The sequence below is a fragment of the Zea mays genome, chromosome 3 (assembly GCF_902167145.1).
Source record: "Zea mays cultivar B73 chromosome 3, Zm-B73-REFERENCE-NAM-5.0, whole genome shotgun sequence".
NCBI classification, from domain to species: Eukaryota; Viridiplantae; Streptophyta; class Magnoliopsida; order Poales; family Poaceae; genus Zea; species Zea mays.
Genome location: NC_050098.1, coordinates 199,820,312 through 199,871,007, shown reverse-complemented (window position 1 = coordinate 199,871,007; position 50,696 = coordinate 199,820,312). Strand labels below are relative to the sequence as shown.

Here is a 50,696-nt window from a genome sequence, read left to right as displayed (position 1 = left end):
TTTCCCGACCGTGGAGAAAACTTCTGGCAGGTTTCGCACGACCTTGTGACCCGATTCGCGGCGCAGATCATAGCAGGCCAGTAGAAGCCTTGGCGGATCACCTTGGCAGCTAGGGCCCTAGGCCCCGCATGAGAGCCGCAAGTTCCGCTGTGGACTTCGCGCAGGATCTGGACGCCTTCGGTCTCGGTGACGCATTTAAGCATGGGTTGACTGACCCCCTTCTTGTAAAGCTGTCCCTCAATGAGTGCGAAGTCCCGGCTTCGGTGTTTGAGGCGCTTGGCTTCGTTGATATCGCTTGGATGGTAGTATCCCTGCAGGAACAGGGTTATTGGTGCCCGTCAGTCTTTGGTCATGATGAGGTTGACTATGCGGTGCCCCTCGGTGTCGTTGGTTATTTGGAGGCCCTCTGGGCTGCGGACGGCTGGCGTGCCGATGACATGGTAAAATACATTGGAGGGCAGGGCCTCGCCTCTGGCGGCTTCCTTGGCCAATGCGTCGACCTCCTCATTCTTGGCTCGGTCCACGTGCTGCAAGGTAAAGCCCTTGAATTGTCTCTCGAGACTGCGGACAGCCGCGAGATACTGCATAAGTGCGGGGTCCTTTGCCGCGTAATCTTTCTCGACTTGGCCGACAACCACTTTGGAGTCTGTTCTGATTATGCAGGTAGTGACACCAAGTGCTCGTAGCTTGCGAAGGCCGAGGATGACAGCTTCGTACTCTGCTACATTGTTGGTGCATCTATCGGACTCCAAAGCAAAGCTGAGACGTGCTGCATATCTATGCTTGACCCCTATGGGTGAAGTAATGACTGCAGCTGCGCCTGCCCCCGCATGGCACCATGCACCATCGCAGTGGATGGTCCACACCTTCTCTGCAGACGTGTCTGGCTGCATTATTGCCTCGGTCCAATCAATGATGAAGTCTGCCAGGACTTGTGACTTGATGGCTGTCCTGGGCTCGAAGGTGATATGGTAGCCGGAAAGCTCGACTGTCCATTTGGCGATCTGGACAGATGCCTCTGGATTTCTGAACAATTCGCCAAGTCCCCTGTCCGAGGTGACCCACACCTTGAACGCTTCAAAATAATGGCGTAACTTGCGCGAAGCCATAACGACTGCGTAGGCGATTTTTTCCAGTTCTGTCATGTTGCATTTGGATGTCGTGAGTACTTCGGAGACGTAATAAACTGGACACTACCTGGTCGTGCCCTCTCTGTCCTGCTCTTGAACCAACGCTGCGCTGACCGCGTGTGGCGAAGCTGCAACGTAGAGCAACAGGGGTAGCGAGGGGTTGGGGCTTGTAAGAATCGCCAGCTCTGACAGGTGCTGCTTTAGTGAAGCGAAGGCCGCTGCTTGCTCTGGTCCCATGCGAAGTCTTTTGCGCCGCGTAGCGTTTTGAGGAAAGGTAGGCTTCGCTCTGCGGACTTGGAAATGAATCTGTTGAGGGCGGCCAATCTGCCTGTCAGTCGTTGGACGTCTCTGGCTGACTGCGGGGGCGTCATGTTGATGATGGCCTGGATTTTGGTCGGGTTGGCTTCGATCCCGCGGTGCGACACCAGGTAGCCCAATATCTTCCCCTGGCGAACACCGAAGACGCACTTTTCGGGGTTTAGGCGAAGTCGTGCGTCCCGCATGTTCGCGAACGTTTCTGCGAGGTCAGCCAGATGGTCCTCTTTGCTTTTGCTGGCGACGACGATGTCGTCCACATACGTAAATATGTTTCTGCCGACTTGGCTCTCGAGCACTGTTTTGGTGAGGCGAGAGAATGTGGACCCAACGTTCTTTAGTCCCTCCGGCATTCTGATGAAGCAATATGTGCCGAAGGGTGTTATGAAACTGGTGCTGGCCTTGTCTTCCTCCTTCATATATATCTGGTGATAGCCGGAGAAGCAGTCAAGGAGTGACATGACTTCGCACCTGGCCGCGCTATCGACGATCTTGTCGATTCGAGGCAGTGGGAAATTATCCTTGGGGCAGGCCTTATTGAGGCTGGTGAAATCAATGCACATACGCAACTTGCCGCTCTTCTTTTGCACCATGACTACGTTAGCAAGCCATGTAGGGTAGGCGGCTGGTTCGATGAAATTAGCTTCAAGCAGGTGGTGTACCTCGGCCTTGGCAGCTTCTGTCTTCTCATCAGACATTTTGCGCAGCCTCTGCTTCTTCGGCCTCACCGAAGGGTCGATGCCCAAGCTGTGCTCGATAATAGTGCGACTGACTCCGACCAGGTCGAGGGCGGACCAGACGAATACGTCCTTATTTTTGGAAAGACATGAGATGAGTCTCTCCTCGTCATGCGAAGTAAGGTCTTTGCTTATGATGACCGTTTGCTTGGGTGTTGCCTGGTCAAGGGGAACTATCTTCGTCCCATCGTTGCTTTGCAGCTGTGCTTTTTCATGCTCGTTGGCGGTTGGGCGGGTGGCCTCGGGGACCTCGCGTTGCGCCGTGAGGCAGTGTACGTTCCTTTGCCCTGGAACGAAGTCTCTTTCTATGTTACGCGTGGCCTGCTGGTTGCCGTAGACTGTGATCGCGCCTTGCGGACCCGGGATTTTCATGCATAGGTAAAGTCCGTGAATGGCTGCCTCAAACTTGTTGATGGAGCCCCGACCCATTATGGCGTTGTACGGGTACACCATGTCTGCCACGCTGCAGTTGATGACCATGGCGTCGATGTGGGGTGCGCTGCGCAGGTCGACATCTCTGGCGTCGAAGGTCAATGGTACATGGGACCACTTTGTCTGCACGACTGGACCGGTGACGGCGACGTGGTTGATGCTGCGGTAGTGGTCCCTCTTCTGTCGCTTCGTGTCGAAGTCGACGCTGGACTCCCCCAGTGATCATGTGAATGACTCCGCGATACGGCTGATCAGCGAAGTCTTCTTGTTTTGGTGTTTGGGGGTGGTTTGGGTGGTGGATGTTTGACTGTTGCGGGTGTGGAGGTGGGAGTGGGGGAGGTACGATTTGTACCTCCTGGTGGTGTTGGTATGCGTGGTTAGGTGGATGCTGAGCGGGGCCGTGGTTGTATGGTTGTGGGAGTTGTTGATATGTGTGCACGACAACTCTTGGGTTGTCGGCTGGTTGCGCCCGAGACATCCTGTCTCTGGTGGCCTTCGTTTCAGGGCAGTCCCTTGTTGGGTGCGTGCAGTCTTCGCCGTGAAACAAACAGTAAAATCTGCGCGGCTGCTGCGCCCGTCCTCGGCCCCGACCACGAGTTCTATTGCCGTGGCCCTGGGGGGATAATCTTGGCGGCGAGGGGCCTCACCAGCGGGGTGCTGGTTGGCGATGTTGTGCACCTGATGCTGACTGCGACCGTCCCGACCGGAGTCTGACTGCGAGGGTCTCGTCCACGTTCGGCTAGACTGCGGAGGGTCTTTGGGTTTCCTCTGGGACCCGACCTTGCACTGGTGGAGCTCTTCGGATCTGGCATATTTTTCGAATAGCTGATACAACTCTTGGAGGTTCTTGGGTGGATCCCTGATGCAATGGTTGTAAAGGACGCCAGCCCGAAGGCCGCTGATGGCGTAGTGAATGGCGATTTGGTCATCAACCGAAGGCAGTTGTGACTTGAGAGTCAGAAACTTGCGGTAGTACTCCCGCATAGTTTCTCTTTCCAGCTGCTTGCAGAGTGACAATTCAGCCAAGGCATCGGTGTCTGGGCGGTACCCTTGGAAGTTGAGCAGAAATTTGTCCCGGAGACTTCTCCATGAGTCGATAGACAACGGGGGCAACATGGTGTACCAGGTGAGAGCCGGGCCTTCGAGGGCGATGATGAATGACTTGGCCATTGTGGCGTCGTCCCCTCCGGATGATGCAACAGCGACTTGATAGCTCATGATATACTGTGATGGGTCAGTGCTGCCGTTGTATTTGGGGTAGGTCCCTGCCCTGAAGTTGGCGGGCCATGGTGACACTTACAAGTGTGGCGCCAGAGGACTCCGCTCGTCATGGTAGTTGACACCTTGGAATGCTGTGGCATGCGGGATGACGGGTCCGCGCTGTAATACCCAAATGGTGGACAATAAAGGTACGAGATAGATCTTCTTATATGTATTGCCTCCCAAGCATGAGAAATATGAAGAATCATAATTAAAGGGAATAACTAACTAATGAAGCAATTAATTTATGCCTCATTTCGGAGATTTTATTTGTGCATTAAAAGTCAAACAAATAAGTGAAACAAGCATAACTTTAAAAAATCTAGTTAGAGGATTAAAATATAGGAGCAAAGGAGTGAAAAAAATGGGAGGAAAAATAAATAAATAAGGCAAACAGTATGAACTATATTCACATTTTGAATTCTATTAAATTTTTGCAAGACTGATAAATTAAAAACCAGAATTTGAATTTGGTTTGAATCTTTGATTTGGGGATAAAACAGGAATTTTTAAAAGAAAAAGAAATAAAATGTTTGCTGGGCCGTTACTCCCCATTCGGTCCACTTTTCTTAGCCATTGGCCGGATCCCTTGTGCGGCCCAGGAATCCCAGCTCGCGCTCGGTCGCTCTCCCTGGAAAGTGGGGCCACTGCTCAGCCTCTCGGCCGCGCGCCACTGTGCGCTTCCGTCTCTCACACCGACGGGCGGTCCCACTTGTAAGCCTCTCTGTGCCGTGGACCCGGCATGTCAGTTGCGTCTTCTTCGTAACGGACCGCGTGCCTCGCAGCTGAGCACCGCCAAACTCGCCAGGGATCTCGGGCAACGGCGTCGGCGAGATTTTCGGCCATGGACTCCTTGAACGCGGACTCTGTCTCGGTATAAAAATCCGGGCCCGCTTTTCTCCTAGCCATCGTCATCACGGGTGACCCCCCCATAAACCAAGCTCGCGGGGGAACTCGTTGGTCCGCCATGGAACCACGTCCATACCGTCGCTCAGGATCCGATTGCTCGCCCTGGGGCTTCACCATGTTGGGGGAAGGATCTGGTTGTCTAGCGGTCCAAGATATGTCACCATGGCACTAGGGATTCCTCGCCGGTACAGATCTTTCATCGTCGGGCCACTGCTCTCCAGGGTCATGCTCCACCACCCACGTCCAGCCCTCGGGGATTGACTCGGGAGGAAGCCAAGCGCACACGGATGCTTGTCGCGGCTTCGCCTGGGCGGAATCGCGCTCCTAGCCACCGGGATTCTTCGCCGGAACGGGTGCTCCGCCTCCCGCCCGACTCCACGCTTCCACTGCGTGGCACGCCTCAGGTCCACTCAGCGCCTCTAGCGCCCAGCCTCCCTCGAATCCAAGCTCCCTTGGATCCACGACATCTTCCCCCTCCACGACTTCTTCCAGCTCTGCTGGACACCCCTCTTCCTCTGCTAGCGCAGGGGAGCACTCCTCCCCTTGGCCATGGTCGCCCTCTGGTGGCCGTGCCGCCCCTCCCCTGTATCCTGTCCACTGGACAGCGCCTGAGCCCAGACCGTTGGCTCGCTCTAGCGGCGAGAGCCGCCCTGGCACCTCCGTCACCCCGGTGCCTCCGCTCGGCATGCCCCCTCGGTGCGCGCTGCTGCCCCTTGCCATGGCGCCCGCTGGGCGTGTGCCTACGCGCTTGGCCAGAGTAAGGAGGGAGAAAAAGGGAGAGACCGTTGGATTCTAAATCGGCACCCGGATCGGATTGTGCGCACGGATCAGCCGGGGGGTGTCGTCCGTTTGATTTAATCGAAGGGTCGCGGATGCCTCTCGTTGCCATTTGATCGTGTCCACAGAAGTCGCGATCGATGGTCGGGTTTGCATGCTGGTTCTTAACTATCCGATCGAGTCCTGGCCGCCTGATGGAGATCTATCGGCTCAGATAAGCCCAGACTCTTCACCGTGCGGTTTTTACAAAAAGAACCCCTGATTTAATCGAAGTTAACCCACCGTCCAGCCAAGAATTAATAAAAGCGCGGGTAAGCCCTGGTATTTATACTTTTGACCCCGGACTTTGTTAAAATAGTGTCCCCAGTCCAATCAGAGAATAAAAGGCATAAAACAATTCAGAAAAAGGATTTTTAGTTTAGAAATAAATTCAGAAACTTGTATAATTCATATTTAATTTATTTTTACTCCAAATTGAGTCATTCCAGTTGCAATAATTTTGTATTAATATTTTCTATCAACTAGTAACACTGTTTAACCATGAAACTTGAATTAAATTTGTGCATTTGGATTAATCTATTCTAGATGCTTACTAAATTCAGAAATTCATAACTTAAAATACGTAACTCCAAAATTAAAGATTCCTATTCCTATGATCTTATTTTAATGTATAGATTATTAATATGTATTTTGTTCTTATGTTTGGTGTGATGTTAATTTTGCCTATACATGTCTATTTGTATTGCTACGACTAGCGTGAGGTCACGAGTCACCTGAAGATCATCCTGGTACCTGGAATCTCAAGTCCTAGGCAAGTTGTGCCCTTGATCACTTCTTTTTACCTACTCATGTTCTAATTAATCATAATGATCTGCATAGGTTAATTTTGATGGGACCCAATAGGTTACCCTAGTTTGATTATCTTTATACCTTGTTTACCACTGAACTTTTTGGGTAGTACTTGCTAGTGCTTTATGTGGTTTTGGGTATGAAGATACATTATTCATGATTATACTTTTGTTATCCGTTGTTATTTACTGTTCATAATAAGATCATTATGTTAATTGGAACATGGAGCGACCACCCGAGAAAATAGTGCTACCACAAGGGTTTATGGACGCCCTTGGCTGATTAATTAGGAAAGCTAGTGGAGGACTACCTTACCCGAAAGGGGCAAGGGCAGTTGGGGAGTGGTCAGTGTAGGGAGGTCCTTGGTTGATTTTGCTGCGATGGCGGTCACGCAAGGGATCCCTGCATTGGAGCTTCCTATAAACTGTAGCGGGTTTTCTGAAGCTAGTGGAACTTTGTAAAGGCCTCGTAGTGTTACCCTGCCTCGCCTCCTCGGTAGAGGTGTATGGGAAGTCGCGATCCCTTGGCAGATGGGTAACATGACTTGTGGGTAAAGATGCGCAACCTCTGCAGAGTGTAAAACTGGTATACTAGCCGTGCTCACGGTCATGAGCAGCTCAGACCCTCACATGATTAATTTATGGAAGTAAATTCAATTTGTCATATGCATTGCATCGCAGGTGATGTTGTTACCTTTGTTCTACTGCTTAATTGGGTTGGTATTTACGTATACTTAGTAATTGCTAATAAAATTTTGACCAACTTTAAAAGCAATGCTCAGCTCTAACCATTCTCTTTGGTAAGCCTTACACTTCACGTGAGCTCCCACCTTTGGCGAGTTCATGCACATTATTCCCCACAACTTGTTGAGCGATGAACGTATGTGAGCTCACTCTTGCTGTCTCACACCCCCCCACAGGTCAAGAACAGGTACCCCCAGGATGAGGCGCATGGAGGATGCTGCGATGTGTTCGTGAGAGGTCTAGGCCGTCGTCTCCCAGTCAACTTTGGGTTGCTGGACCGTTGTCTCCTTATAATGTAATTATTTATTTTGTATATAACTCTTGTTATGTAGTAAAGATGTGACATTCGATCCTGTGCCATGATTCATCATATGTGTGAGACTTGGTCCCAGCACACCTGGTGATTATGTTCGCGCCCGGGTCTTGGTGCCCCTAAAACCCGGGTGTGACAGAAGTGGTATCAGAGGAATGTTGACTGTAGGACGAAACCTAGATAGAACTGGACAACCATTAAATACTTACCTTACTCTAATTCTTTTCTAAACTTATCTTAATCTTTTCTCATCTATTTCCGCTTTACTCTGATTACTCTTACTTTTTTTCTTCTAAAGACAAACTTGGATTTCACACTTTGAAATCTTGTGCCTAAAGTGACTTTAGGAATAGGAGACCTACTCTTAGGAACAAAAACAAAACTATTTTTATAAATATCTATGAACTTGAATGTTTGCTCTTATGATACTTGTCTGATTTGGATCTTTGATTGAGTGTGATGAGTTGTGGAGTAATATCCACAATTACATCTGCATATACAAATTTTTTTATATAAGATAAACTAGACCAACTAAGAATACCCCCACTAGAATATATCAAGCCTAACGGATCCATCTTATCTTAAAAGACTCTCTCTTATCTTAACATGTTCATTTTATCTTGAAAGATTCATATTATCCTAACCGCTTTACTTATCTCATCCTAAAATAACAACCAGGATCTAATCCAAAATAATGAGATCTTATCTAGTCTAATCTAGTCATGCCAAACTAATCTAGATCTTATCCAATCTAATGTGAGGCACTTACCAAATTAACACCAGTGAAATAAACTAGATCCTACTCATATGACCCTTGTTTTTCCCTAATGCACCTAAACCTAAACTAGTGCCTGAGATCAACTCAGCCATCCACAATTACCTAACGCGCCTGATATGTTACCGAAATTCACCTACTCCAAAAGCAAAGTAAACCTTGTTGGGCCTACCCATCCCAAGCACCGACAACTATCTTAACCATATGTCCTTGATATGGATGGTGACTCCAAGGATGAAGGCCAAAGAAGACCAAAACTCGTCAAGGAAGGAGAGAAGTCAAACTCGACCTTCAGATGCATTACCACCCAGCATGGAGTTCTTTCTCACCGTAAACTTTCTTACCCTAGGCTATTCTTGCCCTAACCTATCCATCTCTTATTCCACATAATAAGTAGCTGGATACATATGCTCTCCTAATCACCCACTATTGACTAAAAAAATGAGACTCTGAATTTTTGAACCAAATATAAACTAATAGCTGGCCAATCCTTCTGTGTCCCTTTTTTCTCACAAATCTCGAGGTCGAGATTTTTTGTTAAGGGGGTAGGATTTGTAATACCCAAATGGTGGACAATAAAAGTACGAGATAGATCTTCTTATATGTATTGCCTCCCAAGCATGAGAAATATGAAGAATCATAATTAAAGGGAATAACTAACTAATGAAGCAATTAATTTATGCCTCATTTCGGAGATTTTATTTGTGCATTAAAAGTCAAACAAATAAGTGAAACAAGCATAACTTTAAAAAAATCTAGTTAGAGGATTAAAATATAGGAGCAAAGGAGTGAAAAAAATGGGAGGAAAAATAAATAAATAAGGCAAACAGTATGAACTATATTCACATTTTGAATTCTATTAAATTTTTGCAAGACTGATAAATTCAAAACCAGAATTTGAATTTGGTTTGAATCTTTGATTTGGGGATAAAACAAGAATTTTTAAAAGAAAAAGAAATAAAATGTTTGCTGGGCCGTTACTCCCCATTCGGCCCACCTTTCTTAGCCATTGGCCGGATCCCTTGCGCGGCCCAGGAATCCCAGCTCGCGCTCGGTCGCTCTCCCTGGAAAGTGGGGCCACTGCTCAGCCTCTCGGCCGCGCGCCACTGTGCGCTTCCGTCTCTCACACCGACGGGCGGTCCCACTTGTAAGCCTCTCTGTGCCGTGGACCCGGCATGTCAGTTGCGTCTTCTTCGTAACGGACCGTGTGGCTCGCAGCTGAGCACCGCCAAACTCGCCAGGGATCTCGGGCAACGGCGTCGGCGAGATTCTCGGCCATGGACTCCTTGAACGCGGACTCTGCCTCGGTATAAAAATCCAGCCCCGCTTTTCCCCTAGCCATCGTCATCACGGATGACCCCCCCCCATAAACCAAGCTCGCGGGGGAACTCGTCGATCCGCCATGGAACCACGTCCATACCGTCGCTCAGGATCCGATTGCTCGCCCTTGGGCTTCACCATGTTGGGGGAAGGATCTGGTTGTCTAGCGGTCCAAGATATGTCACCATGGCACTAGGGATTCCTCACCGGTACAGATCTTCCATCGTCGGGCCATTGCTCTCCGGGGTCGTGCTCCACCACCCACATCCAGCCCTCGGGGATTGACTCGGGAGGAAGCCAAGCGCACACGGATGCTCGTCGCGGCTTCGCCTAGGCGGAATCGCGCTCCTGGCCACCGGGATTCTTCGCCGGAACGGGTGCTCCGCCTCCCGCCCGACTCCACGCTTCCACTGCGTGGCGCGCCTCAGGTCCACTCAGCGCCTCTAGCGCCCAGCCTCCCTCGAATCCAAGCTCCCTTGGATCCACGACATCTTCCCCCTCCACGACTTCTTCCAGCTCTGCTAGACACCCCTCTTCCTCTGCTAGCGCAGGGGAGCACTCCTCCCCTTGGCCATGGTCGCCCTCTGGTGGCCGTGCCGCCCCTCCCCTGTATCCTGTCCACTGGACAGCGCCTGAGCCCAGACCGTTGGCTCGCTCTGGCGACGAGAGCCGCCCTGGCACCTCCGTCACCCCGGTGCCTCCGCTCGGCATGCCCCCTCGGTGCGCGCTGCTGCCCCTTGCCGTGGCGCCCGCTGGGCCTGTGCCTACGCGCTTGGCCGGAGTAAGGAGGGAGAAAAAGGGAGAGACCGTTGGATTCTAAATCGGCGCCCGGATCGGATTGTGCGCACGGATCAGCCGGGGGGTGTCGTCCGTTTGATTTAATCGAAGGGTCACGGATGCCTCTCGTTGCCATTTGATCGTGTCCACAGAAGTCGCGATCGACGGTCGGGTTTGCATGCTGGTTCTTAACTATCCGATCGAGTCCTGGCCGCCTGATGGAGATCTATCGGCTCGGATAAGCCCAGACTCTTCACCGTGCGGTTTTTACAAAAAGAACCCCTGATTTAATCGAAGTTAACCCACTGTCCAGCCAAGAATTAATAAAAGCGCGGGTAAGCCCTGGTATTTATACTTTTGACCCCGGACTTTGTTAAAATAGTGTCCCCAGTCCAATCAGAGAATAAAAGGCATAAAACAATTCAGAAAAAGGATTTTTAGTTTAGAAATAAATTCAGAAACTTGTATAATTCATATTTAATTTATTTTTACTCCAAATTGAGTCATTCCAGTTGCAATAATTTTGTATTAATATTTTCTATCAACTAGTAACACTGTTTAACCATGAAACTTGAATTAAATTTGTGCATTTGGATTAATCTATTCTAGATGCTTACTAAATTCAGAAATTCATAACTTAAAATATGTAACTCCAAAATTAAAGATTCATGTTCCTATGATCTTATTTTAATGTATAGATTATTAATATGTATTTTGTTCTTATGTTTGGTGTGATGTTAATTTTGCCTATACATGACTATTTGTATTGCTACGACTAGCGTGAGGTCACGAGTCACCTGAAGATCATCCTGGTACCTGGAATCTCAAGTCCTAGGCAAGTTGTGCCCTTGATCACTTCTTTTTACCTACTCATGTTCTAATTAATCATAATGATCTGCATAGGTTAATTTTGATGGGACCCAATAGGTTACCCTAGTTTGATTATCTTTATACCTTGTTTACCACTGAACTTTTTGGGTAGTACTTGCTAGTGCTTTATGTGGTTTTGGGTATGAAGATACATTATTCATGATTATACTTTTGTTATCCGTTGTTATTTATTGTTCATGATAAGATCATTATGTTAATTGGAACATGCAGCGACCACCCGGGAAAACAGTGCTACCACAAGGGTTTATGGACGCACTTGGCTGATTAATTAGGAAAGCTAGTGGAGGACTACCTTACCCGAAAGGGGCAAGGGCAGTAAGGGAGTGGTCAGTGTAGGGAGGTCCTTGGTTGATTTTGCTGCGATGGCGGTCAGGCAAGGGATCCCTGCATTGGAGCTTCCTATAAACTGTAGCGGGTTTTCTGAAGCTAGTGGAACTTTGTAAAGGCCTCGTAGTGTTACTAAAAGGGATTTAGGCTTACACCTAGTCCCTAATTAATTTTGGTGGTTGAATTGCCCAACACAAATAATTGGACTAACTAGTTTGCTCAAGTGTATAGATTATACAGGTGTAAAAAGTTCACACTCAGCCAATAAAAAGATCAAGTTTTGGATTCAACAAAGGAGCAAAGAGGCAACCGAAGGCACCTCTGGTCTGGGGGCACCGGACTGTCCGGTGTACACCGGACAATGTCCGGTGCACCACCGGACAGTGTCCGGTGCACCAGAGGACTCCAACTCGAACTCGCTACCTTCGGGAATTTCTCAGGCCGGCGCGCTATAATTCACCGGACTGTCCGGTGTACACCGGACAGTGTCCGGTGCTCCAAGGAAGCGCGGCCTCCGGAACTCGCCAGCCTCGGGAACGTGCAGCAGCTGCTCCGCTATAATTCACCGGACATGTCCGGTGTGCACCGGACTGTCCGGTGCATCCTCGGAGCAACGGCTATTTCGGCGCCAACGGCTACCTGCGATGCATTTAATGCGCGCGCAGCGCGCGTAGAAGGCAGGCGCGCCCATACTGGCGCACCGGACATGGAACAGTACATGTCCGGTGTGCACCGGACATCCAGGCGGGCCCACAAGTCAGGAGCTCCAACGGTCAGAATCCAACGGCATTGGTGACGTGGCTGGGGCACCGGACATGTCCGGTGTGCACCGGACTGTCCGGTGCACCATCGAACAGACAGCCTCCACCAACGGTCAAGTTTGGTGGTTGGGGCAAATACCCCAACCACCCCACCATTCATTGCATCCAAGTTTTCCACTTCTCAACCACTTACAAGAGCTAGGCATTCAATTCTAGACACACCAAAGAGATCAAATCCTCTCCAATTCCACAAAAGGCTTTAGTGATTAGCGAGAGAGATTTGTCGTGTTCTTTTGAGCTCTTGCGCTTGGATTGCTTCTTTTCTTTCTCACTTGCTCTTGTGATCAACACTCAATTGTAATCAAGGCAAGAGGCACCAATTGTGTGGTGGCCCTTGCGGGGAAGTTTTATTCCCGGCTTTGATTTGAGAAGAGAAGCTCACTCGGTCCGAGGGACCGTTTGAGAGAGGGAAGGGTTGAAAGAGACCCGGCCTTTGTGGCCTCCTCAACGGGGAGTAGGTTTGTGAGAACCGAACCTCGGTAAAACAAATCCGCGTGTCACACTCTTCATTTGCTTGCGATTTGTTTTGCGCCCTCTCTCGCGGACTCGTTTACATTTCTAACGCTAACCCGGCTTGTAGTTGTGTTTATATTTGTAAATTTCAGTTTCGCCCTATTCACCCCCCCTCTAGGCGACTATCAATTGGTATCAGAGCCCGGTGCTTCATTAGAGCCTAACCGCTCGAAGTGATGTCGGGAGATCACGCCAAGAAGGAGATGGAGACCGGCGAAAAGCCCACTACAAGCCACGGGAGCACTTCATCGGAAGAGTCCCGCACCAAGAGGAAGGAGAAGAAGAAGAGCTCCTCCAACAAAGGGAAGGAGAAGAAATCTTCTTCTCACCACAAAGAGAGGAAGGAGAGATCTTCCTCTCACAAGCCACATCGGAGTGGGGACAAGCACAAGAGGATGAGGAAAGTGGTCTACTACGAGACCGACACTTCATCAACATCGACCTCCGGCTCCGATGCGCCCTCCGTAACTTCTAAACGCCAAGAGCGTAAGAAGTTTAGTAAGATCCCCTTACACTATCCTCGTACATCTAGACATACTCCATTACTTTCCGTTCCATTAGGCAAACCGCCAACCTTTGACGGTGAAGATTATGCTATGTGGAGTGATTTAATGAAATTTCATCTAACCTCACTCCACAAAAGTATATGGAATGTTGTTGAGTTTGGAGCACAGGTGCCATCCGTAGGGGATGAGGATTATGATGAGGACGAGGTGGCCCAAATCGAGCACTTCAACTCTCAAGCTACAACCATACTCCTTGCTTCTCTAAGTAAGGAGGAATACAACAAGGTGCAAGGGTTGAAGAATGCGAAGGAGATTTGGGACCTCCTCAAGACCGCACACGAGGGTGATGAACTAACAAAGATCACCAAGCGGGAAACGATCGAGGGGGAGCTCGGTCGCTTTCGACTTTGCCAAGGGGAAGAGCCACAAGACATGTACAACCGGCTCAAGACCTTGGTGAACCAAGTGCGCAACCTCGGGAGCAAGAAGTGGGACGACCACGAGGTGGTTAAGGTTATTTTAAGATCGCTCATTTTCCTTAACCCCACTCAAGTTCAATTAATTCGTGGTAATCCTAGATATACTCAAATGACCCCCGAGGAAGTTATCGGGAATTTTGTGAGCTTTGAATGCATGATTAAAGGCTCAAAGAAGATCAACGAGCTTGACGAACCTTCCACGTCCGAGGCGCAACCGGTGGCCTTCAAGGCGACGGAGGAGAAGAAGGAGGAGTCTACACCAAGTAGACAACCAATTGACGCCTCCAAGCTCGACAATGAGGAGATGGCTTTAATCATCAAAAGCTTTCGCCAAATCCTCAAGCAACGGAAGGGGAAAGACTACAAATCCCGTTCCAAGAAGGTTCGCTACAAGTGTGGTAAGCCTGGTCACTTTATCGCTAAATGTCCATTATCAAGTGACAGTGACAGGGACAACGACAAGAAGGGCAAGAGAAGAGAAAAGAAGAGGTACCACAAGAAGAGGGGCGGCGATGCCCACTTGTGCCGCGAGTGGGACTCCGACGAGAGCTCCACCGAGTCCTCCTCCGACGAGGACGCCGCCAACATCGCCGTCACCAAGGGGCTTCTCTTCCCCAACGTCGGCCACAAGTGCCTCATGGCAAAGGACGGCAAAAGGAAGAAGGTAAAATCAAGATCCTCCACTAAATATGAAACCTCTAGTGATGAAGATGATGCTAGCAATGAGGAGGATAACTTGCGCGTTCTTTTTGCCAACCTTAACATGGAACAAAAGGAAAAACTAAATGAGCTAATTAGTGCCATCCATGAAAAGGATGACCTCTTGGACTCCCAAGAGGACTTCCTAATAAAGGAAAATAAAAAGCATGTTAAGGTTAAAAATGCTTATGCTCTAGAGGTAGAAAAATGTGAGAAATTATCTAGTGAGCTAAGTACTTGCCATGATACTATTACCAACCTTAGAAATGAAAATGCTAGTTTAAATGCTACGGTTGACTCACATGTTTGTAATGTTTCAATTCCCAATCTTAGAAATGGTAATGATGATTTGCTTGCTAAGATTGAAGAATTAAACATTTCTCTTGCTAGCCTTAGAGTAGAAATGAAAATTTAATTGTTAAGGCTAAAGAACTAGATGTTTGCAATGTTACAATTTCCGATCTTAGAGATAATAATGATATCTTGCGTGCTAAGATCGTTGAACTTAATTTATGCAAACCCTCTACATCTAGTGTTGAGCATGTTTCCATTTGTACTAGATGTAGAGATGTTGATATTAATGCTATTCATGATCACATGACTTTGATTAAACAACAAAATGATCATATAGCAATATTAGATGCAAAAATTGCCGAGCATAACTTAGAAAATGAAAAGTTTAAATTTGCTAGAAGTATGCTCTATAATGGGAGACACCCTGGCATTAAGGATGGCATTGGCTACCAAAGGGAAGACAATGTCAAACTTAGTGCCCCTCCTAAAAGATTGTCAAATTTTGTTAAGGGCAAGGCTCCCATGTCTCAGGATAACGAGGGTTACATTTTATACCCTGCCGGTTATCCTGAGAGCAAAATTAGGAAAATTCACTCTAGGAAGTCTCACTCTGGCCCTAACCATGCTTTTATGTATAAGGGTGAGACATCTAGCTCTAGGCAACCAACCCGTGCTAAGTTGCCTAAGAAGAAAACTCCTAGTGCATCAAATGAGCATGACATTTCTTTTAAAACTTTTGATGCATCATATGTTTTAACTAACAAATCCGGCAAGGTAGTTGCCAAGTTTGTTGGGGGCAAACACAAGGGCTCCAAGACTTGTGTTTGGGTACCCAAAGTTCTTGTTTCTAATGCCAAAGGACCCAAAACCGTTTGGGTACCTAAAGTCAAGAACTAAAATTGTTTTGTAGGTTTATGCATCCGGGGGCTCAAGTTGGATACTCGACAGCGGGTGCACAAACCACATGACAGGGGAGAAGAAGATGTTCTCCTCATATGAGAAAAACCAAGATCCCCAACGAGCTATCACATTCGGGGATGGAAATCAAGGTTTGGTCAAAGGATTGGGTAAAATTGCTATATCACCTGACCATACTATTTCCAATGTTTTTCTTGTAGATTCTTTAGATTACAATTTGCTTTCTGCATCTCAATTATGTCAAATGGGCTACAACTGTCTCTTTACTGATGTAGGTGTCACTGTCTTTAGAAGAAGTGATGATTCAATAGCATTTAAGGGTGTGTTAGAGGGTCAGCTATACTTGGTAGATTTTGATAGAGCTGAACTCAACACATGCTTAATTGCTAAGACTAACATGGGTTGGCTCTGGCATCGCCGACTAGCCCACGTTGGGATGAAGAATCTTCATAAGCTTCTAAAGGGAGAGCACATTTTAGGACTAACAAATGTTCATTTTGAGAAAGACAGGATTTGTAGCGCATGCCAAGCCGGGAAGCAAGTTGGCACTCATCATCCACACAAGAACATCATGACTAGTGACAGGCCACTGGAGCTCCTACACATGGACCTATTCGGCCCGATCGCTTACATAAGCATCGGCGGGAGTAAGTACTGTCTAGTTATTGTGGATGATTATTCTCGCTTCACTTGGGTATTCTTTTTACAGGAAAAATCTCAAACCCAAGAGACCTTAAAGGGATTCTTGAGACGGGCTCAAAATGAGTTCGGCTTAAGGATCAAGAAAATTAGAAGCGACAATGGGACGGAGTTCAAGAACTCTCAAATCGAAGGCTTTCTTGAGGAGGAGGGCATCAAGCATGAGTTCTCTTTGCCCTACACGCCACAACAAAATGGTGTAGTGGAGAGAAAGAATCGAACTCTATTGGACATGGCTAGGACCATGCTTGATGAGTACAAGACTTCGGATCGATTTTGGGCCGAGGCGATCAACACCGCTTGCTATGCCATCAACCGGTTATATCTTCACCGAATCCTCAAGAAGACATCCTATGAACTCCTAACTGGTAAAAAGCCAAATATTTCATATTTTAGAGTTTTTGGTAGCAAATGTTTTATTCTTGTTAAAAGAGGTAGAAAATCTAAATTTGCTCCTAAAACTGTAGAAGGCTTTTTACTAGGATATGACTCAAACACAAGGGCATATAGAGTCTTTAACAAGTCCTCAGGACTTGTTGAAGTTTCTTGTGACGTTGTGTTTGATGAGACTAACGGCTCTCAAGTAGAGCAAGTTGATCTTGATGAGATAGGTGAAGAACAGGCTCCATGCATAGCGCTAAGGAACATGTCCATTGGGGATGTGTGTCCTAAGGAATCCGAAGAGCCTCCACATGCACAAGATCAACCATCCTCCTCCACGCAAGCATCTCCACCAACTCAAAATGAGGATAAGGCTCAAGTTGATGAAGGACAAGATCAAGAAGATGAGCCACCTCAAAATGATGGCAATAATCAAGGGGTAGATGCAAATGATCAAGAAAAGGAGGATGAGCAAGAACCAAGGCCGCCACACCCAAGAGTCCACCAAGCAATCCAACGAGATCACCCCGTCGACACCATCCTCGGCGACATTCATAAGGGGGTAACCACTAGATCTCGTGTTGCACATTTTTGTGAACATTACTCTTTTGTTTCCTCTATTGAGCCACACAAGGTAGAGGAAGCACTTCAAGATTCGGATTGGGTGGTGGCGATGCAAGAGGAGCTCAACAACTTCACTAGAAATGAGGTATGGCATTTAGTTCCACGTCCTAACCAAAATGTTGTAGGAACCAAATGGGTCTTCCGCAACAAGCAAGATGAGCATGGTGTGGTGACAAGGAACAAAGCTCGACTTGTGGCCAAGGGATACTCCCAAGTCGAAGGTTTGGATTTCGGTGAAACCTATGCACCCGTAGCTAGGCTTGAGTCAATTCGCATATTATTGGCCTATGCTACTTACCATGGCTTTAAGCTTTATCAAATGGACGTGAAAAGTGCATTCCTCAATGGACCAATCAAGGAAGAGGTCTACGTTGAGCAACCTCCCGGCTTTGAAGACAGTGAGTACCCTAACCATGTCTATAAGCTCTCTAAGGCGCTTTATGGGCTCAAGCAAGCCCCAAGAGCATGGTATGAATGCCTTAGAGATTTCCTTATTGCTAATGGTTTCAAAGTCGGAAAGGCCGATTCTACACTCTTTACTAAAACTCTTGAAAATGACTTGTTTGTATGCCAAATTTATGTTGATGATATTATATTTGGGTCTACTAACGAGTCTACATGTGAAGAGTTTAGTAGGATTATGACACAGAAATTCGAGATGTCTATGATGGGAGAGTTGAAGTATTTCTTAGGATTCCAAGTGAAACAACTCCAAGAGGGCACCTTCATTAGCCAAACAAAGTATACTCAAGATATTCTAAGCAAGTTTGGAATGAAGGATGTCAAGCCCATCAAGACACCCATGGGAACAAATGGGCATCTCGACCTCGACACGGGAGGTAAGTCCGTGGATCAAAAGGTATACCGGTCGATGATAGGTTCTTTACTCTATTTATGTGCATCTCGACCGGATATTATGCTTTCTGTATGCATGTGTGCAAGATTCCAAGCCGACCCTAAGGAAGCTCACCTTACGGCCGTGAAACGAATCTTGAGATATTTGGCTTATACTCCTAAGTTTGGGCTTTGGTATCCTAGGGGATCCACATTTGATTTAATTGGATATTCGGATGCCGATTGGGCAGGGTGCAAAATTAATAGGAAGAGCACATCGGGGACTTGCCAGTTCTTGGGAAGATCCTTGGTGTCTTGGGCTTCAAAGAAGCAAAATTCGGTCGCTCTTTCCACCGCCGAAGCCGAGTATATTGCCGCAGGCCATTGTTGCGCGCAATTGCTTTGGATGAGGCAAACCCTGCGGGACTACGGTTACAAATTAACCAAAGTCCCTGTGCTATGTGATAATGAGAGTGCAATCAAGATGGCGGATAATCCCGTCGAGCATAGTCGCACTAAACACATAGCCATTCGGTATCATTTTCTTAGGGATCACCAACAAAAGGGAGATATCGAGATTTCATACATTAATACTAAAGTTCAATTAGCCGATATCGTTACCAAGCCTCTTGATGAACAATCTTTTACCAAACTTAGGCATGAGCTCAATATTCTTGATTCTAGGAACTTCTTTTGTTAAATTGCACATATTGCTCTTCTATATACCTTTGATCATGTCTCTTTCATATGCTATGATTAATGTGTTTTTTAAGTCTATTTCAAACCAAGTCATAGGTGTATTGAAAGGGAATTGGAGTCTTCAGCGAAGACAAAGGCTTCCACTCCGTAACTCATCCTTCGCCGTCGCTCCAAGAGACTCTCCATCTTTGGGGGAGAGAGCAAAAGGACTTCGTCTTTGGTATAATCTTAACTCATTTACTCATAACCAAAGGAGGAGAAAGTAACAAAGGGCTCTAATGATTCCGTTTTTGGTGATTCATGCCAAAGGGGGAGAAAGGTTGAGTCCAAAGCAAAAGGACCGCACCACCACCTAATTTCAAAATATAATTTTCAATTGTCAATTTGGTATCTTATTGTGTTCAAAAGGAGGAGAAAGTAGTATTTCAAAAATGATATATCAAAACCCTCTTGAACACTAAGAGGAGGATCTCATTTAGGGGGAGTTTTGTTTAGTCAAAGGAAAAGCATTTGAAACAGGGGGAGAAAATTTCAAATCTTGAAAATGCTTCTCAAAATATTATTCATTTGCCTTTGACTATTTGCAAAAGAACTTTGAAAAGGATTTACAAAAGAGTTTGCAAAAACAAAACATGTGGTGCAAGCGTGGTCCAAAATGTTAAATAAGAAAGAAACGATCCATGCATATCTTGTAAGTATTTAGATTGGCTCAATTCCAAGCAACATTTACACTTACATTATGCAAACTAGTTCAGTTATGCACTTCTATATTTGCTTTGGTTTGTGTTGGCATCAATCACCAAAAAGGGGGAGATTGAAAGGGAATTAGGCTTACACCTAGTCCCTAATTAATTTTGGTGGTTGAATTGCCCAACACAAATAATTGGACTAACTAGTTTGCTCAAGTGTATAGATTATACAGGTGTAAAAAGTTCACACTCAGCCAATAAAAAGATCAAGTTTTGGATTCAACAAAGGAGCAAAGAGGCAACCGAAGGCACCTCTGGTCTGGGGCACCGGACTGTCCGGTGTACACCGGACAATGTCCGGTGCACCACCGGACAGTGTCCGGTGCACCAGAGGACTCCAACTCGAACTCGCTACCTTCGGGAATTTCTCAGGCCGGCGCGCTATAATTCACCGGACTGTCCGATGTACACCGGACAGTGTCCGGTGCTCCAAGGAAGCGCGGCCTCCGGAACTCGCCAGCCTCGGGAACGTGCAGCAGCTGCTCCGCTATAATTCACCGGACATGTCCGGTGTGAACCGGACTGTCCGGTGCATCCTTGGAGCAACGGCTATTTCGGCGCCAACGGCTACCTGCGATGCATTTAATGCGCGCGCAGCGCGCGCAGAAGGCAGGCGCGCCCATACTGGCACACCGGACATGCAACAGTACATGTCCGGTGTGCACCGGACATCCAGGCGGGCCCACAAGTCAGGAGCTCCAACGGTCAGAATCCAACGGCATTGGTGACGTGGCTGGGGCACCGGACATGTCCGGTGTGCACCGGACTGTCCGGTGCACCATCGAACAGACAGCCTCCACCAACGGTCAAGTTTGGTGGTTGGGGCTATAAATACCCCAGCCACCCCACCATTCATTGCATCCAAGTTTTCCACTTCTCAACCACTTACAAGAGCTAGGCATTCAATTCTAGACACACCAAAGAGATCAAATCCTCTCCAATTCCACAAAAGGCTTTAGTGATTAGCGAGAGAGATTTGTCGTGTTCTTTTGAGCTCTTGCGCTTGGATTGCTTCTTTTCTTTCTCACTTGCTCTTGTGATCAACACTCAATTGTAATCAAGGCAATAGGCACCAATTGTGTGGTGGCCCTTGCGGGGAAGTTTTATTCCCGGCTTTGATTTGAGAAGAGAAGCTCACTCGGTCCGAGGGACCGTTTGAGAGAGGGAAGGGTTGAAAGAGACCCGGCCTTTGTGGCCTCCTCAACGGGGAGTAGGTTTGCGAGAACCGAACCTCGGTAAAACAAATCCGCGTGTCACACTCTTCATTTGCTTGCGATTTGTTTTGCGCCCTCTCTCGCGGACTCGTTTACATTTCTAACGCTAACCCGGCTTGTAGTTGTGTTTATATTTGTAAATTTCAGTTTCGCCCTATTCACCCCCCCTCTAGGCGACTATCAGTTACCCTGCCTCGCCTCCTCGGTAGAGGTGTATGGGAAGTCGCGATCCCTTGGCAGATGGGTAACATGACTTGTGGGTAAAGATGCGCAACCTCTGCAGAGTGTAAAACTGGTATACTAGCCGTGCTCACGGTCATGAGCAACTCGGACCCTCACATGATTAATTTGTGGAACTAAATTCAATTTGTCATATGCATTGCATCGCAGTTGATGTTGTTACCTTTGTTCTACTGCTTAATTGGGTTGGTATTTACTTATACTTAGTAATTGCTCCCACCTTTGGCGAGTTCATGCACATTATTCCCCACAACTTGTTGAGCGATGAACGTATGTGAGCTCACTCTTGCTGTCTCACACCCCCCCACAGGTCAAGAACAGGTACCCCAGGATGAGGCGCATGGAGGATGCTGCGATGTGTTCGTGAGAGGTCTAGGCCGTCGTCTCCCAGTCAACTTTGGGTTGCTGGACCGTTGTCTCCTTATAATGTAATTATTTATTTTGTATATAACTCTTGTTATGTAGTAAAGATGTGACATTCGATCCTGTTCCATGATTCATCATATGTGTGAGACTTGGTCCCAGCACACCTGGTGATTATGTTCGCGCCCGGGTCTTGGTGCCCCTAAAACCAGGGTGTGACACGCGCTGAGGCATGAACAGGTCTCCGATTGGCGCGCGCTGTTGGAGGGTTGGGCCGTGTTGTAGATCAAGTTGGCCTTCGCGCTGCATGAGCGCAATCTCTTGCTCAAGCTCCTGAGCCCTCTGCTCCTCGTCGCGTATCATCTGGCGCACCTTGGCCTGCACAGAGACACGTTGGCGCTTGGCCTCGAGGATCTCTTTCTGCTTCTGGAGGTTGCGGTTCTTGATGCGCAAGGCCCGCAGTTGTAGTTGTTCCTCTGCTGAAACGCCGATGACTTCGCCATCCTCAGTGGCGTCCTCGCCCTCTAGTGGAGTGAAGCCTGGGGGAGGTTGCGGTTGTCCTCCAGAGTTGCAGGTGCGGAGGGTGCCTTCGGGTGTAGGTTGTTCATTGCGTTGTCTCTTGCTGAGTGCGTCGTCTTCGCAGGCTTCTTGGTGGGTGGTGTCGACAAGGGACTTGCCTTTTTTCTCAGCCAGCAGCGCTGCCTTCGCTGCTTCATCAACGGATGGGGCTGCCTTTGTGCTAGCTCTCTTGGGTGCCATGGCGAGTGGTTTTTTCGTAGCACGAACGGTGGGCGCCAAATGTTGGAACTCGCTCTCCTGGGCAAGTTGATCCAACGGAGGAATGAAAACAACGTAAACAAGGTTTTGACTCGAGATGGCAATAGCTCTGTTCCTCCAGCCTCTCAAGGGCACTGTACGGGGGTATTTATAGGTGCCTGAGTGCCTAGCGTCTTGGAGTAAGGACGCATGTGCCCTCAGACGCCTAGACTATCCCTAGAATATTCCCATAAAGTGGGGTTACAGACTGTCATTACAGAAAAGCCATTACAAATCAGGCCCGTAATACACTTAGCCGTGTGGGGCCTGTTACAATGGGCCGAATTCCACGTGGGCCTTCGTGTTCGACGAGGACGCGGGACGTGGGCGACCTCGTCGTAGGCCTTCGTCTTGTAGTGTAGTGGACGAAGGGTGGAACCCGCCGGTCGTTTCGCCTCCGTTGGTGCAGCGAGATTGGCGAAGGCCTCGAGCGAAGGGTAGCGTTTTCGCCTTCTCCCCAACAGATAACTAATATTATGAGTATATTCTAAGGGCATTTGAGTCTTTGGACAGTGTATTTAATGACTTTAGAATCTGTTTAGTCCCTAAAACCAAACATGTAGGGACTAAAGTTTAGCTCTAGGACTAAAGTTTAGTCTTAGGACTAATTGAAACCAAACATGACCTTAGTCTCAAAATTGTCAAACGGTGAGACTAAAACATGGACTAAACTATTTTAGTCTCTATTTTCTCAAGAGATGACTAAAAGGGACTAAAACATATAAATTTTATATTTTGTCTTTCTTTTATTTCAGTTATACTAATAACATGAGAATGCTAAGAGATATTTTAGTCATCTTATGATTTAGTTAATTGTCACACCCGGTTTCAGAAGGCAAACCGAATGCGAACTATGTACGTGCCAGGATCAGAATTCACGTACACAGCGATTACATAAAAGAACATCATCGCATAGTGCTCGAATAATAACATAAAAGAGTATTAACTTATTACATCACAGAGTCAGAGACATCCACATAGTCATCAACTTAACGGATAAATCAAAGTGCTAAGCGAAACGCAGTAAAGATAGGGCCTTCACAGGCAGCTGACTGGGGGTTTGCCGCCAACCCACACCTAGAACTCGTCGTAGTCTTGGAACTCCTGGAAGTCTCCTTCCACGGCCTCGTCTTCTCCTGAGCAGTGGTTGCAATGTGGACAACCTGGTGTTTTGTGGTAAAACAAGGATGAGTACACATCAACATACTCAGCAAATGCCCCGTTTGGCTAAAGTGGACTAGCTTTTATGTGGGGTTAGGCTCAAGTAGTTGCTTTTAGTTGGTCAGGTATTTACTGTTAGTGGAAGCCATGTTTTTACCATAAAACCCAAGTTATAATCCCAAAAAGTACCTCCTCGGAGAGGAAATACTAGAATACATAATTAAAGTCACCATCATTAACCATCATCATTAAAGTCATCATCCAAGGTGTATCCGGAGTATCTCTAATCAAAGAGGATCCCAAGGCTGCTCTTAACCGTGAGCACGGCTGATATATCAGTTTCACTACCCTCTGCAGAGGTCGCACACTTTACCCACGAGTCATGATTCCCTTTCTGCCCGGGGAGAGCTAATCCCCATTGACCACTACCTAGGTGGTCCGGCAGGGTATCACTACGTAGCTGTTACAAAGGTTCCCTAGAGGTCATAGCCGCCCATTAGGTTTCTCCAGTTTGATAAACACAGTACCTCTCCCCGCAGGAGGGTGACTAACAAAAGCAAAACGAAAGAACCTCGGCACTCAGCCTCGGCAGAGCAAGCACTGTGCCTGGACCCCATTGACGGCACGGCGGCGAAGCAACTACACCTCTAGTTCCTCTAATTAATTAGCTAAGGGCATCCCATTTCACCCTCATGGTTGCACTGTTATCCCGGGTGGTCTCTCAACGAACAGGTCCTTACGGAGAGGTACTCGGGAAACAGCCCGAGTCCCCTTAAATGCCACAAGTATATCACCATCGTATCCAGAATAAAAACATCGTATCATAAAGTAATTCTCATCATGTTCGTTGATTAGAGTAAAGCACCAGCATAGAGCTAACCATGATAATCCGAAAGGTAAACACGGATAAGGTAAATAGAAAGCTAGTCAATCCTTAGGTTTCAATTAAATAGTGCGGGACAGTGAATTATAAATAGATATGACATAATGGGTCAGAGGACACTAGCCTTCACCAAGCTGCTGCTGCTCAGGGTCTTCTCCTGCAATTCTCTCAGATTCCACGAACGACCCGATATCTACGCGAGTGCAAACATACATCCAACATTCTTGAATCGGCAGAAAACAATACACCATACAACAATATAGATCAAATGAATATGCACGCGACATAGAATTCGCATCTACGGCTACGCGAGAAAGGAACTGAGACGACTGACGCTACGGTCGAGGGATATTACGTTTACACTAAGCGGATATGAATTATAATATTTAATTCGGCTTAATCATATTGATGGACATTAATCGTATGCCAAGTAAAATTACTACTTAGCCCCGATTAGTTTGCTACTCGAATAACCGTTGTTTAAATATATATTTAATTAACGCGAGCTATTCTAGGTGAGGCGAATTATTAACGTGCGTAGAACGCACGACGACACGTGCGCGAACGGCACGTGACGATTTAATGCGCGATGCGCGGGCGATGGCGAGCGATACGAGTGCACACGGGGGGGGGGGGGGGGGGGGGTAGACGAGTGGGTTCGGGGGGTAGACGAGGGGTAGACGGGGGGTAGACGAGGTAGACGGAGTCCCGTCGACGCACTGCGCGTAAGCGAACTCGAGTGTGCGCACTAGTTGCGCGACGCGGCTGCGATAGCACGGCGAGGCGCTGCGCGCGCGCGATTTGACATGCACGACACGGCTAACAGCGAGCCCGAGGCGCGGCGATGGTGGACGAACGGACGGGGCGGGCTGCAGGGACACCGGCGGGGTCGGGCTCGGCGGTTCGGTCACCATAGCTAGCCACGGCGGCCACGGCCGATCGGGCACGGGGTGCTGGACGCGCGGCGGCTCGCTGATTTGGGCTGGGTTCGGCCGTGCTCGCAGCGCACCGGCGACTAGAGGCATGGGGACGAGCTGGGCATGCAGCGAGCGTGCAGGGGTGAGGTTCGCCGGCGAAGCGGGACGCGGCTGCTACGGCGCTAGACGTCAACGCGGCTGGGCGTGCTGAGCGGCCAGAGGAGGAGAGACGAGGGCGTCCGGGCCGGCTCAGCCGAGCCCCGGTCGCGGCGAGCGAACGGCGAGGAGGAGAGCGGTGGAGAGAGGAAAGGGAAAGGGAGAGAAGAAGAGGGCGAGCTCACCTCGGCGAGACACAGGCGACCTGCACGGCGACGGCGGCGCTCCGGGCGGGGCGCGGCTCCGGCGGTGATTCGTGGCGAGATCGTGGCGAGAAAGCTGGGCGACGAGCGGAAAAAACTGCGCAACTGGCGAAGAAAACTGCGCGTCGGGCGGTTTCTGGGAAGATAAACAGTGGCACTGGCTTCCTAACGCGTGGGCCCTCCTGGGCGGCGGCGGCAGCAGGCGCGCTGGGCGTCCCACGCGCGGGATCACGCGGATGCGTGCGCGCTGGGCGCGCTGGCGCTGGGCCACCAGGCCGCCACGGGCGCGGAGCTAGGCCACCCAGGCGCGCGCGGCGTGGAGCTGGGCCGAGCGGCGCGGAGCGGGGCAGGCGCGGCGGGGGAGCTGGGCCGCGGCGCGAGCGGGCCTGGGGGAAGAGAGGGGGGAGGGGGCGGCTGGGCCGACCGAAATGGGCCAGGGGAGGGGAGGTGGGCTGATTTCTATTTCCCCTTTTTTTTCTCTTTTCTTACTCTTTTCTATTTATTTCAGTTTGACATTATGTGCAAATTCATGATTAAATGAAAGATCAAGCAAACCATTCATCAAACAAAAATAAAAGTCTTCCAACAACCATTGTTCCCTTAGGTTTTTTTTTATTAAAACCTGAACTTGGTGAGTATTGTAGAAGAGATTTTTATACCCCTAAATCCCGGGTGTTACATTAATACGTTTTTGAATACTTTTAGTCTCTCAACTAAACTTTAGTCCGACTAAAATAACCAAACATGCACTTATTCTGATCTTCGACCTCCTTGAGGTCGGCCGGCGGCAGAAAGTAGTCCGTGGTGAGGCCGTGCACACTGTACACTGAAGTCGGCCTCCTCCAACGTCCACGTCTCCTCCAGCTTCCGCTTGCGGTTGACGGATCCCTCGCCGTAACGGAAAAGCGTGACGTTGGTGTGGCCGCCGTGTGCGATGTTGATGCCATCGATGTAGCGGTAGTCGGAGATGACGGACTCCATGCTGGCTTCCCAAGTCCCAAAAGATGTTCTCGCTGCGGCGAGCGCCTTTGCCGGACTTCATGCGGAGCAGGTGCGAATCCTCGATCTTGATGAGCAACCCCGTGCGCTGGCTGAAGTAGCCCCACACCGTGTGGTGATGATATCGAACGCCGGAGCGCTCCGCGCCCGCAGCGTCGCGGCTCCAGCCTCCACCTTCAGGATGAACCGATGAAGCACTCCTCGTCGTTGAGGATCTTCTCGCCTGTGCGCACCGCGACCGAGAAGAGGTTCGCGATGGAGCGTGGATCCAGGCCCTGCAAATAAAAGGAAAACGATCGGAGATGCCTCTGGCTGAACGCCATCCTCTGCCACATTGCCAGCACACGGGCCGCCTTTAGTTACCTGGGGAGAGCGTCGGAGGGGCCGGGGCGGGCCGCGCGAGACGTGGGAGTGCTCGGCGGCGGACTGGCGCCACGCGACCTTGCCGTCGCTGCCGGCGCTCATCTTGTGGCCGGCCATGATGAGCTCGAACTCGAAGAACCAGACCTCGGGTGTCTTCTGCCAGAGCACGAAGCCTCCGACCTCGCCGCGGCCCTGCGCGGCGGTGACCGTCTGGTCGCCGAGATGGAACTCGGACGCGCGCATCCGCACCCTCCTCACGGCGTACATGATGCGCACCCCCTGCAGCGCCGCCTGCCCGTCGCCGCAATGTACTGCTGGATGATGTACTTGGCCGTCGACGCTTGCTTCAACCGACCGCTCAAGCAACCGAGTCAATTTCCGTGAGGTTCTGGATGCGCGTGTCGTTATTCCACCGTTCCGCCGTGCGTGCATGGCAGGATATGATGGGTGTGTCCGTGTGTGGCTTACGTTAGAGGAGTCGCGGATGGAGCGGCTGAAAGCACGATCGTGCGGGACGGGGCAGGGGATGAGCGGCGATCCGACGACGTTGAAGAACAGCTGGAGCTCCGCGGTGGAGGCAGCCAGGCAGGCCCGTCAACGGTGGTGTGATCGAAGGCCTGGTTCTTCCGGCGCCGCGGCGCTTGTCTGTGGCGGGGGCGTTGATGAGCATCTCATCGGGGATGGGCACCTCCAGCACGGTGTCCAGGGAGGTTCGGGCACAGCTTCCTCGTGAAGTCTTTTTTAAAGGGAAAGTCAAAAGATTTGGCATTTCAATATATTTCAATATATTAGAAGAGAGAAAAAACTTTACAAACTGACATAAACCTATACAACTTAACAATCATGTTCTAGTTAGAACAATGACACTTAAACAAAGACCCAACCCTCCTCACCAGGCACCCAGCCACTACAGACAAGCTAAACCTTCACCAACGAGCTCTTTCACCACTTGCTCAGTCGTCCTCTGACCTCTGTTGTCCCTTGAAGATTCTGTTGTTTCTTTCCAACCATAAGCTCCACCAGAAATAAATTAGTAGGCCATCGAAACTTTTTCTTGATTGCTTGCTACAGAGCATCCTCAGTCTAAAACAACACGTGTACAATGTTCCCGTCTTTGAAATACCGTCCAGGAACCGCATATCAGCCCAAGACAAGATCATGCTCCACATTTCCTCGGCGAAGGGACAATCCTTATAAAGGTGTGCCGCTGTCTCAGGAGACAAATTACAAAGAGAACAATTTTGATTGCAAGGCCATCCTCGTTTTTGCAGATTGTCTGAAGTTAATATTTTGTTGTGCAACAATGTCCAAGCAAAGAAACGCCATTTTGGTTCAGTTTTTGCTTTCCAAATGGGATTGATTTTAATTTTACAGAAGTTCGTTGTGAACTGAATTTTGTAGGCACTACTTGAACTGTATTCCCATCTGTCGTCCATCTCCAAGAAATGGTGTCTTCGAGATCATTGAGGCCTTGTGTACTACTGATTGAATGCCCGAGTGAAAGGCACGCAGAACTGTATCCGGTAATTGTTTCGAAGAGCCTTGAACACCGTGATGTTCTTTTTTCTTGCTTTCTTGTATAGATTTGGTGCCATATTCTTTGGTGCCTGTCCTTCAATCCAACTGGATCCCCAGAAGTCCGCCATCTTCCCGTTACCAATAGTCACAGTTGTTGATGCGTTGAAAAGATCCACATCCGCCTTGTCACATGGTAATTGCATGCCAACCCATGCTTTTTTCTTTAACCTTCCACCGTAGCCACAACCATCTTAGTCTTAGCGCTCTTGCAAAACGCTCTAGATCTAGTATTCCTAGATCCCCTATTCTTTGGCAGACAAGTTGTGGGCCAGTTAATCAAGCAATGACCCCCGTTGCAAAATTCTAGACTATTCCCTTTCCAAGGAAAGCTTCTTCTTAACATGTCAATTATTTTAAGTAGACATTTTTGCGCCGGAAAGACCGTCAGATGGTAAATAGGCTGAGCAGACAACACCGCTTTAACCAAGTTTTCCCTACCTGTCTTTGAGAGTAGCCTGCCTTTCCATCCTACTAGCCTTTTATTAATTTTATCAATTAGTGGTTGAACGTCAACTCTCTTAACATTCCTGAAATGAAGAGGTAGACCAAGATACTTCCCTGGAAATTTTGAGTGTTTGCCAGGGAAGACATCCATCAGATCTAGCCATAGAGTCTGGGGTAACGAATCGGGAAAATTTCAGTTTTATCGAAATTGATCTTCAGCCCTGAACACCCTTCAAAAACTTCCAGAATCCTTTTCGAAACTTTCAAGTCCTCTTTATCTGCTCTAACAAACACTCCAGCGTCATCTGCATAAAGAGAACAACGCAGTTTAGCCTTTTTTGGCAGAACCCGTCCCAGAAGCCCAGCGTCTTCCGCCATCTCAATCATCCTCTGCAGAGGGTCCATTGCTAGGATAAACAGGAACGGGGATAGCGGATCACCCTGACGTACGCCACGCATGTGCTTAATTGCATTTGTTTGTTGACCATTGATGATTATTTTTGAAGAGGAAGAGCCTAATATTGTGGCGATCCAATTTCGCCACTTCTGGGAAAAACCTAGAGCTCTCAATACCTCTAACAGATATGCCCAGTTGATGGAATCGAAAGCTTTTGATATGTCAAGCTTGACAAAAAGTGCTGGCTGTTTGTTCCTATGAAGTTTCTGAATAACTTTTTGAACGTAGAGAAAATTATCATGAATTGATCGTTTTTGATTGAACGCGTTTTGGGCAGTGGAGACGATCTCATTCATTCTTGGCGCAAGTCTATTTGCTAAAATCTTGGTTAATATTTTCATGAAACTGTTGATGAGACTGATCGGTCTAAACATGTCAATTCTGTCAGCATCCTCCCTTTTTTTTGTAAAAGAGTGATATTTGCCTCGTTAACAAGGTGCAGGTTTTTGCATCTATGGTGATAGAAATCATGAAGCGCACTAGATAAATCATTTTTAATCAGCTCAAAACAACACTTATAGAAGAGCCCTATGAAACCATCTGGACCCGGCGGCTTTTCAGGGTGCATCCCCATAGCCACATTTTTAATCTCATCATCGTTGATCATATAATCTAGATCTGATAACTCAAAACGACTATAGCCTAAGTTGTCCTACCGAACAACACGTTGTCTAGTACCCCTCCTTCCAATAACTTCAGTGAAGTGATGATGGGCCTCATGCAATTTATCTTCCTGACTAGTGAGCAGTCTGCCGTCTTGAACAAGCGATCTGATAAAAAAATTTCTTCTTCTGTTATTTGCCATCAAGTGAAATTTTTTTGTGTTTGCATCTCCTAGGCGCATCCAGACAAGTCTGGAATGTTGTCTAGCTCTTGCCTTTTGAACTGTCACTAGCCCGAGGATTTTCATTTTTAGTCTTCTCCTGAACTCTAGCTCGTCCCCGGAGAGTTGTCTGGATTCCTGCGCTTTCTCAAGGACGGTAAGGACAGTCTGAATGATTGCTAGTTGCACTTTAAAATTGCCTACTGTCTTTCGTCTTTAGATCTTTAGAGCTGTAGTCGTACATGTCATCTTCACATGCAGCCGAAGGATAGCATCTGAGGATCTAACACTAGATGTCCACGCTTGCTGAACCACCTCATTGAACCCATCAATTTTTGTCCAAAAAGTTTTAAATCTAAACCCCCTATAGAAACTAAAGGCAGACAAACCTTGCATAACTAAAGGGCAATGATCCGAGGTCATGGTCCTAATGACCTGCAGATCGGCCTGAGGAAAAATATTATATCACTCTGTAATCGCTAAAAATTTGTCAATCCTAGACATCGTAGGCTTCCTCGTGAAGTCATGAGTCACGACACGGCCGTTGCGTCGTCGCACTGTGCATCAATGCCGCCGATCCGTGGAGACGCTAACGACGAAGCGCGCGGGCGCATCAGCTCGAGCCTAGACCTTGATCGAGGTGCCAGGTGCGCGGGAACTACAGTCTACAGGTGGAAGTTTGGTGCTGGACGCGTTCGCTGATCCGCGCCGTGGTCCAATGGGCATGCATTGAAGTTTCTCCTCCACATCATTTCCGAATTCTAACAGCAACAAGGAGCGTGTTTGGTCGCATGTAATGCTGGGAACTATAGACGTACGTTTGGGCCGTCTGACCGACCCGGCCCGGCCCAAGACGATTTGAGGCTGGCTCAGCCCATTTGAATTTTAGGTCGTGTCGGACCGTCCCACGGACCTAGTCTTCGGTCCATAGTCTGACACAAAATTGGTTAAACGTGTCGGCCTAATTTAGGGCGACCCGAAATTATAAAAAGCACGAAAAACAATTTTTGGCCCGAAATTCACATGAGAGCCCTAAATTTAAAACAAATTTAATAAAACAAATAAAATATCTTTACTACTTATTAAGACGGTAAGAGTAGTCTGCCGTTCTGCCGTTCTGCCGTTCTGTGATCTCAGCCGTCCATTCTACACTTCTATAATCTGAGCCGTCCGATGCTGCCCACCCAATTTTCTGCCCCCGCTTCCCGATCCCGCCGCCCCAGCCCCGAAGTCATCGCGATTTGCCCCTGCCTCCTCTTCCCCGATTCCGCCGCCGCCAACCCCGTCCTCACCCTCGCCCTACGCCACCGGATGCCGCGCGCTCTCCTCTGCCATCTCTCTCAACGGCTTGCCTCCAGAGATGGTCGGGAGTGCCGGATGTCGCGCGCTCTCCTCTGCCATCCTCCGTCCCACGCCTGTCTCGCCCTTGCCGATCCGGTTAGGCCTCGTCTCCCAGACTCCCATCTCGCCATGTCTCCACATGAGTCGGGAACGAGCAACTGCCTGCCTACCTCGACCTCCTCCCTTGTCCTCCCCTCCCCGTCGCCCTAGCCCCTACGCGCGCGCGCTCGGTAGGGCACGCGCCGCAACCTCTCCCCACTTCTTCTCTCAACGCTCCCCTCCTCTCTCGAGCATGACTTCTCCGACGCTAGACTCCCTCGCGCGGGCACGCGTCGGTAGGGGGCAAGACGACCATCGCCAGCCACCGACGTCCGGTCTGAAGCGGAAGCCCGAGTTGCCATCGCCATCCAGCCATCGTCTCCGCGCTGCTTCCGGGGGCCGGATCTAGGAGCGTCGCGCTGACAAGTGACCAGATCTGGACATCTCCATATTCCTTTTCTTTGTTTCCCTTTCAGTCGATCTAGCACCCTGCGCCGCCTTGCCGTCGTCGTCTGATGTGTTCGCCGACGTGCCAGTGCACCTTCTCACTAGCCGTTGGGACCTCGACGGTCTGGGCCTCGATGCCGACGCGCTCTGCCTGCCTGCCACCTGTTTGGCGTATTCTACGGCTACGGCGGTGCCGAAGGATGCCCATCGACAAGGGGAACCCTCAAAAGCCACCACTGTCTCTTTACAGGATCGTGTGTCGACCATTCCATGACCCCGCTGTCTCCTTAACTGCTCCTCCACCATCTTAGTCACGCCTGTGTCGGCCAAGCCTTCCTCCAGCCCTCAAGGGGAAAGAGCGGCGTGTTCAAGTCGTTGATCATCTCCAAGTCTACGTGAGGCGCGTGCAGAGGTTCAATCAGGGAGGAGATGAAATGGACGTGCTGCCTTGGTCTTGTTATATTTATGAGTTCTTTGTCTGGTGCCTCTTAAATTTATTCTCTTCATGATGTTAGAAACAGGTTTTCAAAGAGAAGACAAAACTGAATGGGGGCACTAAGGCGATTGTAGGAATCACATGGGCTGGCTTGCACACAAGCTATGGAGATTAAGGAGTTGAAGGCTGCTTTAGAGGTATTTGTATGTAGATGAACGTGATACATGTACTTTACATCCTAGACAAGTACTCTTCACGGTATTCTGCACTTAGAGGTTTGTCACTTCATCATGGTACTAATGCGTCCCATTTATTTCACTATAGAGATTTAATTCAGTGACGAACCTGGGTACAGTTTGCAATATATATATATATATATATATATATATATATATATATATATATATATATATATATATATATATATCACTGTATTAAATGAGAGCAATTGAGATTAAAGTTAGTTTTTCTAGGAGTGTATTGAATCAATCCGTAGCTTTCCAAAGGCTAGGATTCAAGACTTATTTCTGAGCAAAAAATATATATGCAGTCATTGTAAGTAACCATTTGGTCATTGAATTTGGAATTTGATCATGTGGAACATTTTAGAATATTTGCCAAGCATATAACTACTTAAACAGAAAGGTCTACACATTTGTACAACTGTTAACCAACTGTTTTCTGCAATAATGTGTATTGCCAGAGCTGATCATTCAGTATAAGCTCATCTGTAATTTTCTTTGCTTATTTTCCTAGAACAAGCAGGAGACCGCACCTCATTGTATTAGAGGAGAATATGCTTCACTTGTTGTTTTGTTTTATTTTTTAATGCATGTTCTTGCTAACTGATACTGACTTGTATATTGTTTTGCTAGACCTGCTTTGTGCCAAGACAAAGGTTGCCAAAGTTTGACTTGCATCTCCAGGTCGCAGCGACAAATAAAGGTGGGCAATGCGGTGGCGACGCGGGAGCACAACCACCAGGTGCAGCTGTTCCGCCTACTACTCTCCATTCCTTTTGAACACAACCTTTAGGTGTAGCGGTCCAGACTACTACTAAATAGTAATACATATTACCAATCGTTTACAATTTTGAATGATGAGCTCCCTAATTTTATAAATGTTGACTGATAAATAGTAATATACCAGGTATGTATGGTATTGATTTGGGGACAATAGTGGGATTGGAGCTTGACGTCGACATCGTGGCGGCGAACGCAACGACAAAGAAGGTGAACGCTGCATCTGTCTCGTTTTGTAGGACATTGAGTTGTCTAAAGAAATAAATGATTCATTCAGGCAATCATCTCGAGCTAGGACAAGGCTTCCCTCCAGCATTGAAATAAGTGGCCATATGCTTACAATAAGGTAAATATTTTTTGCCACATTGCTTTGATACTAGCTCTTGTTACAACATGTTCATAGCTTTAGAGACTTGATCTCATTCATGTGCTCTAGAGTCTAGAGTCCTAGCATGACAAGCTGGCTTTTTGATGTTGTTGGTCATGTTTGTGTAGTTCTGATAAAATATATTTGCTTTACAGCTATTGGCCTACATATCTACCAATGGACGTGTATCGAGTTAGTGTATGGCCTTGGTGGTGGTAGTAAATATTTTACTATCAGTCCGAGTATTTAAATCAATGGCTTTAACATTTGTTCATGCCATGCAACTTAGCTTAAAAATGATTCGGCGTTTCTAGCTCCTTATACTCAGTGTTCAAATCTCATGTCATGTAGAGTGACTTCTACTTTCTTCTTATCACATCAAATCTCTACTACATATTAAGGCTCTAAGGGTAGCCTGCCGTTCTGCCGTTACGCAATCTCAGCCGTCAGTTGTGCCATTATGCAATCTAAGTCGTCAGATTCGCCCACCATCAGAACGATCTTGCATGTCCAAACCAACGCCTCCATCCCCTGCAAGGCTACAACCTCTAGCCACGATCCCCCAGCAACCGTAGCTCCGATCCCGCAGCCGACGCCCTGGCCCTGATTTCGCAACGCCTCCGCCTGTTACGTTCGCCTTCAGCAGGCAACATCGCACAGCAGCCTAGATGCCATGCCGCCGTGCGCCAAAAGAATGCGGGGTCCTTCGGCGCTGCCAGCTCTGACCTAGGCGCCACCACCACATACGTTTGCTCCTCTCGGTGGTTCGACGAATCTCTCGGCGACACAGCCATCACCTGCAACCAAATCCCGCTCCGACCGTGATCCCCACGCCGCTCTCCCCCGTCAGCCACCAGCCGACGAGATCTCGATGGCGAGCTCCGCGTAGCAGAAGGACAAGAGCAGCGCCACCAGGTCCCCAAACCATGTTCTGATAGGTATAAAAGGTAAGATTTGATATCACTTCGAATATTTATTAGGATTGATGCAAATACTAAAGGTGTACTTAGCATGTTGACATCCAAGTAGCACTCACATTCTTGATTTCTCTCTTAGGGCACCCGTATCCCGTAGTGCTTGTTTGAACCAAACCAAACTGCACTGAAGGTCATATATAATCTAGACCAAGATAATTAGCGCTCACGATATGTTCTGTTCTTCATTGCTATTTATTGATTGGGTAATGCATGGCCAGATTATGTTGTTTGGCCATTGCGAGACAAACTTTTTCTGCATTTCTAGGTCATATATGAATTCTTATTAATGGAGAACTCCCATCTTAAAGTGTTTAGTTTGCAGTTCAACCTTTATTGAAAGATGGCACTGACAAAAAAAATTTACTGCTAAGCTTATTCTGTCTTTGAATTTATCCATGATTCTAAATCATATTTTTTTTTCTTTATCTATATCACCTTCTTTTTTTCCTTATATAAATAGTGTCTATAAAGTCCGGTATGAAAACACGAACCTACTGCTTGGTACATAGTAGTATTGAATGTGGGGAACCTAATTGGCCTTTTTTTCTTTGATTTCGCTTATTCTTCTGATAACACCGATTTAGTTAGATATAGATCTTCTGTTCTACGGTCGCGATGTGTTATTTAAATCCTGCTCCAAATTGCAAATGCAATTCTGTTATTGGAAGGTTTTAATTAAGATACTCGTTTTCGAATCAAACTGCTGCTCAGGTCTCCTGTTCTTCAGCTGAAGATCATACTTGTTGTGGAGCCTTTGATCCCTTCAGAGGGGCCAAGGATTGGAGAGCACATTTTCGGTTACACGGTCAGTACATAATCTATTTAAAGGTTCATTTGTCTCACTCTCACCAGTATTTATAATCTGTCTAGCTGTCCTGATTTATATTCGTCAAACTTTGCAACAAGAATATATAATACCAGTAGCGGGAGGTGGAGTTCAATCCTGCACTGGGGCCCAGCCCTGTCCCCCTCCCTCGGCGCCCAGATCCCACACCCTACCTTGGCCTTCAGAGAGCTCGCCGAGTTGGCGCATGAAGCGCCCGTGCTCCCCACTGATGGCCTCCCAGACGACTTTGACTGGAGGGACCACACCATCGTCGGGCCCATCAAGAACTAGGTCGTTTTCTGCTGAATCTGGTTGGATCCAAAGATCGGAGTCGTTCCTTTCACATCGATCTATTTGCTCTTTACAACGTACCAAGAAATCTGAGGATAAGGTGGCTGAAATACTGAATAAGTCTCAGACGGCAGTCACCAGCAGGCATCAAGATCCCTGGTGCAGGCTGATTTCACAATATTCATGGTGCGACTTCTCTTATGTCTTTTCACTTCTCTTTCAATTAATAGTCTCGTCATCTAACCGTTGCTTGCATTGGGTTAATTTGGTTTATTGATTTGTAGAGATGTACTTTCAATTGAAATAGCTACGAACTTTGATACGCTTGTAGCAAATAATGGTGCCGTGGATCCACCCTGTGTTGAAGCTAATTGCATTAGACCAATATTTTAGTCTTGACAACTCACAGGAAAACGATGTGCCCACAAAAGAAGCAAGAGGAACAAATCAAAGGATCCATTTCTCCAACCGAGGTGCCAAGTGATCCTTTACTTTAATCTGGCTTTGACTAATAATTTTCTGCCTGCTCGAATTAAAGTCTGAGGTTGCCCGCCTATGATTTTTTTTAGAAAAAATATTGTCTTTAACTTTTCTATACCGAGAAGATAATTAAATCTGAGTTATCATGTTTTCAGTAGAACAATTCAACACATTCAGATTAGGGTCATGGATATGTTCTCGGTCAAGAGTCTCAATAACTACCTTTGGAACTGCATAGACTATCTCGGCTCGGAAAATACTTTCTTCAGAGATCAATCTATTAACTTGTTTTTTAGGCTAGCAGATCACTTAACTGATTTTGTTCTGGCACATGGGAATATGTGTCTAGGATGTGTTTTGGTTGAAAATTCGAATGGCTGAATTCTAGAATATTAAGTTTTTTTCAAACATAATAGTAGTACAAGTCCTTTATTAGACAGTTAGTCTAGCTGGTTTGGTTTGGCCGCAACAAACACAGTCTTTAGCTAAAAGCCTGAGGCCACCCGTCAAGTCTCCTTTGTTATGGAGGTCCACCGAATTGTCTACTATATTAAGGCAACAGTTTCTCTACTATATTAACACAAGATGCATTATATCCCCATCCTTTTCAAGATAAGTGGATTTGATCCACCACTGGTATGTGTTTTTGCTTGGCGTCTCTTGGAGTTGAAAGGGCAAAGAGTCAGTGAAGATGCTGCAATGGTTGTAGCAGATGTACTTATTCTCTTATATGATCTTGTCTCTATTTTTTTTGTCAAACACCCTTAAATATAAATTTTCAATTCTAGGCCTCACTGGAGTTATTTAAGTTTGAACACTATTGGTTTGATTGAATAAATATTGTATAACTATCATCCTTAATTTGTTCACAGTCCATTTGGGTCAACATTGAATATGGCAATTTATTCTGAAGTAGCAACTAGCCATGGTAGAGCATATGATCCTGGCCTGTCATTTGGAAATTCTCGATTTATAACCGAGGAAATGGTTTCTCAGCAAGCTGATAGAGATGTATATTGGCTGCTCCAGAATATTTTTCTTACAGCTGCATATCAGTTGCATTGCGACATGTTGGCAGGATATCAGTTTTCCCTTCAACTTGGCTCTCGTTTGCTTTCTATGTGATTATTGTATATCCATTCCTGTGATGAACATTTTAGTAATCTGAGTGCCCATTCAGCTGGTGCTCCTTCCTCATCACTTTGATGGGAGGTTGAAGGAACCAATATACGTGAGTACACTGTAGAGACCTGGCATTCTGAGGGATAGGTCATATTGATTGCTCTTAAAATTCAAGACCTTTATATTTTTTCGCTATAAAAATTTCTTGTGTTTTGTTTTTTGGGGAGGGAGGGGGACCCTGTAGTTTAAAGTTTAAACAAATCTTTTGGTGCTTATTTTGGTCATGTAGTATACCTCAAAGATGACTTTCTTGATTAAAGTGTGCCCTATAATCTATATGTATAGTCAGGCCGCATGTGTGCAATTAGGTGCCTGATCATTTGCCTACTTTTTCTGTTATGTTTGTCAGTAACAGCATTAGAAAGACCTAAAAATATGACTTCCTTTTCTCTTGTTCTCACGTAACTGAACTGTTCTGTTAAACTTCTGTTCTGGCACAAAAATGCAAAGGTTATATATCGAATTTGATATTTGTCGAAAGACTTAGGCTTTATCACATCTTGTAAAATTATCACTTTTCTTTGGACTACTTGATATCTGGTTGAGAAGATCCTTTTACCTTGCAGGAGCTGCACCTGCACTACTATGTAGTGACTACAAACTGGTGAATCAACAAAATCTACCACTTGAAGGTTCAGATATTAGTTCTTGATTTACTTAGGCATGGAGCCTCAAATACAGGCCATGTTCGGCACATGTTCCATCCTCGCCACCCCGCATGCTGGCTAAGCCACACGCGTCTCGACCCCTTTCGGTGTTGGTTCTGACTCCCATGCCGAGCCCTGGATAGCCTTTCGGTGTTGGCTAAGCCGCGTGGCTACCGGTGCTGCTTCTGTCGTCTCCGCCGCCGCCGCCTCAATCCCGCCCCGACCCGTGAGTGTGGCCATCTATTTTACTTTCTTTGTTTATGCTGGTTAGCCATGTTAGGGCCGTACACGCATCAATCTTGGCGGTGTACATTGGTTTAGCCGTTTAGGGAAGGTTGTTGATTCGATTGCGTTTTTTGTGTCATTTATCATTTTTCTCTATTGATTGCCCTTTACTTGGGTAAATTACTGTGGAAATTTAAAAACTATATTAGAGGAAACTGACATATTAACTGTACAAATTGAGTGCTGCCACCTGTTAATAAGATGTATATTTCTGTTATGTTGTGATCTCAGGCGAGCAATGGAGCGCCAGGGGTTCATCAGCAGCAGAAGAGGCTGCTCTCAGTGCTTGTAGCGCCCAAGGTTGCAGGAACCAGCAATGTTGTGTCCCTCAAGCTGATGGGTGGTGCCCTTATTGGGAGACACTATGCATTGAGTGCGGCAGCAGTTGACTCCACGGACCCACCAGCAGAGAAGCATGAGTACCAGGCTGAGGTACTTGTGGGGTGAATTGGTCTAACTCTGTGTTATCTTCTTCTGTGGTTGGTTATAAGATGTCATGGTGTTTCCGCAATGTTCTATGCAGGTCAACAGGCTCATGGATTTGATCGTACATAGCTTGTATAGTAACAAGGAAGTTTTCCATCGAGAACTGGTCAGGTGGGTCATAGTTACGCACACAATATTTTTTCAGTTAACGTAGCTTCTTTATAGAGACTCCGGGTTCCTTGTTAATGTATTTGGTTGAAACTTGTGAAATGCTATGTAATGACTGTATCACGTTTTTTATTTTAATCCCTAACTTAGTTTGCTGTTTCATTTCCTCTTCATCTGCTTCTGCACTGTTCTTCCTCTTGCTTCATATGTCATGTGCTGACCAACTATTTTGTGGCTTCATCAGCTTATGCACAATTCTCTTTTTTTGTTTTCATTAGATGTGTGGTAACGGATTCTGTTGCATTGCTTGGTTTATGGAAGAACATGAAAATATGTTGGGGACAATTAGGTAATGCGTTGCAGCATGATTGTAAAACAATTAAAATGATTTACACAAAAATTACACTTGAGGCCTTGCTGTTCTCTGCCTAATTTGGTTTTGTGGGGAATCTGAGTCTAATATTTCTTTTTGGGCTTCTTTCGGGTTAGTACGTTTTTCTAATATGGAGCTTGCAGGTCCCTTTCTATAACTCCACTATGTACACAACTTTGGAGAAACTTCAATACTATTTGTTGCAATTGTTATGGACATCCATAAGTTTAGCTCAGTGTTCCATTTTCTTAGAAGAATCAGATAGGAGGTTCTGATTTAAATTAGTAATAAGAGTAGCATATCTGAAGTTTGTTTTTGTTTTTAGAATAATCTGATACGTGATTATGGTAATACTATGTCCATATGCTGATCCTGACTGATTTTGTTGTGATGCTAACAGGTATGACTCTGGTGAAACCGTTGGGTTGTTACTCATTTGTATTTTATTCCGGAATGACCAAGGCGCCACCGGACGACTCTCCTCATCCTCCTCTGGCGGAGGCAGGCGCCGCCACGCCAAGCCGTTCGGTACGCACGACCAACTGCCTCTCGGGTGATGTGATGGAATCCACAATTCTGAATTTCTGATCCTTCACTTGCAGATACCGTCGGGGTTCAAGCAGCTGGACGGGCGAGTCAAGGTGCTTCAGATAGTCGGCGTGGCACCACCGGGTTCTTCAAAGCAGCACTGCAGCAGCAGAGTTCAGGGCTAATCCTTATGCTTGTGTTGCAGGAGCTGACCTCGTCGCAGGCGGAGTAGCTGGAGAGGATCCAAAAGCTGAAACAGGTGCGTATGGATTTCCCAACACTTGGTTCGATTTGAGGATTTAGTTGTTTCCCTGATCAGATGCTGATGAGATGTGAATGGCTGACCTCTGCTTCAGGAGGTGCAGAACTGGCGCTCCAATGTAGAGACGCAGGTCAAGACATGCCAGAATGTGAGTTCTCTGCTCTTCCCTTTTTCACTCACCTTGGAAATTCAAGGCTGCTGCTTGTAGTATAAGAATCAGAAGCTAATAAAGTTCATTAATTCATATTCGAATGGGCTAGAATCTTAAAAGATTTAATACACATAACTAATTTAGAAAGCACTTAAATAAACTGCATGTTTCTCTTTGTTAGTTGGAACTCTTACTTTTGTATATTTTATTAAATCCCATCTTTCTTCCAAGCTTCAACACTTTCATTGAGATCACAACCCTAGAAGAATTTGTGTTAGATTTAGACCAAGTAAAGGTTGAGTTGGTCTATAAGACAATATATTAATATAGGAATTTGTGATGAAATTATATTTCTAGAATTACGGAATTACCTCTCAATTTATTGTAAACTATATAGTTCTTCGTTTTTAGAAAGACTCCTATTAAGCCAAAATTAAAGATTTTGCAATGCATTGTTTTCCCTTGCTATTCTACTATTATGATATTGATGAAGAAACCAAAATTAAAGTTTGCTTTCACTCAATAATTGCTTCTACACTTCTAATTCGACCCTGCTATGTTCTATATTCTACTATTCTGCTTAGAAACCCACTGGTCGGGGGTTAGGTAATAGGTGACACTCCGACTCTGACGAATAATTTTTTTTCAATACTCGGTCTGTAATAGTATTTATTTTTGAATTCACAATTCTGGTTTGATCATTCTTTCAAGTAGCACATGCTCTGTTCAAGTTTGGGGTTTAAATCTGCTTTAATTCCAATAGTATAATTCCCTGTTAAAAATTTTCAAATAGATGAGTATAATTCCCTTTAGCTAGGTTTTCTGCTTTCTAACTACATTTCAGCATCCACCATAGCTGCACACTTATACACACAGTACCTTCTCCAGCACGGGAATTGAATTTCCAGGTCCCATCTTCTTTGTGTACTTGATCAGTAGTAGCCTCACATACTGGCAACGAAAGGTTTATGGGTGGCATTTAGAGGTAAGTTGCTTCACAGAAACTTTTCTTTATGGGATTTTTATTATGTCATTCTTGTTTTTGTAATGACTACTTGAAATTGGTTTCATTTAGGGTCGTATACTCATTTCTGTAATTTCCAAAACATCAGATGCTGGTGAGATGTGAATGGCTGACCTCTGCTTCAGGAGGTGTAGAACTGACGCTCCAATGTAGAGACGCATGTCAAGACATGCCAGAATGTGAGTTCTCTGCTCTGCCCTTTTTCACTCACCTTGGAAATTCAAGGTTGCTGCTTGTAGTAATGAACACCCCATACCACCGGTGAATTTGAATTGTGTTGCTTACAGGAACTCCAGGGTCTCAAGAAATGACTTGACTCTGAAGTGGAACAGCTGAAATCGGTGCGCCCTCCCATTCTGTCGACTTCTATTCCTTTTTACCTTTGATCTGGTCTCTAGCAGGAGCAGCACACCATCCTGTCATTTTGCTCGTAGGAAATGAAGGCGATTAGGTCTGCGGTACAGGAAGAGAAGGGTAATCTACCTGCACAAAATACGACTTTAGAGACGGTTAGTTTTGTGTGAAAAAAAGATCTATGTGAGTACGCTCTACTGAGCCATGATGTCGTGCAAGAAACTGCAACGATTTTCTTGTTTTGTAGAACAACAACAATACAGAACAAGCTTGGCAGACACCAGTCCAAGCACCGAAGGTTGCAAGTGCATAGGTCCCTATTTCACACACTCTCTCTCTCACCGCTTCTTTTCATACTTCTCCTTTGGATGTACCATTGTAATATTTAGTGTTACAATGATATTATGCTACACGGATTTTGCATAACATAGTGATGTTTATCGTCCCGTATCTATGTTTTACACTAAGATTTTACTTCCGTGGCAACGCACGGGCACCCACCTAGTAAGATAAATAAATTTGACAAAAACAAACTTAATATTTGTATTAAGTTACATAGCTATGCAATGACTACCTCGTTTAAAAATTATTTTGTTAGAAAGAAAAAGAGTATAATCAGCTCTATACAAAGTTTGTAAGTTCAGTTCATTATCTAATGTTCATAACAAAAATAAAATTACATCACATACTTTAATTCAAAGCTAAAAAAACATCTAACTAGCATCATATCTAGCTTTGTGTTCTTTATCAAGTACATAAAAGTGTGGAACGAAGTATGGTTTTAATGAATAAATGGGCATTTTCGTGTCTCTATATGCCATTTCGTGTCTGCCTTAAACAGACAATGCTCGTACCCACCTATGGGCCACGACCTCGGTCCAAACCCAACCTGGCACTAAAATATTTCGGGCCACATCGTGCCTGTGCCGTGCTTCGAGCTAGCCTATCAGGCCCGACCTAAATGTATACCTGTACTGGGAACATGGGTTGGTTTTTTTTTGCAGCACAAGCACGTTTCAAAAACAAAAACCTTTTTTGGAGTTTGAACTTATTTACCCGCAACTGTCACTTGATTATGAGTAAGCAATTATAATTTAAAACAGAACTGCTTCACTTTAGAGTTTTAGAATAGAGCTACTCTAGAATGGAGCGGTGCTATGATAAACACCCTCTAAGTTCTGCGCATCCAAACGGGGCTTTGGTTAGAGGAAATTGGAAAGAGAAAAAAAGAGAACTTGAACGGTGTATGCTTTCAGCTGAGGGCATCTTGTACCAAGCCAAAAATTGGCCATACCTAGCAGTTTTTATACCACGTGTTCCTTGAACTTGAAGCATGAGAGTTCAGGTAAAACTCGATCCATTTTTCATGAGCGGAAGTAATGAAAACCGCGAGAAACATGAGAGAGAAGAACGAACAATTGTGAAATATTCACGATGACGGCATGACACCAAAAAAAAAGCCCTGTCCTGTGCGGCCGCCAATTACACATAGGGTGACGATGCTACGGATTTCTTCTGATCGAGCAAGTTAGCGCGCCAAGAAAGACAGGACGGAGACGACGGCGAGGAGGAGGGCACGGCGACCACCAAACGCGGCGGCAGTGGCGGTGGCCGCGCTGAAGGTGCTAGGCGCGGGACCAAACGCGCCGACAGGTGTCGTCGTGACGCTCCCTCCCATGCTGGGCGTCGTAGCTGGGTTACTCGTCGAGCCTGGCGGTGCCGTGCCCGTGCCGGTGGCGTTGCCGCTTGTCCCTGCTTCGCTGCACGCACGCACGACGGGTTCGAAAGCAGAAGAATGTCAGTCCCGCGTTTGTTTCACCAGCGAACACTGTTTGGCCGCTACGCACACTACTACATACCTTGGTGTTGCAGGGTATTTGCAAGTTCCAGAGCCTGCAACCGGCAACAGATGTCAGTGGAAAGATACTAGAAGCGATCATGCCGACGAACGACGTCGATCGGGAGCAAAGAGGGGGTGCGTGCTGTATGTATGTATGTATGTATGTATGTATGTATGTATGTATGTATGTATGTATATGTATGTATGTACTCGGGTCTGTGTCGGTGAGGTTGGCCGTGCCGCCGAAATCGCAGGTGGCGCCGCCGTTGGCCTGGCTGTTCTGCTGGAAGTAGCTGTTGGCGGCGTAGGAGCAGTGCGCGCGCACAGTGGTGGGGCTGTAGCACGGCCCGGTCGGGAGCACGGCGGCGCAGTCCGCGCCGTGCCCGCACGCGTAGTCCAGCGTCTTCTGCAGCGCCGCATCGGACACGTCCGGGCGGCACACGCACCACGCGCCATCTGCATTCATGCGCCGCCACGCGGGACGCAGCAAGAAAGTTGACGTCTCAGTACGGCAAGGATCGAGCTTCGTCTATCGATCGATACGGGCATGGAAGCCATGGCAGGTTGGGGCGTTGGGCGACACGTATTGGCAGCGCTGGGCGCTATCAAGGGCGAACGCGGAGCGAGATGTCTCACCTGATCCTCTGAGTGGCATGGCCACCAAGAGCAGCACGAACACCAGGGGTTCCATCAGTGCGTGCGTGGAGGGTGTCCTGGACCTGACCACTTGGACAGGGGGCGCTCTGTTTCTCTCGCTCGGCAACGCTGGTTTCAACCTTGTGCTAGTAGGAGCGCGGCGTGGCGTGGGAGTCCATTTATTGGTAGCCACCGACGGCCGCGTCCATTTTTCTGCGCATTTCGGCCATCCTGCAGGCTGGCTGTCTCCCTTTGGAAGGAGCTGCAGCTGCTCCGTCGGCGCGCGCGAACGGCTGCTCTTTCGGCAGCTGTGTGCGGTGCGGATATGACGAGCCCGTCGTGCTCCAAAGTAAAAGCGGGCAAAGTTGCTTGTGCGCTCTGATGTGCTCTGCTCTGCTTTCAAGTGGCAGCTTGCTAGTGCTAGCCAGACGGCTCGAGATAATTGGTGCGGAGCCTTTATCTTCTCTTTGGAGAGGCAAAGCTATGTATACATGTTGGCTTCTCCTTGGATAGACAAAGTTACTTATGCATACGATAGCTACCCTACTACGTACAAAACATGAAGGCAAATATGTATCTACTAGTGTGTGGATGACGTGGTTATCGTCCCACTGCCTCGGATTTGGTCCTAACGTTTGAACATTTTATTCCTATGGACACAAACTTGATATGTGCAGGTTTAGGACGATAATTTCAACAAAATAGTGTATTGGGTTGAGTCGTAGGTATTAACAGGGGCATGATTGCATGTGCACCATGTCTCTTGATTTGTTATGCATAAATGTAGAGTTCAAAGGCAATGGTCGACGATCATACTATTAAGAATGTTCTCTAGTTTCGTTAAGGAGACAAGTACCGACTCTATCCTAATAGATTCACATCCTAATCATGGTGTGGCCTTATATTTTTTTGGTTGACGCCCCCCGTCATAAACTCATAACACTATATTAACTATGGCTAGAGCCAGCACAGAAGCCAATCCTCTGAAACCCTAGCCACCACATACCTAGAGGACCTGATCTCCCTAGCGTTAGAATGACCGGAAACACCTAAACTAATGGCGGCGTGAACCCTAATGGTTCCAACTCGCCAACCACTATCGCCCCAAGTGCCTACTCCACAAAGAGAGAAGGACCAAAGGAGAGTCAAGATTGAAAGAGGGAAATGTGTTATAAGACAATTTCTACCTGTTTTGGTGATTAGGTGCTCAAGATTAACCACTTTGATATGAGCATGAGCATAGATTCTAGCAAGAGCAAATTGAAGAAAACAAGTCCAAATGAGTAAGAAATGAAGGCCAAAAGTACCACTTTGGATAAAGCTACAAAAGCATGAGGTTTAACTACTTGAGTAAGTTGCACATACCTTATACTATGTTTTTTGCACTTTGGTTTGGCTGCTAACTCTTTTACGAAAGAAAAGTGACTTTTGAACTTGAAATAAGCCCTACTGCAAACCCTGGAGAAACCAAGGAGAAAAGGTATGTTTCCTACACTTAGTCAATTGGATTAAGTACTAACTATGTTTGTCTAAGTCGTAGAGAAGCTACCAAAGACAGCTAAAAAGGTTTGGAGAAGATTGACTCAAAATAGCAAAAGTTGAGCTGGTCTGGCCCTCAACAGATCGGTCCGATGTTGCAACGGACTAGGTCCATGAGGGGCCTGGACTTGGGCGCCAGGCCAGCTAGCGCATGGGACCGGTCCCGGGTGCACCGGACCGCCTCCGTATGTGAACAGTGCGCTCTAAGGAATTTGACTTTAAAATTCATTGGACTACTACTGTTCACAATCTGATGTGCCACCGGATCACTTCTCCAATGGCTCTCCCCGGCGCAACGGCCAGCTGACGTCACCAGCCGACCCGGTGGTGCATGAACCCAGTCCGGTGCCGGTCAGATTAAGTGTAGGAAATGGGTGACGCCTAAGAGGGGGGTGAATTAGGACTTCTCGCTAAACTAGGCCACAAATAAATCCTTAGAGCAAACCTATGCAAATAATCAAACTAGAATATGCAAACTAAGTTTTGTCTAAGTGTTGCTATCTCTACTGCAATGTCTAAGTTTCAATCTACACTATATAAGCATGAATACAAGATTGAAACTTCAAGGCTTAATATAAATGCGGAAACTTAAAGAGCAAAGTAGAGAAGCAAACTCTCGTGGATGACACCGGTATTTTTACCGAGGTATCCGAAACCGCACAAGGTCCCGACTAATCCTCGTTGGTGCCCCTACGCAAAGGGAAGCCCACGCGAGGGCCAAGCACCTCGGTCGAGTAACTCCGTAGAGAGCCGCATGCCTTCTCCACGCGCAAGTGGTGCTCCGCTTCCGGCTCCTCTCGGACGCTCCCCGCCGTCTCAACTATCGAGCTTCCGGCCGAAACGCAGCGGGCCTCGTTCCCTCCGGTCCACGGTGGCGGCCGTGACACAAACACGGTTGTCACGGTCTCGCAAGACTCTTGCCCCACTCGATACAATTACAACGGCCCGCGCAAGAGCCGAGGGGTTGTGTGGTTTGTCTAAACTCATTCAACTAACTAGGATTCACCTAGAGCAAGCGCTAATGCGGTCTAACTAACCTAAGCACTTCGCAAAGCACATACGCTAATCACCGAGTGATTCTATTAAGCACTTGGGTGTAAGAGCACTTGGGAATGTCTATTATATGCCTTGGTATGTCTCTTGGGCTCCCACGCTTGGAAATGACCGGTTGGGGTGTATTTATAGCCCCCAACACAAATAGAGCCGTTGGAGAAAAGTTGTTGCTTCTCTGCGTCACACCAGACAGTCCGGTGGTGCACCGGACAGCGCACTGTAGCCTGTCCGGTGCGCCTAGCCGTTGCCCTGTCAGAGCAGGTGACCGTTGGCGCCGCAGGCTTTCCACACCGGATAGTCCAGTCCTCACACCGGACAGTCCGGTGGTCTTCTCTCCGGGTGCCACCTGGAACTAGCCGTTGGGCTACGGTTCCCTGGTGCACCGGACAGTCCGGCGTGTGGGCACCGGACAGTCCGGTGCTCCACGCACAGACAGTCCGCAGGCAGCACACTTGGACTTTTCTTGGATCTTTTTAATGTCTTCTTTTGAGGTGTTGCTTTCCTCAATTCCTTAGTCCAAGTTAATCTTGCATCCTGTGAACTACAAACACAAACACTAGAAAACTTATTAGTTCATGGATTGTGTTGATCAACAAACACCAAAACTCAATTAGCCAAATGGCCCGGGGTCCATTTTCCTTACAATCTCCCCTTTTTTTGGTGATTGATGACAACACAACCAAAGCAAGCAAATAATACAATTATTTGAATGACAATATGCAATCTACTTGCTCGGATGCATGTTTGTCCCCACAATGTGATATTATGGACTTAAGCCTCCCCCTAACTCCATAATTCACTTACTTCCTATTTTTGGACCAAATAACCAAAACCACTTGAAAAACCATTTGTAGATTTTAAAATTTTAAATTGGTGGTGTTTGGTGTTTGATATAGTTTTCATTGCTTTGGTCCCCAAACTTCTCCCCCTTTGGCATCAACCACCGAAAAGGAAGGCATTAAAAGCATGTAGGAAGTAAAAAAATTGCCCTCAGAAGATTACTCTCCCTAAATGAGTGTTCTCTATCTTCTACCTTTAGGAAAAAGCATGTGAAAATTAGAGGTGCAAGACATGATTTGAAGAGACTAACTTCCCTTATGCATAGGTAACAGAATATGAGTTAACCACTTATGCATTTTTAGCAACATGGAAGTATATGATATGAAATATAGTGTAATCAAATATTGGAGAAGACATGTAAATGATACTAGATGTAGTCTCAAAAGATACCGATTGAAATTCAATGGCGAGCTTGAGAGACATGAGAGTTCTTGGAGATTTTGCAGTGGAAGATTGTTGTCTTTCTCCGGGGACCTCATTTTCCTTACAATGAGACTATCACATGAAATAGACTTGAAAAGGTGTTAGTCTCAAAGCATTAGATTATAGAGTAACCTCTCCCGGAAGGTGTGCATACAAGTTTTGAATACTTGCAGGAGACATGCACTTTTGATTTGATATCAAAAGGGGCAGATTATTTATAATCCGAACTTTGGCACATATAAGTTAAATGCCACTTGTAGGATATAAGCTTTTGATGCATTGGTGTCATTTACTTAGGGATATTAAATAAGCTATGTGCCTTGCTTAATTAAACATTTTAAACCATGTAGGTTTGCTCAAGAATATGAATTGAGAACGAGTTACCCTACCATGTGATTTACCTAGTATGCATGCAATGTTAATCTAAAGTAAGTACCAAATGAAATACTAGGCATGAAAGGTAAAACTAGATACAAGAAAATAGATACGCATATCTAAAAATAAGGAATACAATAAATCTAGTTACCTTAGTCATGGGTGGGAAAATTTGGGTCCAAGATATTCACTAACCCACTTGGCAATAAACCTGATTCAATATGATGTATCTCATGATATACATCCCAACTTTTCCAAGTCTCCAAATTTCCCGATGACCTTCGGTCCACTCACTTCCCTTTCGGGATCCAAACCTTCTTGGTGCTTTTCATGGTTGAAATTATTTCCTTTGGCACCCAGATGCGTTTGGTCCCCTTTCCTTTGTTGGCTTGCTTGTTGGCCTTGATTGCTATCACCTTTCCATTCTTTTTCTTCTTGATCAAATATGGTATAGCAGCCTTTTTGTCCACCTCTTTGATGTAGGTGTTGTAGATTTTGCTTGATGGCTTTTGCTTGTGTTTATGCCTTTGCTTATCCCCGGTCATCGCCTTGCATTGGAAAGACTTATGGCCTTCCATGTGGCATAGCCTACAAATCACAGTTTCTCCCTCCATAGGCTTGTTCACTCCCGCAGTGGTGTTATCCTGTGGAGGTCGGATTTGTTTGGTTTTGCCTTTCTTATCATACAAAGCCTTGCTAAGACGAGCCACTTCTTGCCTTAATTGCTCATTTTTCTTTGCAACCTCATCAGAACATGTTTCTACAATAATATTCTCAACAAGAACTTGGTTGCAGGAGTTAGAATCATCAATTAAATCAAAGCAAGAAGTAGAAGCATCCTTTTTAATAATTTCAGGAATTTCAACTAAAGATGTTGCTGGGGTGCTACTAATTTTTTCTAGCTTGGTAGTTAGCTTATTATTGTGTATGCTAAGAATTTCCATTTTCTCTAGCAAATTTTCAATAGCTTCTTGGGAGCTAGCTAACTTAGCCTTAATTTTTTCATTCTTTTTAATAAGACCATCATCAGTAGCAGTGGATGGAGCATTAGACTCTAATAGCTCAATTTTAGTTGACAGCTCACAATTTAAGTTTGCAAAAGTTTCAAATTTTTCTAGCAGACCTTTATAATCATTTTAGGAGCTAATCAACTTATTTTTCAAGATTTTAAGTTGAGCTTTTTGCTTAGTGCAAACATCCTGAAAAAATTTAACGGCTTCCGCAAGTTCATCTACGGAGGGCTTTCTCTCACCATCATCATCACTACTACTATCATCACTAGAGGTTGGAATGCTTATTTTACCTCTTGCCATAAGACATTTGTGTGATGACCGTGATGAGCGTGATGAGGATCGGTGGCCGCGCGTCCTTGGGGGTTCATCTTCACTTGAAGAATCATCCCAAGTTTTGACACTTGTTAGCGCCTTGCTTTTGCTCCTCTCCTTTTTGGGTTCGGCCATAGTTGGACAGTTATCCCTGAAGTGGCCCTTCTCCCCGCATGCGAAGCATCCTCTCTTTCTTTGCTTTTTCCTGTCAATGTTAAAGAGAAGATCTTCGACCTGCAGGGGCACATCCATTATATTAATCTTGCGGATCATCCCCATTACCTTTCCGACGCGTCATATTGTTTCTTCGTCCTTGGAGGATGATGTGCACGGTTGATTATCTTCATTATAATCACTTTCTTCTTCTTCCTCTTCTTCACTTAAGGAACTTGGAGTGGGAGCCTTCTTTTTACCCTTCCTTTCATCACATGCAAAAGCATATGGCCTTGAGGAAGTTGGCTCCTCTCCCCGTCACATTTTTCGCGACATCTCAAAAGTCGCGATTTTCCCAATCACAATGGTCGGGGTCATATTACCCAAGTCCTCCATGTTGTGAAGGATGGTGATGATGCTCTCATATCTTCGTTGTGGTAGCAGGGAGATAATCTTCCTCACAATGTCCGCATCACCTAGCTTATTAATGCCAATAGA

The 50,696-nt window shown here is 46.7% G+C and overlaps 1 protein-coding gene and 2 pseudogenes across 1 annotated transcript; 1 reads left to right on the top strand and 2 right to left on the bottom strand.

Moving 5' to 3' along the window:
• Positions 1–26,296: 26,296 nt before the first annotated feature.
• On the bottom strand, positions 26,297–27,518 carry LOC103652471 (uncharacterized; annotated as a pseudogene).
• Positions 27,519–40,148: 12,630 nt separating this feature from the next.
• On the top strand, positions 40,149–42,579 carry LOC103652470 (uncharacterized; annotated as a pseudogene).
• Positions 42,580–43,279: 700 nt separating this feature from the next.
• LOC100284648 (glucan endo-1,3-beta-glucosidase 1) lies at positions 43,280–44,755 on the bottom strand. The gene is made up of 4 exons (NM_001157543.3): positions 44,491–44,755; positions 44,065–44,310; positions 43,874–43,907; positions 43,280–43,774 (listed from the first exon to the last, which is right to left on the bottom strand). The coding sequence occupies exons 1-4, from the start codon at positions 44,543–44,545 to the stop codon at positions 43,543–43,545; spliced, it is 567 nt and encodes a 188-aa protein (NP_001151015.1). The 5' UTR covers positions 44,546–44,755; the 3' UTR covers positions 43,280–43,542.
• Positions 44,756–50,696: the final 5,941 nt, after the last annotated feature.

What these genes read in the sequence shown, in the direction of transcription:
- LOC100284648 (NM_001157543.3), bottom strand. Translation starts at nt 44,545, where the DNA reads ATGGAACCCCTGGTGTTCGTGCTGCTCTTGGTGGCCATGCCACTCAGA. An exon ending in CATGCCACTCAGAGGATCAG is followed by an intron (nt 44,311 to 44,490) that starts GTGAGACATCTC and finishes GCATGAATGCAG; the next exon opens with ATGGCGCGTGGTGCGTGTGC. An exon ending in CCTCACCGACACAGACCCGA is followed by an intron (nt 43,908 to 44,064) that starts GTACATACATAC and finishes TGCCGGTTGCAG; the next exon opens with GCTCTGGAACTTGCAAATAC.